The sequence below is a fragment of the Lynx rufus genome, unplaced genomic scaffold (genome assembly GCF_022079265.1).
Source record: "Lynx rufus isolate CCGP_SWC_20201006 ecotype Redwood Valley unplaced genomic scaffold, mLynRuf1.p SCAF_2, whole genome shotgun sequence".
Classification (NCBI taxonomy): Eukaryota; Metazoa; Chordata; class Mammalia; order Carnivora; family Felidae; genus Lynx; species Lynx rufus.
Window position 1 is genome coordinate 203,111,702 of NW_025814834.1, and position 70,411 is coordinate 203,182,112.

Genomic DNA, 70,411 nt, shown 5'->3' on the forward strand with positions numbered 1-70,411 from the left:
GTCGGGAGTGAGGTGGCAGAGAGTGAGGAGGTCGGGAGTGAGGTGGCCGGGAGTGAGGTGGCAGAGAGTGAGGTGGCCGGGAGTGAGGTGGCCGGGACTGAGGAGGCCGGGAGTGTGGTGGCAGAGAGTGAGGTGGCTGAGAGTGAGGAGGTCGGGAGTGAGGAGGTCAGGAGTGAGGTGGCAGAGAGTGAGGTGGCCGAGAGTGAGGAGGTCGGGAGTGAGGTGGCAGAGAGTGAGGAGGTCGGGAGTGAGGTGGCCGGGAGTGAGGTGGCAGAGAGTGAGGTGGCCGAGAGTGAGGTGGCCGGGAGTCAGGAGGTCGGGAGTGAGGTGGCCGGGAGTGAGGTGGCAGAGAGTGAGGTGGCCGGGAGTGAGGAGGCCGGGAGTGTGGTGGCAGAGAGTGAGGTGGCAGAGAGTGAGGTGGCCGGGACTGAGGAGGCCGGGAGTGTGGTGGCAGAGAGTGAGGTGGCTGAGAGTGAGGAGGTCGGGAGTGAGGAGGTCAGGAGTGAGGTGGCAGAGAGTGAGGTGGCCGGGAGGGAGGAGGTCGTGAGTGAGGTGGCAGAGAGTGAGGTGGCCGGGAGGGAGGTGGCCGATAGTGAGGAGGCCGGGAGTGAGGTGGCCGAGAGTGAGGAGGTTGGGAATGAGGTGGTCGGGAGTGAGGTGTCAGAGAGTGAGGAGGCCGTGAGTGAGGTGGCCGAGAGTGAGGAGGTCGGGAGTGGGGTGGCCGGGAGTGAGGAGGTCGGGAGTGGGGTGGCAGAGAGTGAGGAGGTCGGGAGTGAGGTGGCCGGGAGTGAGGTGGCAGAGAGTGAGGTGGCCGAGAGTGAGGTGGCCGGGAGTCAGGAGGTCGGGAGTGAGGTGGCCGGGAGTGAGGTGGCAGAGAGTGAGGAGGCCGGGAGTGAGGTGGCCATGAGCGAGGAGGTCGGGAGTGAGGTGGCCGTGAGTGAGGAGTTCGGGAGTGAGGTGGCAGAGAGTGAGGTGGCCGACAGTGAGGTGGCCGGGAGTGTGGTGGCCGGGAGTGAGGAGGTCGGGAGTGAGGTGGCCGGGAGTGAGGAGGTCGGGAGTGAGGTGGCCGGGAGTGAGGAGGTCGGGAGTGAGGTGGCCGAGAGTGAGGAGGTCGGGAGTGAGGTGGCCTGGAGTGAGGTGGCAGAGAGTGAGGTGGCCGAGAGTGAGGTGGCCGGGAGTGTGGTGGCCGGGAGTGAGGTGGCAGAGAGTGAGGAGGTCGTGAGTGAGGTGGCCGGGAGTGAGGAGGTCGGGAGTGAGGTGGCCGAGAGTGAGGAGGTCGGGAGTGAGGTGGCCTGGAGTGAGGTGGCAGAGAGTGAGGTGGCCGAGAGTGAGGTGGCCGGGAGTGTGGTGGCCGGGAGTGAGGTGGCAGAGAGTGAGGAGGTCGGGAGTGAGGTGGCCGAGAGTGAGGAGGTCGGGAGTGGGGTGGCCCGGAGTGAGGTGGCAGAGTGAGGTGGCCGAGAGTGAGGTGGCCGGGAGTGTGGTGGCCGGGATTGAGGTGGCTGAGAGTGAGGAGGTCGGGAGTGAGGTGGCAGAGAGTGAGGAGCCCGGGAGTGAGGAGGCCGGGAGTGGGGTGGCCGGGAGTGAGCTGGCCGAGAGTGAGGAGGTCGGGAGTGAGGTGGCAGAGAGTCAGGTGGCCGAGAGTGAGGTGGCCGGGAGTGAGGTGGCCGGGACTGAGGAGGCCGGGAGTGTGGTGGCAGAGAGTGAGGTGGCTGAGAGTGAGGAAGTCGGGAGTGAGGAGGCCGGGAGTAAGGTGGCAGAGAGTGAGGTGGCCGGGAGTGTGGTGGCCGGGAGTGAGGTGGCCGAGAGTGAGGAGGCCGTGAGTGAGGTGGCCAATAGTGAGGAGGCCGGGAGTGAGGTGGCCGAGAGTGAGGAGGTCGGGAGTGAGGTGGCCGAGAGTGAGGAGGTCGGGAGTGGGGTGGCCGGGAGTGAGGTGGCAGAGTGAGGTGGCCGAGAGTGAGGTGGCCGGGAGTGTGGTGGCCGGGAGTGAGGTGGCAGAGAGTGAGGAGGTCGGGAGTGAGGTGGCCGAGAGTGAGGAGGTCGGGAGTGAGGTGGCCGAGAGTGAGGAGGTCGGGAGTGAGGTGGCAGAGAGTGAGGAGGTCGGGAGTGAGGTGGCCGGGAGTGAGGTGGCAGAGAGTGAGGTGGCCGAGAGTGAGGTGGCCGGGAGTCAGGAGGTCGGGAGTGAGGTGGCCGGGAGTGAGGTGGCAGAGAGTGAGGTGGCCGGGAGTGAGGTGGCCGGGACTGAGGAGGCCGGGAGTGTGGTGGCAGAGAGTGAGGTGGCTGAGAGTGAGGAGGTCGGGAGTGAGGAGGTCAGGAGTGAGGTGGCAGTGAGTGAGGAGGTCAGGAGTGAGGTGGCAGAGAGTGAGGTGGCCGGGAGGGAGGAGGTCGTGAGTGAGGAGGTCGGGAGTGAGGTTGCAGAGAGTGAGGAGGCCGGGAGTGAGGTGGCCGTGAGTGAGGAGTTCGGGAGTGAGGTGGCAGAGAGTGAGGTGGCCGACAGTGAGGTGGCCGGGAGTGTGGTGGCCGGGAGTGAGGTGGCCGAGAGTGAGGAGGTCGGGAGTGAAAAGGCCAGGAGTGAGGTGGCCGGAAGTGAGGAGGTCGGGAGTGAGGTGGCCGGGAGTGAGGAGGTCGGGAGTGAGGTGGCCGAGAGTGAGGAGGTCGGGAGTGAGGTGGCCTGGAGTGAGGTGGCAGAGAGTGAGGTGGCCGAGAGTGAGGTGGCCGGGAGTGTGGTGGCCGGGAGTGAGGTGGCAGAGAGTGAGGAGGTCGTGAGTGAGGTGGCCGGGAGTGAAGAGGTCGGGAGTGAGGTGGCCGAGAGTGAGGAGGTCGGGAGTGAGGTGGCCTGGAGTGAGGTGGCAGAGAGTGAGGTGGCCGAGAGTGAGGTGGCCGGGAGTGTGGTGGCCGGGAGTGAGGTGGCAGAGAGTGAGGAGGTCGGGAGTGAGGTGGCCGAGAGTGAGGAGGTCGGGAGTGGGGTGGCCCGGAGTGAGGTGGCAGAGTGAGGTGGCCGAGAGTGAGGTGGCCGAGAGTGAGGAGGTCGGGAGTGAGGTGGCCGGGAGTGAGGTGGCCGGGAGTGAGGAGGCCGTGAGTGAGGAGTTCGGGAGTGTGGTGGCCGGGAGTGAGGTGGCCGGGAGTGAGGAGGTCGGGAGTGAGGTGGCCGAGAGTGAGGAGGTCGGGAGTGAGGTGGCCTGGAGTGAGGTGGCAGAGAGTGAGGTGGCCGAGAGTGAGGTGGCCGGGAGTGTGGTGGCCGGGAGTGAGGTGGCAGAGAGTGAGGAGGTCGTGAGTGAGGTGGCCGGGAGTGAAGAGGTCGGGAGTGAGGTGGCCGAGAGTGAGGAGGTCGGGAGTGAGGTGGCCTGGAGTGAGGTGGCAGAGAGTGAGGTGGCCGAGAGTGAGGTGGCCGGGAGTGTGGTGGCCGGGAGTGAGGTGGCAGAGAGTGAGGAGGTCGTGAGTGAGGTGGCCGGGAGTGAGGAGGTCGGGAGTGAGGTGGCCGAGAGTGAGGAGGTCGGGAGTGAGGTGGCTGAGAGTGAGGAGGTCGGGAGTGAGGTGGCCTGGAGTGAGGTGGCAGAGAGTGAGGTGGCCGAGAGTGAGGTGGCCGGGAGTGTGGTGGCCGGGAGTGAGGTGGCAGAGAGTGAGGAGGTCGGGAGTGAGGTGGCCGAGAGTGAGGAGGTCGGGAGTGGGGTGGCCCGGAGTGAGGTGGCAGAGTGAGGTGGCCGAGAGTGAGGTGGCCGAGAGTGAGGAGGTCGGGAGTGAGGTGGCCGGGAGTGAGGTGGCCGGGAGTGAGGAGGCCGTGAGTGAGGTGGCCGAGAGTGAGGAGGTCGGGAGTGAGGTGGCCGTGAGTGAGGAGTTCGGGAGTGTGGTGGCCGGGAGTGAGGTGGCCGGGAGTGAGGTGCCTGGGAGTGAGGTGGCCGAGAGTGAGGAGGTCGGGAGTGAGGTGGCAGAGAGTGAGGTGGCCGTGCGTGAGGTGGCCAATAGTGAGGAGGCCGGGAGTGAGGTGGCCGAGAGTGAGGAGGCCGGGAGTGAGGTGGCAGAGAGTGAGGTGGCCGGGAGTCAGGTGGCCGGGACTGAGGAGGCCGGGAGTGTGGTGGCAGAGAGTGAGGTGGCTGAGAGTGAGGAGGTCGGGAGTGAGGAGGCCGGGAGTGAGGTGGCAGAGAGTGAGGTGGCCGGGAGTGAGGTGGCCGGGAGTGAGGTGACCAGGAGTGAGGAGGCCGTGAGTGAGGTGGCCGAGAGTGAGGAGTTCGGGAGTGTGGTGGCCAGGAGTGAGGTGGCCAGGAGTGAGTTGGCCGAGAGTGAGGAGGTCGGGAGTGAGGTGGCAGAGAGTGAGGTAGCCATGAGTGAGGTAGCCGATAGTGAGGAGGCCGTGAGTGAGGTGGCCGTGAGTGAGGTGGCCGGGAGTGATGAGATCCGTGAGTGAGGTGGCCGAGAGTGAGGAGGCCGGGAGTGAGGTGGCCAGAAGTGAGGAGGTCGGGAATGAGGTGGCACAGAGTGAGGAGGTCGGGAGTGAGGTGGCAGAGAGTGAGGAGGTCGGGAGTGAGGTGGCCGAGAGTGAGGAGGTCGGGAGTGAGGTGGCAGAGAGTGAGGTGGCCGAGAGTGAGGTGGCCGGGAGTCAGGAGGTCGGGAGTGAGGTGGCCGGGAGTGAGGTGGCAGAGAGTGAGGTGGCAGAGAGTGAGGTGGCCGAGAGTGAGGTGGCCGGGAGTGTGGTGGCCGGCAGTGAGGTGGCCGAGAGTGAGGAGGCCGGGAGTGAGGTGGCCGGGAGTGAGGAGGCCGTGAGTGAGGTGGCCGGTAGTGAGGTGGCCGGTAGTGAGGTGGCCGGGAGTGAGGTTGCCGAGAGTGAGGAGGTCGGGAGTGAGGTGGCCGAGAGGGGGGTGGCCGGAGTGAGGTGGCCGGGAGTGAGGAGGCCGTGAGTGAGGTGGCCGGTAGTGAGGTGGCCGGGAGTGAGGTTGCCGACAGTGAGGTGCCGAGAATGAGGTGGCCGGGAGTGAGGCAGGAGAGGTTAGGGTGGGAGGGGCCTGGGGTGGTGCCAGAGGGCTTGTGCTCTCTCCTCAGGCTTATTGTCATAGCGCACAGTGGTTAGGACTGTGGAGTGTGGTCCATGCGAACCTGGATTCACATTGCAGTTTTGCCACTTGGTCGAGTGGCCTTGGGAAAATCATTTAGGCTCTGTCTTAGCCTGAGGCCCCCCACAATTACACCCCGAGAGTTAGGTGCTTATATTCTATTTGAGAGGTGATTTCAAGAAGCAGAAGTAAAGGCATGGAGGAGGTGAGTCCGGGCTGGTCACGTTCGTGTGAGGTTCGCTGCCATGAGCCCTGGGTTCAGGGTCCTCCGGGACTCTCTGAAAGACAGTGTGAAATGCACCTCAAAATCACCTTAACTCAGGATGGAGGCACCAACTTCCTTGATGGCTAAAGCTCGCCCTCGGGGGCAGAACTCGCCACTCCCTTCCCCTTCGTGGCTCACAGATGCCTAAGAAAGCCCTCCGGAAGGAAGCAGGCGGGAGCAGGACCTTGGGTGGAGGGGCCCTCAGTGTGCTGGAAAGTACCACACTGGCAAGGGAGCTCAGAGAAGGATGAGGGGAGATGAGGCAGATATTAACACTACTATTACCTCTTTGAGTTTCTGTTTTCTTGTCTGAAAAATAGAAAGACTATGATAGTACGGAGGTTCCTCAAAAAACTGAAAAGAGAACTACCCTACGACCCAGCAATTGCACCACTAGGCATTGACCCACGGGATACAGGTGTGCTGTTTCGAAGAGACACATGCACCGCCATGTTTATAGCCGCACTATCAACAATAGCCAAAGTATGGAAAGAGCCCAAATGTCCATCGACGGATGAATGGATAAAGAAGATGTGGGATATATATACAATGGAGTATTACTCGGCAACAAAAAGAATGACCTCTTGCCATTTGCAACTACATGGATGGAACTGGGGGGTATTATGCTAAGTGAAATTAGTCAGAGAAAGACACAAATCATAGGACTTCACTCATATGAGGGCTTTAAGAGGCAAAACAGATGAACATAAGGGAAGGGAAACAAAAAAGATATAAAAACGGGGGGAGGGGGACAAAACAGAAGAGACTCATAAATATGGAGAACAAACTGAGGGTTACTGGAGGGGCTGTGGGAGGGGGGATGGGCTCAATGGGGAAGGGGCACTAAGGAATCTCTTCCTAAAATCATTGTTGCACTATATGCTAAGTAATTTGGATGTAAATTTTAAAAAATAATAAAAAAAAAGAAAGACTATGATATACTTCCCAGGGGGATTAAATGACATAAAGTATTGGAAAGTTCCTAACAACATGTCTGACACGTAGTAGACAATCAAGAAATGGTAGGTATGGTTGAGCTCAGCACAAATGCCAGCTGTTCATAGAATCCTTCCTGTTGATCTCCGTCAAAGCATCCTGTCTGTTTCCTGTAGAGCACTTAACATAGCATGTGATTATCTTGGTTATATGTGTGTTATCTGTCTCTCTCCACCAGAATGAAAGCACCATGTGGGTAGGGTATTAATTTCTCGATTCACCGCTTGATCTCCAGGGTTGAGCACAGTGCCTGCGACATACTAGATACTCAATGTATTTTTTTGACTAGAAGAATTATTATATTAACAATAATAGAGAAGGACAGTTACAATTCTTTATTAAGTATGTACTCTGTCTGTTAACAGGACATTAAAGACCTAGCTGGATTCATCCAGACTCCAGCTGGGGCCCAGGGCTGAAAATAGTAGGCACAGCTACATTCAGAGCAGGACCCAAGTCCATTCCTCCAACACGAGCCTATGAACTTCCAGGCTCTGACACAAGAAAGAGCTAAGAGTACTGGAGCGGGTTTCAGCCAGGACAAGGGTATTTGGGGAGAGCTGGTTTGAAAGCAGTGATTTGAAAAGATTGAAGATATTGCATAATCTTGCCTCTTCCCCAGGTCAGAGTTATAGAGAAGCTAATAAGGTTTAAGCTTCAGGGTTCTGTCCAAGGCCCTAGGAGGGTATCTACAATGTGTTCATATGTGTTTTATAAATTTTGAAAAAGTGGGGTGCCTGGGTGGCTTAGTCGGTTGAGTGTCTGACTTTGGCTCAGGTCATGATCCCATGGTTTGTAAGTTCGATCCCCACGTCAGGCTCTGTGCTGACAGCTCAGAACCTGGAGCCTGCTTCGGATTCTGTGTCTCCGTCTCTCTCTGCCCTGCTCCCATTCGTGTTCTGTCTTTCTCTTTCTCTCAAAAATAAATAAACATTAAAAAAAACCAAATTTTGAAAAAGTAAGATATTTAAAATTCTTTTCAAAGAGGGTCTCCTTGAATTCTCTAAGCTTCAAGCCCCACAAAACCTGCATCCGCCCCTGCTCCCTATCAGATCCAAGCTATTTAAGTAACCAGTGATCTGTGGATTAGCTCGTTTGATCCTGGCATCAATTCTATAATGTAGATGCTATTGTTGTCCCTGTTATAGATGAGGAAACTGAGGCCTAAAAACAGTCTTTGCTGAAGATCTCAGTTAGTAAGTGGTAGATCTGAGATTTAAAGTTTGTAGCCTATCTCCAGGGCCCAGACTCTGTGCCTTCCAACGGTGTATATTTGTTCTCTTGTCCGTTTTCCTGACCAGCCATGAGGTCCCCAAGGACACAAAGGCAAGTAATTTCTATTTACCCAGCCCAGAGCAGACATCGACATACGTTGGTATATAAGAAAGAGCAAAGCAGACCCTGACCTCCAGGAGCTGGCCTGGGACTCACCCTTGAGCCTTGGGGTACCTAAGCTGAACAGAAACAATTTCATAGAATGTCAATATCAGACAAGGCCACTCTGTGTCCATGAGGGACTAAGATACAAACAGGACCACTCCATACTCATGTCTGAACAAAATATGGACATTGTCCAAGCCACAAAAAACACCAACCATCCCCCTATTCTGGCTAATAAAAGGGACTATTGCTTCTTACTAATGACAGCTTTTACCTTACTGAACTCTTCCCCTCCTTCTAGATAAAATTAAGATCCCTGGTCATAGAATTACCCCTACTTTCAGACAGCATCCAATCCAGAGCAAAGCCCTCCTTCCTTCAAGCCTCCTTGAAATCATCTAACAGAAGTCCCGATTCTAAGTCTTTCCTGATACCCCTCTTTCTGAGATGGCCCACAGTTCCTTTTCATGTATTCTCTCTCTCATTGCAAGGAGTATCCAATTTATTCAATTACAGGTGTGTTTCTGGTGGTCTTTGACCGCAATGGCATTAACACAGGTATCATCCAATGATGGATCATTGAGCATAAAATATCACTGTCGGGATGCCTGGGTGGGTGGCTCAGTCGGTTAACCATCCGACTCGATTTCAGCTCAGGTCATTTCTCACAGTTTGTGGGTTCAAGCCCCGCATTGGGCTGTGCACTGACAGCAGGGAGCCTGCTTGGGATTCACTCTCTCCCTCTCTCTCTGCCTCTCTCTCTCTCTCTCTCAAAATATATAAACAAACTGAAAAAAGAATATCATTGTCAAAAGTTACAAAATGTTGCTCACCCCAAACTAGTTGATGAAGATAGAACGAAAAATAGTGGTTCCCTTTGGGGGATAAGTGGTTATAAACTGGGAAGGGACATGAGGCAACCATTCAGGGTATTGGAAATGTTCCACATTTCAAACTAAGTGAGGGTTACGCCAATTTAAAAAAAAAAAAAAAAGCTGGACCCTTAGTATGAGTGCGCTTTACGCACTTTATTGTATACATATTATAGTTTGATTTTAAAAAGTGTTGTCCAACAACTTCAGCAGGGGAGGGGGGCAGGAAATCCAAACTAGTCACCTAAATATCAGTTTAGTAACTTAGCAACAAGGAGAAGGCTAGAGTGGGATGGTGGCCAGCTGGAAGGAAAACGTGAGCCGTTGGAGGACAGGATCTAGGATAAAAGCCTAGAAAGTCAAATGCTTGCTAAAAACTTAAAGCATTTGGGTTGTTTACCCCCGAAAAGACAAGATTGGAAGGAAATGCAATGGAACTCAAGTATTTTATTTTGCAACAGGAGTTTGGGCCCAAGACCGATCTTCCTAACAGTGACCAAAGAGGTAAAGGAGGCTGTGACGTCCCTGTCCCTGGGAAGTTCAAAAGTCAGTTGCCCAGCAAATACACCCTCCGTGGCCTCGTCTGGGAGTAGGAGACATAGGAGGTGTGAGCTGCCCCTCTCATGATTAGGGACTCTGGTTAGTCATGGCTGTGCTGGGCCAGCTGAAGAGCACTGATTAATGCCAAAGAGAGCATTCTCAGATCTACACTAAGCTTTCAATACTCTGCTGTCAGTGCCACCAACCACAGCTTTAATTAAATCCAGGGCTTAATTACTACAGTGCAAGACTACCATTACTCTTTCCTGATGAGTTTATCTTGGCTCCTGGAAGGATGGTGGTGGCGACAGTGTGTCAGGAGCAGAGTGAGCCTCTGAATAGAAGAATTGAAAGGGACTCTGGACCCTGGTGACTAGAGGGTATGTGAGATGGGAGCCGGGGGGAGGGGGGTGGGGAGCGGGGGGGGGGGGTGGCCTGTAGGACTCAGCACCTGACCTCAGAGAGCTCACAATTTCTTGGAGCGTTAAGACCTCCCACCTAGGAGATGGCACCAGGCAGTGTGAGGTAAGCCCCCAAATGAGAGGCGCACACGAATGTCCCAGCAACTGAGAATGGGCAGAGGTCCTTTGGGGCTGGAGGAATCAGGGAAGCTTCGTGGGGAGGAGAACCTAGCGGACCGTTAAAAGAACAGGATTAGACAAGCCACCGGACAGGGCAGCACCCAGTGGAGGGAAGAGCACGACTTGAAGTGTGGAGGTAACAACAAAAGCCTGGGACATCTGAAGAATGGTGAGGGGGTGCACATAGCACATAGCGGGAGGCAGAGCAGAAGAGAGGAGAGCCCTGCCAGAGAAGCATGGGCAACACTTCTGGGGAAGTAGTGGGGAGCCAGGTCGGGGAGGATCTCCAATGCCAAGCTGAGACAGGGAAACCGAAGGGACCCCTTGAGACAAAAAGCTGTTTTTTAATTTTGCCTCTTTTGGGCTTCTATTCTTGCTAGGACCGGTACCCCTGCCCTGCACATGCCTTAGTGTATGTCCTCCTTGCAGGGACAAAGAGGTAAAGATATCTTTGGAGTCTTCTAGCACAAAAGATAATACCTAAGGCACTACTGGAAAAGCCATCATGTGCATATTTCAGACCACTGGCACTAGGCATCTCGACACCAAGACCCCTGGCTCTAAGGACTGAGTGACTTATGATGGACATCTGGACCCTGTCCTTTTCCTGACCAGTTCTTAGAGGTCTGAGAGGACACGGGCATCAGACCACAATTGTCGATAAATCCCCCAGACCGCAAGCAAAGACAAGACTCATGCTCCTTTCCTTTCCGAGTCTCCCAGATGCTCTGTCTGTATCTGTTCTTCCTATATCTTCAATCAACTGCTTTTACCTCCTGCTGGCTGGAGGTTGATTTCCATCCTGCATGGAGCCAAGGATCCTCTTGGCTAGTCCTGCGGGACCCTCTTGAGGTCTTCAGACCCTGCCTGCATCAAAGCGAAGAAGCTGGGACCTCGTTCAGTAAGTAGTCTGAAACCGTTGAAAGTTTTTAAAGTTGCTTGAATGATCCAAATTTCTTACAGAAATTTACAAGACTCAAGGATGTGGCATCCCTCACACTCTTGTGTTACTGAGTGTAAAACATTCTTCACAATCCCTGTGCTCCTGGCTAAGTGCTGTTCCCTCAGTTCTTAATTTTAACATAGATCTCTAAGAAGCCTTGCTGACACCATCCCATTTCCTCCAAGCCTGGGCAGGTGCCCCTTTCCGGGTTCCCACACCCCCCATTGTGTCCCCCATCAGAGCCCATATCGCGGTGTTGTAATTGATTTGTCAGACTCTTCCACTAGACTGTGATTTCACTGGAGGCTAGGGACAGTATCTTATTCACCAGTGTGTCCCTAAGAACCAGCACAAGAGCAGCAAAGCGATGACGGATGGAAGGGCTGGGCTGAGGGTGGGGAGTATCCGTGATCACTCAGGTTCGCCCCTGTTCCATGTCAGTGAGTTTCTGGAGGACAATGGAAAAATCACAATTGTCAACAGGTTATGGATTTGGAGCCAATGTGCACTTAATTTGAATGAGCAGTCTCATACTCTCACGGGAAACAGAATTGGGGGGAGGGGGAAAAAAACAAAAAAAGCTCCGACCCTTCTCCTCCCCCCTCCTTCCTTGAGAATAAAACGGAAGCCATTGCAAATTCTAGGCACGCCCGGGAATTATTTGAGGAATGGTGAGGCGGAGGGTTACTAACCGGGACTACAAGCAGTAACCTTCCGCGCGGGTCTTGTAATCGTGGTGGCGACGCCTCAGACCACCAGGGGGAGGAATCGGACCGCATCCCGGACCTTGGGCGGTTTCATCCAACGAGGCGGGGGCTGCATAGAACTCTGGGGATTGTAGTTCTAGAGTCGTAATACACAATCTCGCGCGGTGCACCTCGGGAGTTGTAGTTCCGGACAGAGAAGCGGGGAACGCTTTAAAGCGCCAGTGGTGAGTTCTGGAAACTACAACTACCAAAGGGCTACGAGCTCCAGAGTAGTTTTTAGTTCCCGTCAGTTGACCTTCTGGGCTACTTCTGAGGGGTCAACTTGACTGGGTAAGTTGGATTGGAGAAAGCTCTTGTTCTGAACTGAGATGTGAGCCAACTTTTCCATCCTCCAGCCGGTTTTGGGGGCTGCTCGTCCCAATCCGAGGAAGTCCGCATTAATCCCTCGTCCTTTTCTGTTTCCTGTCCAGACACCTCCAGTATCCACCCGCACTCTTCACCCTCCCACCGTCATCTTGTTCCTTCACTCCCAACGGCCCTGGAGTCCCACCCTGAGCTCTGTGCTAGGACCCACCCCCCACGACCCCTCTCTGAGCACACAATGTGACCTCCCTGAAACCTGGGCTTCTTTATGCTCCACACCTCCTGTGTGCTTTCTCTCTTACCCTCACTTTCCGGTTTTGCATGGTAGTGGAAGGAGTGTCGCCATTCCTTCTTCCTAGTGGAAGAGCCCTGGACTCCCCCGACTCGGGGTCTGGTCCACCTCGGCAGCTCACTCGCTGTGTGACCTTGGGCACATCAAGCAATCTCTCTGGGGCTCCGCTCTTCATTGACACAGTGAAGATGGTAATCGCTCTGTCGGTCTTAGGGTGAGGCTGTGTTGTGGAGCCAATAAGCTAATGTGTGTGAAAGGGCTTTTTAAACCGTAAAGCCTCCACAAGCGAGAGAGGTTATTTTTATTATAATTGTTAATGCTCTGGACCCCTCTTACCTTGGCTCCTTTTCTATCTCTGCCCCCTTGTTGCTCAAGCCTGCCTCTTGAGCACTTGGTGTCTCCATTCTCTAAGAGCAGGATGTTTCCTCACTTCCTCCAGAGCCCAAAGGTCTTTAAGGAGCTTTAAGTCTCCATAGAGCTTTGTCTGAAAGGAAGCCCCAGAGAAGTGTTTCTCGTGGACTCTGTCCTGAAATAGCCAGTGATCAAAAGTCCACACAGCTGGCAAAAGGGTGGTTGATTTCTGCTCACTGGAAACAGGGCCCCAGCAGATGGACAGCTGCATTGTAGGCACTGTCCATTCCTTCTGGGCTCTTGTGGGCCTTTTTAGAACACTGTGGTTTGGGCTTGGGTGTTTCTGACCCAAAAAAGCTGGGAGGAAAGAATCCATTTTGCCAAAGGGCTTAATCCAGAAAAAATTTCTGAAAGAGACCTCGGGTATGGCGAAAGAGAGACATGGCATTATTCATTCATTTTTAACATTTTTATGGGCACTTGAAACGTACCAAGCCGTAGGCAATTATCAACTTTCTTATTTTAATCTAACTAGAAGTGACTTCATTTTACTTATAAAGAACTTAGGCTCAGAGCTACAATCTCTGGTTCTAGTGCCTTGTACATTTCAGGTGCTTTATATACATTATTATAATATACATTATTTCATTTAATTCTCATCAACAACTTCATGAGTACTATTATTTCTATCCTATGGGATAAATTATCAGAGGCTTAGAACTTAAGGAACTTGCTCAAGATCACAGCCAATTAAGAATTGGAATTCAGACGGTCGCCAAAGCCTTTTTTACACTATACCATATAGCCTTGTTTTTAGGTAGAAAAGACAGATTAAAGAATTGAGGGAGTTTAAATCAAAGCCAAATAAAGAGGCATTTATTGGGTCCTTACTACATAGAGGAAGCCTGATGATAGATGGTTTGGCCTACAAAGAAGTATAAAACACAGCCTTTATCTCTAGTATAGCCAAAGAAATGAGGCCTAAGTGTGTAAAAAACTAAATCAGATTCATTGGATAAATTAATTCTTGCGAGTAGTTATATGCAAGGCGCTACATTAAGCCTTGTAACCAGCAAGAACATGCTGCTAGGTGGCCATGGGGATTAAACTAAGTGAAATCTTAGTCATTATCATTTCATTAATATACAGTGGTGGGCTGGAACACTGTATACACTCAGTAAATATTTGTTGCATGCATACATCTCTGAATAAAAAGTCCTGTGTTCCCTCTGGACCAGAGGTTCTCACACCTTGCTGATGAGAAACATGGGCAGCTTTTAAAAACTGACCTCCGGGAATGAGGACCTTAAAATCTATATTTTTGAATGTTTCCCAGGTGATTGTGATGATAGGTTCAGGAACCTCTGAACTAGGTTCTACTTGAACTGTTCATAGGCAAGTCACTGATTGAAAACTGCTAGAATAGGCAGTAATCCAAGAGCTGTCCTAAAGCAGCCCGTAATTGGCTATGAGGTGACGGATGTGGACAGTGCTTAGATTTGAGAGGAGGGAAGGTGGAAGGACTTGGGAAAGCACAGAGAACCGGAGATTTCTCTGGGCCTTGATGGATGGAATAGGTTTGCATGGGTAGAGAGGCTTCTAGACAGGTTCCACCTTGAATTGTTTGGATGAGCTAAACAAAGCAAATTAAAGACACCTGGACTAATTTCCTTGGAAAATTATATGGCATTTATTGGAAATGACTCTGGATACTTTGTGTGGGTGTCTTGTAGGCAAAATTAGATTTTCCCATCCCCCCCCCCCCCCACCTTCCTTGGACATCAGTTAATGTGAGCCCAGGGAATGCAGATTCATTTTTGGGTATGCCTCACTCTGGCCAATTAGCTTTCACTTGTATTTATTTCCAAACTTAATGACCCCCCCCCCCAGAAACTTTCCAGGACTACCAGTGAGTTCTACTCCCCCATCTGTTTAGCAGTCTAACTCCACTTGTCCTGATTTCCAATCCCAAGCACTGTTCTTTATATGCAGAAAGACCAAAATCTTTTCCCGTAAGAAGCTAGTATCATTCTGGTCACCCAGTCCTGAAACCTGACTCATCTTTGGCTCTTCTCTCTCCCTTGCCTCCACAAATCCACTCCGTTGCCAAATCCCGTGGTTTCTACATTTCACTCAATCAACACATATTTCCTGGATACTTCATAAGAGCCAGATACTATACTGGGCGCTTTAAATACATTATTTCATTTGACCTCCCTAGCAACCCTATGAAGATGGATAGCATCTCATTGTACTGATGGGGAATCAGGCTTAGTGAGATCAGATGCTCCACCCGAGGTAAGAAAGCTAGGCAGCAAAGGAGCTGGGCTCAAACTTGTCTCTTTCAGACTTGATATTGGTGATTTCCACACCCTCATTTCCAGAGTGGATTCCAACTCTTTAGCCTAGCACTCGAGAGACTGCTACCCTCCATATCTGTCACACGTTTCTTTTGTCACCTCGCATCCGTCACTAATGACTAGCTGTTTCTCACGTGTGCTTTCTTACCTCTGTGTCTTAGCTCATGCACTTTCTTCTCCTTGAAAATTAACTTTACCACCTTCTCCCGCCCTCCACTGGCAAGCTACCAGAGTGTTTTCTTCTCAGAACTCCTATGTCTATCTGATCTTCTTATCTGACCTTCTTTGATGGCAGTTAGAACTTGGAGCTGCTTCATTGTCATGTGGGTGACATGTGCCCTGTTTCCTTGCAGAGGCCCGCCATTGGTTACACCCTCAACGACCAGGGGAAAAGCTCAGGGTATGAGACACGCTCATGCACATGCTCAGTTTCACTGTGGCTAACTGGTGCACTGACTACATCAGGAGCTCAGTTTCTTTTTAAAAAAATTTTTTTTCAACGTTTTTATTTATTTTTGGGACAGAGAGAGACAGAGCATGAACGGGGGAGGGGCAGAGAGAGAGGGAGACACAGAATCGGAAGCAGGCTCCAGGCTCTGAGCCATCAGCCCAGAGCCCGACGCGGGGCTCGAACTCACGGACCGCGAGATCGTGACCTGGCTGAAGTCGGATGCTTAACCGACTGCGCCACCCAGGCGCCCCGCTCAGTTTCTTTTTAAAAAGAATTGGATTCTGGGGTGCCTGGGTGGCTCAGTCGGTTGAGTGTCTGACTCTGATTTTGGTTTAGGTCATGAGCTCGTGGTTTGGGAGTTCAGCCTCATGTTAAGTTCTCTGCAAATAGCACGGAGCCTGCTTTAGATTCTCTGTCTCTGTCCCTCTCTCTCTCTGTCCCTCACCTACTCGCACTCTCTCTCTCAAAAGTAAACATTTGGGGGCGCCTGGGTGGTTCAGTCGGTTAAGCGGCCGACTTCAGCTCAGGTCATGATCTCGAGGTCTGTGAGTTCGAGCCCCGCGTCGGGCTCTGTGCTGATAGCTCAGAGCCTGGAGCCTGTTTCGGATTCTGTGTCTCCCTCTCTCTGTCCTTGTTTCGGATTCTGTGTCTCCCTCTCTCTGACCCTCCCCCATTCATGCTCTGTCTCTCTCTGTCTCAAAAATAAATAAACGTTAAAAAAAAAGTAAACATTTAAAAATAAGTAAATAAAAAGAACTGGATTCTACTACTACAGAGTAGTAGAAAGAAAATCACTTATTATATTCCAAAGGTAAATAGAATGACGTTAGGATTATCGGTTATTGAGTTTTACACTGGACCAGACAGTTGGAAGTTGGCAATCAGGAGATCTGTGTGTAGTAATAGTTACACTTGTGATGTTGAACAGTTCACTTAACCTCTTAGGACCTTGATTTCTTCATCAGCAGCACATGTATATACTGGGGAGGGTGGGGGAGGATTGATGGGAATGGTCTCTAAGGTCTCTTCTTGCCTAGACATGCTTGGACTTGAACTTTCTTTTTTTTTTTTTTATAATTTTCTTTTTAACGTTTACTTATTTTTGAGAGACAGAGCACAAGTGGGGAAGGGGCAGAGAGAGGGGGGTTACACAGAATCCAAAGCAGGCTCCAGGCTCTGAGCTGTCAGCACAGAGCCCGATGCGGGGCTCGACCTCACGGACCGTGAGATCATGACCTGAGCCAAAGTCAGCTGCCCAACCGACTAAGCCACCCAGGTGCCCCAGCACTTGAACTTTCTGATCCATCCCAGAGTGTCTTAAAGAAAACAGAATAGTGTAATGACCAAAAATCTGGGGCTGGGACTTAGCGTATCGGTTTAGATGCTTTTGGTTCAGGCATTAGAAATCTAAAGTCAGTTTAAACAAAAAGGGGATTTACTGACTCATGTAACTAGAAAATCTAGGAGTGAGTGGGTCAGGCCTTTCATGTATAGTCTAGAGATTTTTTTTTAGCAACTGATAATTTATTAAAGAGGTTGATTTAAGCGTCTGCAATGGTGACTTCAGCCTCAACTCCTGGCTCAATACTGATGGAAGTAATCCGCTTAACAGTCTCAGAAGGACTGTGCAAATCAGTGAGTCGTTTGTGTATCCTCATCTGAAAATGATCCCAAGTCTTAGAACCTTCACCACAAGGAGTTTTTGTTGTAGTGATTCTCAGAGTCTTGGTAGACATCCAAACTGGTCCTTTCACTTTGAGATTCTTTTCCTTTGCGCCTCTGATCAAGTCAGCACATACCTTCCCCAAAGATTTTATGTTGCGGCTGGTTAGAGTCATTCTCATTTGGTGAATCGCCACCTCTGGTTCCACGGGTGTCTTCCCGGTGTCTTTAAAAGCCATGGCTGCAGCGCGGCTTCCTGAGCAACTTGGTGAGTCAGGAGCAGGAGCAGGGCCTCCAAAGCTCTGCTGTAGCTGCGGCCATGTCTTCCTCAGAGGGTGAGATTCTTTTTTTTTTTTTTTTTTTTAAGTTGATTTATTTATTTTGAGAGAGAGAGCGTGCGCGCATGTGCACATGAAAGCTCATGTGAGCAGGGGGTGGACGGAGGCAGAGAGAGAAGGAGAGAGAGAATCCCAAGCAGGCTCCACGTGTGAATGCAGAGCCCCGCACCGGGCTTTGTGTCACGCACCTCACGAACCACGAGATCACGACCTAAGCCGAAATCAGGAGTCGGACGTTTGACTGACTGAGCTGCCCCTCATTTTAAGATAAAGATTAAGAGAGTCTTAATGTCTTCACAAATAGGACTCGCGTTTCTCCGATTTGCCCAACTCTGCTATCCATCCTCCTTGGGTAGCATCGTCCTTGAAGTAGCAAAGCAGCTCCCACATTCCCAGGCTTTGTATCTGCACATCACTCTCATTCAAAACAAGAAAGAAAAGAACTTTTCCGTCCTCAGGGATCAAAAGTCCTGAGCTTTGCTCTGAATGGACCAACTATGTCATGTGCCCACTTTTCATCCAGATACCGACCAGGGGACACCAAGGGCTGATCGGGCAGCCCCGCCCAAGTCACACAGGAAGGCAAGATAGAATGCATGTTGAGAAGCTTGACCATATTCTCCACTGTTAGAGCCACACTGCTCATGATCAAATTCTGGCTCTGTTAGCTGTATGTTCTTGGGTAATCTACCTAACTGGCAAACTCATCAGTTTCCTCATCTCAATTTTTCAATTAGTAATACAGCAAAGCACTTGGTGTCATTCCTGGCATTCCATAGGTGTAATGATGACGATGTTGCTGGTGATGATGAGGTTGCAGAGGGACAGAAGCCATGGCATTAGCTCCTGTTTAGGGAGCAGCCGAGCTCCTGGAATGTGGGCTAGTCCGAAGCACGCACACCTGCCACGTTCAAGGCTCCTGTTTGATCTCCTGCCACATCATACTCTTCCCCTATCGCTGCCCTTTCTTGCTCTGTGTAGAAATGCTTTCCTTCCTCTCTCCTGCCTCCAGATCTTGCTCGTACCTCAAGGCCCAGCCTAAGTGCCTCCTTCATAGTCAGTAGTGTAGGTCCGTGCTTTTGCAAACCTGCAACTGAGTCTCCGCACAAGCAGGATCAGTAGAGGTTAAGAGCTCGGGTCTGCATTAGACAGACCTGGGTTTGCTGCCTGGAAGCAGTATAACTTGGGAAAGCGATTCAACCTCCCTGTGCCTTAGTTTCCTTATCTGTAAACGGGGTCTTCATAGGACCTTCCTCAGAGATTTGTGGAGAGAATGAAGTGACGTACCGTATGTAAAGAGCTTAGTTCAGTGCTGACACAGAGCCAATAATACATCTTAGTCGTCGTTATTCCTAGCCTCATGAGGACACAGCCTGGGTTACATTCTATGTAGAAGTTACTGCTGTGCTGGGCACATAGTAGGTGCTGAGTGAGCACTTGGCAGTGGGTTTTGAGAAGCGTGGAAGCTCTCTTTCCTTTCCCCAACCATCTCTTCACCCTGCCCCCAACAACAAAGCAGCCCTTAAACCTTGGCAAAGTCAGGGTAGCACAGTGGTTGGTGTGGAAGACTGAACGAGTCCCTGACAAGGAGATGGGGTGATAAGGAGCAGTGGACACGGGTGGCAGATGACACATAGAATCAACAGGAAGCTAAGAGGAAACCAGCAAGAGGCTCTTCTATGTTCCACCCTCAGCCATCAAGTTCAGCGCTGCCCAGGTCGTTGTTTGTCTCAGCTGGTGATGAAATGGGGGTCAACCAGTCCGTGGGCTTTCCCCCTGTCACAGGACCCCACCTCGTAGGCTGCGGGGATGTGATGGAAGGTCAGAGTCTCCAGGTAAGCGTCTCCGGCTCTGTCCGCACACACCCCTGCTGCTTTTTCCTGCACCATGACTTAATAGCCATTCCGAAGAAACAGAGAGCTGGTCTGGATTTGGTGATAGAGCCCCCAAGTCTGTCTTCCTTGACCTTTTTCTTCGTCTCTCCAGTTAGAAACCTCTTGGTAGCCAGAGATGGGTTCTTTTGCCAGCTAGGAGGAAAGGGGGTGCGGGCTCTGGCTCCAAGGGCAGCTCTCGGGCTTGCGGCCTTATCTTTAGAGCAGATGCCTGATGCTGGGAAGGTCTTCAGTCTCCTGCTAATCTGAAGGTATGGGAGGAGGAGCCGTGGGCCGTGTGCTGTTGGCCTTTGACTCCCTGACCTGAGTTGGAAGACATGCTCCTCTCTCTCCTCTCCCGCCTTCATCCATTTTCCCTCCTGCTTTGGTTCCAGACTTTCCCTCCAACAGTTCCTAGGCGCTTCTCTGCTGGCCCTTAGACTCCCCCTCTCTCTTGAGAGAGGCACGTACTTCCTGTTAAGCCCTCACCTACTCCTGTGTAAAATGAGTGTGCTGCCGCTTCCAGAGAACTGCCCTGGGTGATGCCCCCCCACCCCCACCCCATCCAGCACGAGGGCTAATCTCACTCCTGGGGCTCCTCCAGGCCTCGGCTCAGGGCCAGAATTGAAATCTTTCTGATCCAAGCACTGAAAATATTTTGGTGCTCCCAGATGTAATTCAAAGTATAGTCAGCTATTTGAAATCACATAAGCCTTACATGTACGCTAAAAATAAATTTGCTCCTTTCTGGATTTTCTGGGTGCGAAATTCAGGTATATGAATTAGAGCTTAAGTTCCCCATTTTGGTGCCCTGCCCCGCTGGCACCTCAGATACCCTCTGAGTGTGTCTGATGGGAAGCCTAGCAGAGTCAGGCTTCTTGCTCTGAGCAGTTGCTCTCTTCTTTCCTACAGGGGAGCTTCTTTCGACTCTTCTATCCCTGCCAGGAGTCAGAGGAGACCACGGAGCAGCCCCTGTGGATCCCCCGCTATGAGTATTGCACTGGCCTGGCCGATTACCTGCGGTTTAATAAGCGCTGGGGGGGTTTGCTGTTCAACCTGGCTGTGGGTAAGGGCTGGCCTCCCCGCCCCGCCCAGATGCTTTCCCAGCTTCTTGGTTATGTTTCTAGGACAGATCCCTAGGCGCACACAGTACCATTAGTTTGCATTTTCCAGCCCTTTTGTCATGGGGCGTGCGTCAGCCATTGCAGTGTGGAGAATTGGGAGAGGATTATATACATAAGAGCTTTGGTTATAGAGTTAGATTGTCGTGGATTTGAATCCAGACTTTCTCGTTTACAGTTCTTCCTTAGCTCTCCTCTCTCTGGGGAAAGTCACACTGAGTCATCTACTTCCCCCAAAGGCCCCACCATTAAGAAGTCTACCCACCGCCTTGGCACCTCACGGGTTGTTCAGTACTTGTTGCATTTATCTTCCCATTTTCTGTTATATTTGTGCTTGCTAGGGAAGAAAAGGGGAAAGAAAAGGTGACTGTTTGCCCTGGACTGCTCAGGGGCAAAAGGTGGTTCTCCAGTGAGGAGGGGCATGTGTCCCCACGCATGCCTGTGCCCAGGCTGCCCTTGGGAATACAGATCTGGGGCAGCCAGAGTTTCTATAGCCCATGTCTCTGCCAGGATCTTGTCGCCTGCCTGTTAGCTGGAATGGCCCCTTTAAGACAAAGGATTCTGGATACCCCTTGATCATCTTCTCCCATGGCATGGGAGCCTTCAGGTAAGAGCTTCTGTCCCCCAGAACTTGTCATATTCCTCAACCAGTGACAGCAGCTGAGTCTGAACTTCTTCTCAAAGGGCAGAGAAACAGACATTTCCCCCTGACAGCTGTCTTATCTCCCATCTGCTTCCTTCCACCTTCCCTTAAAGGCCTTTCCCAAGCCCCTTCCACCTGGTGGAGTCTTTCAGCAGGCTTCTCATGTTCAGCATTTATAATGAAATAAACAACTTATTTTCTGTTCCTATTTATTTAAACAGAAACATTTATAAATAAACACTTTTAGTCCTCTTTCTATGGAACAGCACGGAAGTATTAGAAAGGAGCTTACGCCTTACAGAGTAATTTCTTCACTGTATATGGAGGGACAGCTCTGCCATGGCACTGATCTAACAGTAAGATGGGCTCACTCCCTGCACGCCTGGAGCTCAGAGCCTCACCTGTGAATCTCAGCCACACCGCCGCCGCCCCCCCACCCCCCACCCCGTGGGAGCCTGGGACAGTGGTAGAACTCTCCGAGCCCAGATTTCATCATCTGTCGGATGGGGATGCTGCTCCCACAGCGTGGTTTGTGAGGATTCAGTTAGACCGGCACCTGGAAGTGTCCACACACGCAGTTCTCTGTTTCCTTATGTCGAGGAACCATGGGATGGTGAATGGTAAGATCTCTCCTACCAGACTTGGGTAGGCTCTGCCTGAGTTTTATAAGTCAGTATCCATTCAGAATTCTTCCTAGGAACCCTGATTTCTACATCTTGCTGTGTTACATAGCTTAATAACTATAGTCTGTGTGTTCCTGTGTAAGTTTGTGAAGATTCTGTCTATAGGTTCATTATCAACATACAAGTCTGGCTTATGTCCTAGAAGGTTACACATCTCAAAGGCATCGATTTTTGCCTCTCCATTCCCTAAACCACTGTCGACACGGTAGCCAGGGAGATCTGTTTTAAAAAGCAGATAGGACCGAGTCATTTCAGCACCTAGAGCAGTGCTTGGCAGATGGTGGGTGCTCAGTGAATATTGTTAAATAAATGAATGACTGTCGCTTCTGTATTTAGACTTTTTAATAGTCCTTTGAACCTAATTCAGTTCTTGTCATGGCCTTACGTGGATGCAGGTCCCAGACAAAGTTTCCAGCCTCGGTTCTAACTACTTGCCTCACTCCGGCTCTTGAGACAAACTGATCTTTCACTTCTATAAAAGCACTATGTTGTTTTCTGCCTCAGAGCCTTTATCTGTGCTGTGCTTTGTGGCTGTTTCCGTTGCCTGAAATATTTGCTGTTCTGCTTCTGTCTTCCTCCTCTGGCCCCCCAACCCCTTCATCTTTGCCTGGCTAGTTCCAAATTAACCTCAATGTCTAGTTTGGATGTCACTTTTAGGGACACCCATCCTAACCCCTGCATTATATTAGTTTAATTTTTTCAGTAGTGTACTTTCATAAGACAATAGCTAGTACTTCTCAGTACTTCTCATAATTATAATGAATTAACTACGTGTGATTTTTTTTTTAATTAAAAATTTAAAAAAAAATTTTTTTTAATTTATTTTTGGGAGAGAGAGAGAGACAGAGTGTGAGCAGGGGAGGGGCAGAGACATAGAAACACAGAATCCAAAGCAGGCTCCAGGCTCTGAGCTGTTAGCACAGAGCCTGACGTGAGGCTCAAACTCGCAAAGTGTGAGATAGTGACCTGAGCTGAAGTCGGACACTTAACCGACTGAGCCACCCAGGTGCCCATGTGTGATTATTCTTTAAGGTCTGTCTTTTCTACTAGATTGTAATTTCCCTGAAGGCAGAGACCATGTCTGTCTTCTGTCTCTTCCAGTGCCTAGGACAATACCTGGAAAGTAGTAGTTTCCCAACAAATATTCACTAAGTGAATACAAGGGCTATGTTTTGCTAGGTTCTCATTCATTTAGCAAATATCTGTTGAGCATCTGTTCTGTGCCAGCCCCTTGGCATGAGAAGGCGAGTCCTATGGAGATAAACATCAAGGAATTGCATCCACTAGGGGAGCCTAAACGTGGACTCACACAGCTAGCCCATGGCAGGAAGTGGAGAGTAAATGTGGAGATGTGGCTCAAAAGGCAAATAGATGGTCTTCAATGTTGCTTTTTTTTAAAACTTTTTAAAAACATTTTTATTTATTTTTGAGAGACAGAGAGAGACAGAGCATGAGTGGGGGAGGGGCAGAAAGAGAGAGAGACACACAGAATCTGAAGCAGGCTCCAGGCTCTGAGCTGTCAGCACAGAGCCCGACGCGGGGCTCGAACGCACGGACCACGAGATCATGACCTGAGCTGAAGTCGGACGTTTAACCGACGGAGCCACCCAGGTGCCCTCAGTGTCGCTTTCTTATTCAGTAAATTCAGTACCTGCCATATGCCGGGGCTTGTGCTGGGGTTGAGTATTCAGTAGTGAATAAGATAGAGTCCTTGCCTTCAGAAAGGCTGTAGTCTAGCAGGGAAAAAAGTAAGAAACATCCTCATAAGCTCACAGGTATTTTATACAGACAGCAGGTGAGCACATGACTTTGGAGAGTGGTCTTTTTGGTCTAAGAATGTGTATGGAGACTTCACCCCTCAGTTGACCTGGGTGAGCCAATTATAAATACTCATCAATAACCACAATGAAATTCCTAGAAAAGGGTCGCCTGGGTGGCTCAGTCAGTTAAGTGTCTGACTTGGGCTCAGGTCATGACCTCATGGTTTGTGAGTTCGGGCCCCACATCAGGCTCTGTGCTGACCACTCAGAGCCTGGACCCTGCTTCAGATTCTGTGTCTCCCTCTCTCTCTGCCCCTCCCCCACTCACATTCTGTCTCTGTCTCTCTCAAAAATAAATAAACATTAAAAAAATTCCTAGTAAAAAGGCAGGGAGTGAAAGGGACATGGTTTCCTCTTGTTGCCTGTGTGGTTAAATTCGGGATTGGAAATCCTTCCAGACCTATGGCTTCCCATCACAGGGAGGAGTATGTGTATTTAAATGTTACCTGTTTATTGGGGTGCCAGTGTGGCTCAGTTGGTTAAGCATCCGACTCCATTTTAGCTCAGGTCGTGATCTCACAGTCATGAGATGGAGCCTCACATTGGGCTCTGCTGAGCGTGGAGCCTGCTTGAGATATATTCTCTCTCTCTCCCTCTCTCTCTCTCTCTCTCTCTCTCTCTCTCTCTCTGTGTGTCTCTGTTTCTGTCTCTCACCTCCCTGCCCCTCCTCCCTCACATGCTCACACGTGCTCTCTAAATAAATAAACACACAAATACATAATGATGTGCCATTGTTCCTTTGGTTTCCACACAGTCCTGTGAGGTAGGTGGGGGGGGGGGTGGTGGGGGCGGGATGCATATTTTACAGATGACCAGGCAGGCTCTGAAAGGCAGACTTGCCCAAGGTTACACAGTTTGAATTGGGAAAGGATCAGAAATCTCTCTGGCTCTTACGTCCAATGCACTGCCTCCCTTGGAGAAGTGAGAGAAGGTGAAAGTCAATTTAATGTCTGTCCTTCCTGACCTTTCTGAATCAGTTAGGATCCAAACAAGTTGTATTAACAGAAAAACTCCAAATAACAGTGACCTAAGCAGTATGAAGTTTTTTTTTCTTGCTCAGATAAAACAAAGCTAGAGGTAGACAGAGATGATACGGTACTTCCACAGTTAAGCAGAGAGCCAGACTTCTTTTATCATCTTGCTCGGCCACGTGTGGCTTCCATTTCTAAGGCTATCTGATGACCTCAGGTGGCTGCTTTTGCTCCTACCGTCACACCCACATTCCAAGCAATAGGAAGGGAGAACTTGCCTGAAAGTTCTGTACAACACACTGTCTAGTCCCATTGACTAGCTCTACTCTGTCCATTATAGTAGCTTTTAGCTGCATGTGGCTATTGAACATTACAAATATGGCTGGTCTAAACTGAGATGTGAAGTGTAAGGTACACACTGGATTTCAAAGACTTCATATGGAAAAAAAAAAAGAACTTAATAGAATGTTTCATTAATTCGGACATTCTTTTTATTTAAAGTAATCCCGGGGAGCCTGGGTGGCTCAGTCTGTTAAGCATTTGACTTTGGGTCAGGTCATGATCTCGCGGTTTGTGGGTTTGAGCCCCATGTCAGGCTCTGAGCAGCCCAGAGCCTGCTTGGGATTCTGTGTCTCCCTCTCTCTCTGCCCCTCCCCGACTTGCACTCTGTCTCTGAAAAATGAATAAATCTTAAAAAAAAAAAAAAATTAAAGTAATCTCTACACCCAGCGTGGGGCTCAAAGGTTCAAACTCATGACCCCAAGATCAAAGAGTAGGATGCTCTACCAACTGAGCCAGCCAGGTGTCCCTAATTCAGACATTTTGATTATATGTCAAAATGATAATGTCTTGGCTCTATTGAGTTAAATATAACATATTATTAAAATTAATTTCACCTGGGTTGTTTTTTGTTTTTTTGTTGTTGTTGTTGTTGAGTTTAAAACATATATCAGGGTGCCTGGGTGGTTCAGTCAGTTGAGCTGAAATCAGTCTGTTGATTTCAGCTCAGGTCATGATCTCACAGTTCATGAGTTTGAGCCCTGCATCGGGCTCTGTGCTATCAGTATGGAGCCTACTTGGGCTTCTCTTTCTCTCTCTCTGCCTCTCTCTCTGTCTCTCAAAAATAAGTAAGTCCATATTAAAATATATATCTACTAGAGAATTTTAATTAATTATGAGGGTAGTATTATATTTCTATTGCTGGGCTGGAACTTAATCACACAGTTAAACCTGGCTGCAGGGGAGGCTGAGAAATGTCATAATTGATGGCATAACTATCTTGAGCTGAAAATCAGATTCTGTTACTAAGGCGGAGGGAAAAATAAGTGTTTGGAGTAGGCAGTGAACAGTGTCTGCCATATTGCTTTTTTTCTGGGAAGTTGGAGGACAGACCAAAAAAATCACATGTTAACTGACAGGGGCAGATTTGCATATTACAGAAATAGCCAGAGTGTCTGTCTTTGAGGATCTGACCAACGAATTTGGGAGACATACAACATATAGACAATAAAAATGCAATTGTCGAAGTAGCCAAACTGTATTGGGAGGTGCTGGAGGAGATAAGTCAAGGTTCATATGGGGTTGAAAACATCATGGATGGATTTCCACATGCTTCTTGGAACCTTGGGGAGACAAGTGGTATGCTGGCCGGAGAAAGTACCTTGAGGAGGGCTATTCCAAAGGAAGCTTCCTCCATTCAATCTTTTGAGATGGTCACTAGCCAAGTATGGTTGGATTGGGGGCTGCAGGTGGGCAATTCTTTTGACCACTTCTCTCTTTCTTCCTTCCTGCCTCTCTAGGACACTGTATTCAGCCTTCTGCATGGAGCTGGCCTCCCACGGCTTTGTGGTGGCTGTTCCAGAACACAGGTGAGGGGACGGCAGTCATAACGAAGTATAATAGATTGGATGCCTGCCGTGGGCTAGGATATAGGCTAGACCCATATTGAGATGGTATTTTTAGTCTTCACAACAACCACGCAAAGGAGGTATTATACTCATTTAAAAAAATTTTTTTTTAATGTTTTATTGTTTCATTTATTTTTGAGAGGGAGGGAGGGAGAGAGAGAGAGAGAGCGCGCACATGTGCGCACGGGGGAGGGGCAGAGAGAGAGGAAGACACAGAATCCAAAGCAGGCTCCAGGCTCCGGGCTGTCAGCACCGAGCCCGATGCGGGGCGTGAGCCCACGAACTGGGAGGTCATGACCTGAGCTGAAGTCGGTCACTTAACCGACTGAGCCCCCCAGGTGCCCTTATACTCATTTTAAAGGTGAGGAAACCACGGTTCAGAGGTTCACTTGCTGAAGGTGACACTGCTAAATTGGGGTTCAAACCTATCAGTCTTCCATTTCAGGGTTTTTCTCCTCTCCTGTGTATGCCCCCAGATCTTTTTCCCTCCTGGCCAAAGGATGATCCAGGGTATCTTGGCGGAAATGGAGGATTTGGTAAAGGGGAGAAATAAGCTGAAGAGTGTCTTCTTGGTGTCTCTGGTGGCATGTGTATTTCAGGGACGGGTCAGCCGCGACCACCTGTTTCTGCAAGCAGGCCCCAGAGGAGAACCAGCTCCCTAATGAGTCGCTGGAGGAGGAATGGATCCCTCACCGTCAGATTGAAGAAGGGGAGAAGGAATTCCATGTCCGAAATTGCCAGGTAGGCTTGTGCCAGTTGGGGAAGGGAGAGTTTACCTGTCTTCCTCCTACTATAGTCACTAAGAAGACTTTTCACTAACCTTCTGTCCTGAAATCTCAGCCATAGTGGGTCTCAGCTTGCCACATCAGAGAAATGGGGTATTAATCAAGACTTTTACAATTGCAGGTGACAGAAAGTCCATTTAATCTCGTTAGGCCAAATGGAGACTTGATTGGCTTATCCAGGCAGTTGTAAGTGGGGCAGGACCACGGGAGCCAGACAAATACGGTCAAGACCTTTCTTTCTTTCTCATCTCTGCTCTGCTGGTTGGTCTTGTCTGCAAACTGGCTTACCTTGTGAGGTTAGAACCGTAGCTCGTGACAGTCTGAGCTTGCGTATGTTTCAGCTCCCCATCTGAGAGAATTAGGCTCTTTGGGGGTTGTCTCCCAGTCGTCATACCTGCCTTAAGCTGCAGGCTGAAAATGAAAAACCCTGGAGGGAGGCTCCTAGACTGGGGAGAGATACCCAAATGGGAAATTCCCATCAGAAGTACATTGATAGATTTGAGGGGAGCACAGTCCTCAAAGGTCAGGGTTAGCGGGCAAAGTAGGAGCAGATAAGTGCTAGACAGGCAAAAGCAATAGATGTATGTTGCTAATAGGCACGTAGAATCCAGTACTAGGCTGATTCAAAAACACTCTTGCTCCTTTTGTGTTCAAGGTGCTTTCATATGTGTTGTCTTATTCGGTCCTCTTGACACCCCCGTGGGGAGGTGGGTAGAGAGTCTGTATGGCAGTGCTGACTGCAGTGAACTGTTAGGTGGCGCTTATGTGAGCTGCTAGGAGGTTGCTGAGCCTTTCTCAGGAGGTGGAACCCACAGTGCTTGCTGAGATGTGGGTGGGCAAGCTATCCCTGCATTCTTCCTTGGCTCTGTCGGAGAGTGAGATCCTTGCTGGACGATTGTGCGGCGTTCCAGCTCCCACCAGGACTGTCTGTGTTGCAGGTGCATCAGAGGGTAAGCGAGTGTGCACGGGTGTTGAAGATCCTGCAGGAGGTCACTGCTGGGCAGATCGTCCTCAACATCTTGCCTGGCGGGTTGGATCTGATGACTTTGAAGGTATGGCAGCCATCGGTATGACCCTGAGCACACATATTCATCAGGACTTTTTTGGTTACAAATAACAGAAACCTAACTCATTAGCTTAAACCGAAAGAGAATTTATTGACTCAAGTAAGTGGGAAGACCCAAGGCAGACAGGCTTCAGGCCAGTGTAGCTAGATCCAGGGTCTCAGACATTGTCATCAAAGCCCCGGCACTCTCTCTACCTTCTCCTGGCTCAGTTCCACTCTGTGTGTGTGAGCTCCATTCTCACTGCACACACCCCCCCCCCCATTAGACAAGAAAGATGTTGCTGGCAGCCTGAACCTGTGTTTTTTTTTAAGTTTGCTTATTTATTTTGAGAGAGAGAAAGCACAAGCAAGGAAGGGGCAGAGAGAGAGGAGGACAGAGGATCTGAAGCAGGCTCTGCGCTGACAGTAGAAAGTCTGACACGGGGCTCAAACTCACGAACCACGAGATCATGACCTGAGCCGAAGTCAGATGCTTAACCTACCGAGCCACCCAGGCGCCCCACCCCAACCGTTTTTTCAATTCAGCTCCAGATTTAACAGGAAGAGAGATTCTGTTGCCTCCACTATTCTGGGAAGGCCGTGGCCCTGCTTGGGTTACTTGTCCCTTCTAGATCTATCACTGTACCAGAAGGACAGTTGTTAAGTGGGGCAGATAGATTGGCCTGCCTCGGTTCTACCTCCACTTCTGGGTCAGGGGAACCTGAGCACCAGGACTGGCAGCCCTACAGGGCCACACGGATAAGGAAGAGATGTTTCGGTCCCCAGAGGAAGGGCTGTCGAGCCACAAACAACCTGCGTCCACAGCAGGCTAATTCCTTCCCTCAAGGGGATCTCAGAAATCCTCCCAGGAGGATAGAAACTGTCTTGGCTATGGAATTTGCTGCCTATGAAGATACATTCCTAACCCCCCTATCTTTCCCACCTGATTTCAAAAATAGCTCAGGCTCTATTTAGACCACCAAGAAATCACACAAAAGCATGAAGAAAAAAATGGTTTTTTTACATTTTGATGTTTGTCCTTCCAGTTCTTTTATTTATCTATCTATTTATTTACTTATTTATTTTGAGAGAGAGGAAGCCTGCAAGCAGGGGGAGGGGCAGAGATAGAATCTTAAGCAGGCTGGTGCTCAGCACAGTCTCCATCTCACAACCCTAGGATCATGACCTGAGCTGAAATCAAGAGTTGGACACTCAACTCACTGAGCCACCCAGGTGCCCCAGGCTTTCTAGTTCTTTTAAAATGCATAACGTATACGTATACATTTTTAAAAGCAATAATGTTATCATTTAATACAAGCTTTTGTATGGCCTTTTTTTTTTTTTTTCACTTAGCAAAATAGTCTGAATGTTATCTTATGCCAGTGAATATTTTCTAGGGCATGATTTTTAATATTCCATTGCATAAGTGAGAATGGTGTATGTATATATATAAAAAAATAACAATTACTGCCTTATGAGTACTTACCGCGATGAGAGCCCTTCGCACAAACTTATGCAGGAAGTATTATCTCTTTGCATAGAACGAAACCAAAGATCAAAGAGACTATCTACCCAAGGTGACACAGCTAAGTAAGTGGTAGGCTCAGGCTTCAAACTGGGGCTTTTGGATCCCAAAGCCTGTGCTGTGTGCCCCAAAACCTTACTACAAAGTACCTTTTAGGGGCACCTGCGTGGCTCAGTCAGTTGAACATTCGACTCGATTTCAGCTCAGGTCGTGATCCCAAGGTCATGGGATTGAGCCCCACCTCGGGCTCTGCACTGAGCATAGAGCCCTGCATGAGAGTCTCTCTCTCTCTCTCTCTCTCTCTCTCTCTCTCTCTCTCCCCTCCTCCACCCCTCTCCCCCCACCACTCTGGCTCTCTGTGTAATAAAAATAAATGAAAAAGAAAATACCTCGTAAAGGCTCTAGTAGCGTCTTCCAGGGCAGAGTATCTGCCTGGATGCCCAGTTGGCAAGGCAGAGATCTGAAGCGCTTTACCAACTATTTGATGTATGTCATCAACCCCCACTAGACAAGCAGGGTCCTGGGCACTGAAGTGCAGGGCTGCACGCCTGTGAGCCTAAGACCAACATTAGGCAGGCTGGAGTTTAGTTCGATTGTTGTATTTTGGAGAAATACAGAATAAGAAAAGCTAAGAACGTTTTCGTCTATCAGATTACGATCTGAAAATTGATTACTCACTCTTGTTGGCAAAACTGTGGGGAAGTAGAGATTACAGATTGCCCCATGCAGGAGAGTTTGGCGACACTTATCAAAAGCACAAATGCACATATTATTTGACCCAGCAGCGTCCACTTCTTGGAATTTATTCTATAGATACTTGTACCCATGCAACATGATGTACGTACAAGGTTAATCATTCCACTGTGGTTTGTAATAGCGAAAGCTTGATAGTATCCTAAGTGTTCTCCAGTAAGGGAAGTGGTTTAATAGATTATGGAACAATGGATGTATTAGTTTTGGGAATGTTAATTGCCGTAACTTGTAAGTCCCAAATCTCAGCAGCTTAACACAATGGAAATTTAATTCTCTCCCATGTAAAGTCGAAAATGGGTGCTCCTATGCAGGAGCTAACTCAGGGATCCAGGCTCCTTTCAGCTCATAGCTCTACCCTCTTCCACTTGTGAAACCCAACTCCACTGTGTGCAGTAGTTCAGGAATTGGAGAGGGTGTAGAGGTTTGTATGAAACACTTTTTATGGGCCAAGCTTGGAAGTGGAGATATTGCTTTCGTGCTCATTCCGTCGGCTAGAACCCGGTCCCAAGGCCACATCCAACTGCTGGGCAATAGAGTCTAGCTGTCTGTCCAGGAAGAAGACAGATTTGGGGATCAGCCAACTGTCTATGCCATGGTGAAACCCTTTGTAGCTGTAAAAAGGATAAGGAAGGTCTTTATGTACTAATATTATTATGTACAAAGGTAAGACACAATGCCACTTGTATAAAAAGGGGGGGAAGTATAGAGTCACATTTACCTGTATGCATGTAAGTAAGCTCTGCAAAGACACTGAAGAAACTTACCCGTGTAGGGATAGGTGTTGGGCAGCTGTGGGAAAAGGGAACGTGGTACACGGGTGACTTTGCTATATACTCCTGATTTTAGGGATTTATAAATATATTAACCTATTAAAAGAAGCTGAAGTGGCCACCAGCCAAGTTGTTGGTCGGAAGGTACTGAGCAAGGGGGGAGAATTTGGATACAGAGCCTTGGGTTAGAAATTGGGGAGAGCAGGGGAGAGCATGGGAGCCGGGCAGAGGCTGGACAGCAAAGGCTAGAGAGATTTTCCGAGCCCCTTAGCAGGCAGCTGCAGTGGCTTTTTATATAACCAAGCCCTGCAGGCTTCTGTGGACAACCAGAAATAGATACTTGCGGAGCATGTTCGAGCAACCAGACTCACTGCTAGAGAAACGTCAGGACAGATGCCCAGAGGAAGGAGAACCTGAGTCTGTTTCTGGATGAGCATGCCTCACTTCAGAGGAAAATGACAGGTGGCAGGAGCTTTCTGTTCTGTCCTCGGCTTGGTGCACGTGTCAGCCTGTTGGACTGGCTGTAAGGCAGGGGTCTAGAGGCCAGAGACAGTTCTTGTTCTTAACGTGCTCTTACACTGATGGGTCAGCGTGGAATCACATCATTTATGCCCATTCATTTATGTGTGTGTGTGTGTGTGTATATATATATATATATATTTTTTTAATGTTTATTTATTTTTGAGAGAGAGTGAGAGACAGAGTGTGAGCAGGGAAGGAGCAGAGACAGAGGGAGACACAGAATCCGAAGCAGGCTCCAGGCTCTGAGCTGTCAGCACAGAGCCCGACGCGGGGCTCGGACCCATCAGCTGTGAGATCCTGACCTGAGCTGAGGTTGGATGCTTAACTGACTGAGCCACCCAGGCGCCCCTGTTGGTATATATTTGAATGTCTCCTCTGGTCCGGGTGTTACAGGCAGTATGATTACAAAAACAAAGGTGGAAAACATAGTTTTCAGAATTCCTGACTACAGAAAGCTGTTCAGCCTGGGGATTGCCTGACTGGCTGCTCTCCGCTGAGCAAGAGGTTCTTAACGTGCAGGTGGGAGCTCACCCACTGTACTGTGCTTCCACATCACTCTCACTCTTTGCCTCTTGCCTCTGAAGAATTCCCGGAAAAGCAACCCCGCGTTTCTGATTTGGCTCAGTTCTCTGCTTTCCTCAGGGCAGCATCAACATGAGCCGCGTGGCTGTGATGGGACATTCATTTGGTGGGGCCACGGCGATACTGGCTTTGGCCAAGGAGACCCAGTTTCGGTGAGTTTCCCAGCGATGCTTCTGTGCCACACACTATTCATTCATTCAGCGTGTGTTTGTCACACAAGAGTTATATACTAGGCACTGTTTTGGGGGCTGAGGGTTCAGTGGGTCTCAGATTTCATGGACTTATGTTATTGTGGGAGGAGATAGACTAATAAACAGTCAAATCCCCAGTCCCCAAGTGTAGCGAAGCAAATAAGGGGCCGATATGCCAGAGTAATTGGAGGTTTTTTGGAGAAAGTGACAGAAACCAAGACTTAACAAAGAAACTAACCATATAAAGGTCTAGGGGATCCTTCTAGGAAGAGGGAACAGCTAATGCAAAGGCCCTGAGGTAGAAAGAAGCTTGCTGTGTCAGTGTGGGAGAGTCACAGTGAGTGAGGGGGAAGTGGCTCAAGATGTGATCAGAGAGATAAACAGGGGCCAGATCACAGGGCCTTTTGGCCACAGTGAGGGAGTTCGATTTTATTCCAGGTATGATGGGAAACCGTTGAAGGATTTTAAGCAGAAAAAAAATCTTTATTTATTTATTTACTTATTATTTTATTTTATTATTTATTTATTTATTAAACTAACTGCTACACTCCACACTCCACATGGGGCTCAAACTCATGACCCCAAGATCAAGAGTCACATGCTCTTCCTGCTGAGCCAGCACCACCCCCCTCAACCCCGCCCCGAGAAAAATCTTATTTGCACTTGTAAAGATCCCTCTGGCTACTGTGTGAAGAATGGACTGTAGCAGGACAAGACTGAAAACCAGGAGGCTAGTTAGAGGAAAGCTATTTCAGAGTCAAGGTCAGAGGTGGTGGGTTTGCATTAGGACAGAGGTGGCAGGATGGAGAGATGCGAATTGAGTCAGGATATATTTTAGAATTTTCAGGACTTGGTGATGTATGAGGTGAAGGAAAGAGGAGTCAGGTTTTTCATTTTTGTATACATCATCTGAGTGGGAGATGAATGTCCTTCATTGATATGGAGAAGACCGGAGGAACTTTGGGGGTGGGGTGCTAATCTTGGGGCCTTAGTTTTGCCCCAGGTGACAGATTACTGCTTGCCACACTGGCCATGTCTTTGAGTTGTGGCATCGAGGAACCTTTTCCTGACCTCCCATGCCATGCATGCTGTGGGCTCACATAGCTCCTTGTGCCATCAGGGCACTAAGCTGCATTTCGTTACCTTGTCTGTTCTGTCTCCCTTTCTAGACTAGGAGCTCCATGAGAGCAAGAACTGTGTCATTTATCTCTGTATCCACAGCACAGAGCTAAGCACATAGTAGGTACTCAGTGAATGTTGAATGAATGAAGTACCTTCTGAGTAACCCAGGTCAGCAACCTGAGTAGATCCAGGAGAAGGTCTGACCCTTGCTCTCAGTGAGTTTAAAATCTAGAAGAGTCTTTGGTGACAGGTAAAACTGATCTCTACCCAAGATCCTAACTGAAGTGTCTGAGCCCTGGTACCCCCTTCCTGGCTTTCTGAGCTTTTGTCCCCCTGAAGGGAAGAACCCTGCCCCTTCCCCCTCTACCCTAACTACTCTTACCTGGGTTTCTGCATGGCTATTCCAAATGTCTGGTTCCATGACAGGTGTGCTGTGGCTCTGGATGCTTGGATGTTTCCTCTGGAACATGACTTTTACCCCAAGGCCCAAGGCCCTGTGTTCTTTATCAATGCTGAGAAATTCCAGACAGTGGAGAGTATCAACTTGATGAAGAAGATATGTGCTCAGCACGAGCAATCCAGGATCATAACTGTCCTGTGAGTAAGCCCCAGGGTCATGATCCCCAGTGTCCTCGCCATTTGCTACCTAGCTGTGGCTCTCTTAGTTTCTTCTACATTATCCATAAGTTCTACCCATTAATACAGCACCTGAGTACTTCCTGAAGTACAAAGCCTTATTCATTCCTTTAGGATTTCCTATCTGTCCCTTTCCACTTAGCTCTATCTACAGCAATTCCTTTACTAGTTTATATGACTGATGACAGGATTTACCTGTTGCTTTCTGGAACAGAAAGCAACTCTTTCCCCTGGAGAGGGAAAGTGTGGGTCGGGGTGGACTCCAGAGATCTCCAACCTCATTTGGGAATTTTACCGAGTCTTTTGAAGACTGTAAATGTAGTAGCCCTTCGACGTTCAGGAGATAGGCCTCAGGAGACCTTGAATACCTAAATTCAGATACCTTCCACAAACCATCTATCTTCTGCCCAAGAGAAACCATACTCTTCACTTCCATTGCTAGCACTATCAGATGGTTTTCTTTCAGGAGCCATTTTTCACAGAAAGAAAATTTTTTGAGTGACTTTCAGATACGTACCGTAGCTCGTAAGTGGCACACAGTTCAGGTGCAGGGCTGAAGGCTCACTGACAGATCTCTGACTTGCTTCCGCCCTGCACTCGAGCCTAACAGAGCCTAATAGCATAGGCGTCAAGGATCCCACGTTCTGTCTTAGCAAGACGACAAGTAACTACGTGTCACGGGCCTTTGGAATCACTCAGGTAGTTGAAATGCTAAGTCCGAAGCGCTGGAATGCTAGGAGTCTACCACCCTTGCTCATCTTGGCGGGGCTGTCTCCCCGAGGGCCAGCCCTCCCTTTGGCTGTTGGTCTCATGGCAGCGTGACAGTTTTCCCAAGCCAGTCAGATTGAGGGTAATGGTGGGAAGGGAGGTGAGCAGTCGGGAAGGGGATGATTTAACTGTTGGTAGTGTATCACTTCTTAAACCGAGTGCTGGGTATCCATTATGTTTATTCTTTACACTTTTTCGTGTGCCCTAAGTAACACATTTTTTTTTTTTAAGTCAGTTTTTCTGCATGATACCAACCAAAGTTTGGCATTTAGGTTTTCTTCCCTCATTGAATTGATTAGGAAATTGAGTTGGGAGCAATAGCCCAAAATGAACCTACCGAGAACTTTTCACCTTCGAATTAAATGTATTTGATATCAAAGAACTTAAATTCGAATCCAGAAACCCTCTTTTATAAGCATTTGTCCTCACTTGTCTGATTACTTAAATAAAGACAGGGGATTCCTTTTCCTGTTTACTTTGTGATACATTTCTGAAGAAAGAGGAGCTGACATGTTTTGTGAATGTTCAGGAGTCACGTGAAAGCCATGGTGTGGTGGTTTGTAATGACATAGGAATGGCCGGCGTGGCAGACCTCGCTTCCTCACCCCTGCACCTGCCCGCTCCAGCTAACTCCACCCTTCCCTGCACTGTCAGACGTTGTGTTCTAGGGGCCGAGGCAGCTTTGAAGCCAGGCACCCCTGTGTTCAAATCCTAACCCTGTCCCTTGCTAGCTGTGTGACCTCAGGCAGTTCCTTTCCTCGGATTCCGTCAAAGGGGAAATGCTTCTCTTACGAGACTCTTGTGAAAATTGAGATAATGCACATAAAACAGCTCGCACATGGTGAATGCTTAACAAATACTAGTATGCCTTAGCCTCCAGACCCATCCCGGTTACTTGTTCCTCTTTTCCTCTAGTGGTTCTGTTCATCGGAGTCAAACTGACTTTGCCTTTGTGGCTGGTAACTGGATTGGCAAATTCTTCTCCACTCAAACCCGTGGGAGCTTGGACCCCTATGAAGGTCAAGAGATTATGGTGAGGGCCATGTTGGCCTTCCTGCAGAAGCACCTTGGTAAGGAGAGAACTGGGGTTTATGGGGAAGCCATGGGGTCCCTTAGATTTCCCTGCACAGTGGTCTATACCGACATGTCCCAGATCAGGACGATTTATGGCACAAGGAAAACCTGAGCGAAGGAGAGGGTTATGTAGAATTACAGAAAGAACACTTAGCTGAAAGTTCGGAGACCCTGACTCTGTCTCTTACTACCTGAATGAACTTGGCCTCATCATTGAACTCCTGAGCCTTGGTTTCCTCACTGTAAATCGAACATTCACCTCTCTCTACTCCATTACTTGGGCCCTAACTCATTATCACTCACCTCATGTAGATTGTGGAGGTTATAATGATAAATGGGCTAAATTCGTGGAAGTGCTTTAAACAAAACAAAGCACGGAAGGCCTATGACCAGTGTCATACATCACAGACCAGCTAAATGGCAAGGCCTGTAGAGGTCATCGGTCCATCCTCCCACCCAGAGGAGATAGCCCCTTCCCTGCCATATGGAGAGTGCTTCTCTGAGGGTCAGCCCTCTCCGCCTCTCCATTTTAAGACTGATACTCTAGTTAGTTTTGGTTACAAGGACTAGATATTGACTCAGTTACCTCAAGAAGAAAAGGGGAGTTTATTGATGAAAGTACACCCAGCCAGGTGGGAAGCAAAAAGTTACAGGAACCCAAGTAGGACTGGCCTCTCTCTCTCTCATCTCTCTCATGGGCTTAGCCTCATTTCCTCTCATGACATCTCTCTTTCTCTTGGCTCCAGTCTGTATTTTTCTTATATTCTACTCTAGTTTTTCTCTTGCCAATAGCCTCTGCTTGTTCAGTTGCTGATCCTTCCTAGCTCCGGTCAGCTCGAACCACTCATGGCTCGGTCTTTCTTCCTTGCGGCCCCCTCCCATCTTTGGCTCCTGCTGCTCGCTGCCATGTTTCCCCGAATTTCCCAGACCGGATTCCCAAGAGAGACAGCTTGATTCTACCAGCTCATCTTTACCTAGCAACACATCGTAGGCCACTGTCCAGCTTAGGCCCAGAGCTCTCTGGATCAGATGTCCCTCTCTGATCCACCGACGTTGTGCTAGCACAGTGTCTTTCAGAAGGGGGTCAGGCTGGCCTGGGTTTCCAAGGTTCCGCCTCACCCCAGCCTAAGACCAAAATGTCCTACTTTGTGACTCCTCCCACTTGCCCTGATCATCCCCTCAAGGGCTACCCAGAGGGGCCCCCGACCCCTTGCACATGGCAGGTCTTCAGATACTTTAAGTCCCCTATGGTGTCCTCTCTGAGTTTCCCGGTCAGTAAGCTAAATGTCCCTGGTACCTGCGCCTGTTCCCCGTGCAGCTCCCCGTGTGGCCATTATTATCCCCTTCGGATGCACTGTTTGTCACCACACCTGGGTGGTGCCCCCACTTGAGCAGCTGGTTGCGGTACAGCAGCACCGTCACCTCTGTGCTCTGGACACTAGACTTCTAGTTGCGTGGCCTGAGTGCATTCACAATTCCAACCGTTGCCTAACAGATTCGGCTTGGATTGAGTTTGCTTTTATTTATTTATTTTTTTTTTTATTTTAATTTTTTTTTTTTTTCAACGTTTATTTATTTTTGGGACAGAGAGAGACAGAGCATGAATGGGGGAGGGGCAGAGAGAGAGGGAGACACAGAATCGGAAACAGGCTCCAGGCTCCGAGCCATCAGCCCAGAGCCTGACGCGGGGCTCGAACTCACGGACCGCGAGATCATGACCTGGCTGAAGTCGGACGCTTAACCGACTGCGCCACCCAGGCGCCCCTTGAGTTTGCTTTTAAAACACATCTGTTCTATTACGAGTTTATTGACTTTTTGAACCTCCTTTTGCATTTCAAAATTTATGCCTGTTCATTTTCTCTTGCTCATTGTGTGAGCCATTGTGCCTGCCTGGGTTTAGAGACTTCCAGGGTTAATAGAGACCTTGGAGCACCACCTGTCACCTCGTAGGAGAAGAATGGATCCATGAGTCTAGACTTTAATGGAGACTGACTACATGGTCCTCAGTCCACTTTCCCCATTTCCTACTGGCACCATGTCATTAGGTAAGAGCTAAATATGACAGGGGAGCCTACCATGGCGTGATTGGTATTTCCGCCTTTAATACCAATGTCTGTTGAGCTAAGGTACTTATTACGGAGACCACCAGAAGAGGAGACGGAAGGGAGGCAAGCCCTATACTGAAGGGACATTACTGAGGATTTGCATTATGCCAGGCTTTCCACTGAGTACTATAGATTCAGTATGAGGTATAATCCTGAAGATTACCCTCTCCGGCAGGTACTTTTATTATTAACGCCATTTTATAGATGAAGATAGGAAGCTTAGAAAATTTAAGTAATTTGTCCAAGGTTATCTGGTTATTGAGTGGCAAGGCCAGAATGCAGCCTAACTTGTCTGATTCCCAAGCCCACGTACTTAGTTGATGCACTGTTCTGCCAGTGACTGATGACCACGATATATGCGCTCAGTCTTGAGGAGACACAGAGGGCAGGCGCCTGGCTGATGGAAGGGAACAGACAGCCGAGGAAGGAGGCTCCCTAGACAAAGTGATGCTTGTCTTGAATCTTTTTTTTTAATTTTTAAAAATGTTCTTACTTGTTTTTGAGAGAGAGAGACACACACACACAGAGCATGAGTGGGGGAAGGGCAGAGAGAGAGGGAGACACGGAATCTGAAGCAGGCTGCAGGGTCCGAGCTATCAGCACAGAGCCTGATACGGGGCTCAAAGTCACAAACCACAAGATCATGACCTGAGCCGGAGTCAGAGGCTTAACTGACGGAGCCACCCAAGCACCCCTGCTTGTCTTTAATCTTAACCGATGAGTACAATTCTCCAGGCAAGAAAGGGGCAAGGATCTTCTAAACAGAAAGCGCAGACGCTTGTATGGTCAGTTTTGAGAAACTGTGTTTAGAGTATCTGGCTCTCGGGGGCACCTGGGTGGCTCAGTCGGTTAAGTGTCCGACTTCGACTCGGGTCATGATCTCACGGTTTGTGAGTTCGATCCCCACGTCAGGCTCTGTGCTGACAGCTCGGAGCCTGGAGCCTGCTTCGGATTCTGTGTCTCCCTCTTTCTCTGCCCCTCCCCCCGCTCACACTCTGTCTCTCTCTCTCAAAAATAAACATTAAAAGAAAAAAAAAAAAGAGTATCTGGCGCTCAGGATAGTGAGTTGGTGGAACATACAGGCAGAGAAGTGGGCAGAAGCCAGAGGAGAAGCCATGTACTTGCTGAAATGAGAGTGGATTTTATTCCCCTGGCAGGGGACTGTCATGATCAGACTTGTGTGTGCGAGCTGGCTGCATCATGGAGGACGGGCGATGGGCCTGTCTGAAGCTCTGGCTTAAGCAGATGAGAAGAGATGACACAGGGTCCGAAAACACAAAGGCTCTCACTTGGAACAATTAGCTTTGCAGCGGGAGAAAAGCATTTTGGTGGCCACACACACAATACATTGGCACACGGGAAACTAAGCTGAGTTGCAGTGAGCTGACCCTCTTCTGGCTCCTACAAAATACCTCTGGGAGGGCATATGCCACTGATCCAGGGATATTCTTTCTCTTTGTTGAAAAGATTGGTGGGGCACCTGGGTGGCGCAGTCGGTTAAGCGTCCGACTTCAGCCAGGTCACAATCTCGCGGTCTGTGAGTTCGAGCCCCGCGTCGGGCTCTGGGCTGATGGCTCAGAGCCTGGAGCCTGTTTCCGATTCTGTGTCTCCCTCTCTCTCTGCCCCTCCCCCGTTCATTCTCTGTCTCTCTCTGTCCCAAAAATAAATAAACGCTGAAAAAAAAAAAAAATTAAAAGAAAAAAAAAAAAAAGAAAAGATTGGTGCTTCTGGGGCACCTGGGTGGCTCAGTCATTTAAACGTCTGACTCCCGATTTCGGCTTGGGTCATGATCTCACGCTGACAGTGTGGAGCCTGCTTGGGATTCTCTCTCCCTCTCTCTCTCTCTCTCTCTCTCTCTCTCTCTCTCTCTCTCGTGCGCGCGCGCAAGATAAATAAATAAACTTGGGGCACCTGGGCAGCTCAGTCAGTTAAGCGTCCTACTTCGGCTCAGGTCATGATCTCATGGTTTGTGAGTTCGAGCCCCACGTCGGGCTCTGTGCTGACAGCTTGGAGCCTGGAGCCTGCTTCGGGTTCTGTGTCTCCCTCTGTCTCCGCCCCTCCCCTGCTCATGCTCTCTCTGTTTCTCAAAAATAAACATTAAAGAAAATTTTAAAAATAATAATAAACTTTTAGGAGGATTGGTGCTTCTTTCCAATGAACTACAGGTAGCTTCTGTCTCCACCTAGTGCTCCTCTCTACCGCTCTCCCAGAAGACTATTTCACATCTTCTCCTTTGCGAACCTCTGACACCCTCCCCTACCCTATCTCTCAGCTGATTGACTTCGCCTCCCACCTCACTGAGAAAATGGAAGTAGTCAGGACTTCCTCGAAATCCCAGCACCTCGTCTACCCACCTTCATGCCTATACTCAGCTCTGCGGCCAGTTCCTAGAGATTCCCAGTCAGTTGTCTAAGGCCACCCCTCCACTCACGTACCAGATTCCCTCCTTTTCCATATGCCGGCAGTTTTTTCCTCTTTATCTTTCATCATCAGTTTTTCCCTCTCTTGCTTCATTTCACCCTGAAATTTCTCTTTAAAGATACCTCTCTGGGAGGTGCCTGGGTGGCTCAGTCGGTTGAGCTGCGAGTCTCGATTTCACCTCAGGTCATGATCCCAGGGTCGTGGGATCGAGCCCTGCGTCAGGCTTTGCCCTGAGCATGGAGCGTGCTTAAGATTCTCTCCCTCTCTTCTCCCCTCTCTCTCCCTCTGCCCCACTTGTGCTCTCTTTCTCTTTAAAAACTAAAAAAAATTAAAAAAAAATTAAAGATCTTTCTTTTGACCCCACTTTCTCCCCTCTCTTCACCCCTTTTCCCTGTTCCTCCTAACAGCAAAACTCGCTTTCTCTGGTTCTTGTGTTCGCATTCTCTTTTTTATGTATTTATTTAGTTTAAAACATTTTTTGTTTATTTATTTTGAGAGAGAGAGAATGGGGGAGGGGCAGGGAGAGGGGGAGACACAGAATCCAAAGCAGGCTGCAGGCCCCGAGCTGTCAGCACAGAGCCCGACGTGGGGCTCGAACCCACGAACCGTGAGATCGTGACCTGAGCCGAAGTCGGCCGCTCAACCGACTGAGCCACCCAGGCGCTCCTCGCATTCTCTCTTGAACCCATTCCAGTCAGGCTTTTGCATCCCAGTTCCCCATGAAAACTGCTTTTGTCAGTGTGGCCAGTGACCCTCACAGTCTTCCATCCGGTGGTGAACTCCGTTCCTTGTCCCCTGGCATGCTCAGCAGCTCCTGACAGAGTCGGGGACGCCCACTTCTGTGGACCCTGGAGTTTGCTGCCAGGACACCCACGGTGGGTTTTTCCCCTGCCTCGACGTCTGTTCCTCTTCGGTCTACTTTGCTGCTTCCAGGGCTCAGGGCTTGGACCTCTTCTCTACCCGTGTCCCCTGATGTCATCCAGTCTTGTGGCTTTAAGCGCCATCTCCATGCTGGCAAGTCCCACCTTTCTATCGCCAGTTTAATCTCTTCCATGAGTGTCGCCATTTGTCTAAACCCACCACTCGACGTTTCTACTCTCTCGCCAGCAAAACCTGATTTCGGCCGCGGTCTTGCCCTTTGAGTTACTCAAGCTGTAGTCCTCCCTCTTGTCTCTGCTCTCACATCCCCCTTTCCAATCTTTCAAGAATCCCCTTGGCTCTGCCTTCAAATTACATATGGAATCTCGTCACTTGTCCTCACCCCCACGACCGCCATCCTGTCCAAGTCGTCTCTCACTGAAATCACTGTGAGAGTTTCCTGAGTGGCCTCCCTACTGCCACCCTTTCTCCCCACACGGTCTTAATCGAACAGCCAGAGTGATCCTGATAGAAAGTAAGTCAGATCTTTCACACCCCTGTTCAGAATCCTCCAATGGCTCCCCATTTCTCTGAGGGTCAAAAGCCAACATCCAGCATCCTGCTGGGCCCATGTGATGTGGCCCTCTGGTCCCTCCTGACCCCCTCTCTGCTGCTCTTCCCCAGGCCTCCTTCCGTGCTGCTGCATAAGCCTCCCGCACTCCAGGCACTCACCCACTTCAGGGCCTGTGCACTGCCGTTCCCTCTGCCTGGAATGGAACACTGTTCCCGTATAGTCTCGTGGCTTCTTCCCACCTCCTTTAAGCCTTTGTGCAAATCTCACCTCAGTGAGGCCCACCTTGACCACCCTTTTTATTTTTAATTTAATTTAAAAATTTTTAAGTTTATTTATGTAAGTAATCTCTACACCCAGCGTAGGGCTAGAACTCACAATCCTGAGGTCAAAAGTCACATTCTTTCATCCAAGCCAGCCAGGTGCCCCGACCACCCTTTTTAAAACATTGCCCCTTCCCTGCCTCCCCTTGCCCCGTCCCCCAGCCACCACCACTGCTTCTCTTATCTCGCTCTATTTTGTTTCCCGTAGTATTTATCACCGCTTCCCATCCTATGTAATTTCTTAGGTTTATTGTTATACCTACTAGATTACGAGCTCTATGAGGATAAGGATTTCTATTTGTGTGTGGATGTATTTTTAGCACCAAGAACAGATTGGCACATCATGGGTGTGCTCGATGTTTTTTTGAGTTAACGAATCTGTAACACTTAACTTGTTGAGGACCTGGTCCATGCCAGGTCCTTGGCAGGGTGCTGGTGATCCAAAGATGAAGGAGAGTGGTCCCTGCCTTCTGCCCCAACTTTTGTTTGTTTTGAACAAAAGCACAGTGAGTGCCTGTTCGGCTGGGCCCCGCTCCCTCAGCCTGAGGCCTTGGATCCTTTGTGACGGTTGCTGCTGTGTATTTAGACCCATCTGCCGGGGCGCCTGGGTGGCTCAGTCGGTTGAGCGTGTGACTTCAGCTCAGGTCATGATCTTACGGTCAGTGAGTTCAAGCCCTGCATCGGGCTCTGTGCTGACAGCTCAGAGCGAGGAGCCTGCTTCAGTTTCTGTGTCTCCCTCTCTCTGTGCTCCTCCCCCACTCGTGCTGTGTCTCTCAGAAATGAATAAACGTTAAAAAAAAAAAAAAAACTTAGACCCATCTGCCCACGATCCCGGGGCCCTCTCGTGAATCATATCCAGTTGTGCTGCCTCACGATATTGCCGTCCTGTTCTCTCCTGCCCTGCATCGAGGTGGCCCTGAATTTGCACCCACGGGCTAGCATGCAGAAGACTTCTTCCTGTTCAGCAGCTTTCCTGAGCTCGGAAATAGGCTTTCCGTTTTTCACCCTTTCTGACCCAGGTGTGAATTCTGTCTCTACCACTTATCAGCTGTAAGGACCTTGGGTGAATCGGGTAGCTTCTGTGAGCCTCAGTTTCCTCAACTGTAAAATAGGGCTAATATAGTATTTAACTCATAGGGATATTGTGAAAGAGAAACAGTGCATGTTTGGCACAGTCTGTAGAATGAATTATCCTTCAGTAAATGCTGCCTTCTGTTACTAATTATTATCATTACTGAGTTGTTATGGGTTAAGCAAGTCGTTTATGAAGCACGTGTATAAAAGCACTGAACGAAGCACAGTTATACTGCGGTCACCATCACAGCCACTGTAATCAGTCCTTTTGGTATCCCCGGTGCTCCTTTCAAGGCTGACCCACTAAATCCATGGTAGCTACTCTTTGATCTAACCTGGCAAAGATTGACTTGACCGTCCTGTTTTTTTTCCCCATTCAGACCTGAAAGAGGACTATGACCAGTGGAACAGCCTCATTGAAGGCATTGGACCGTCGCTCATCCCAGGGGCCCCACACCATCTGTCCAGCCTGTAGGCACAGCTGGCCATTTGTGAAAGGTCACTGAGCTGAGTTCCCATTCGGGGCCTGCCCAGGGACACCCGTAGCCTCCTATCGAGAAGTGGCTGATGGTGACCCTTCTTCGCAGATTAAGAGGATGAAATCACACTGCTGATTAGATAACTGGGTACTTTGATCTTGGACTTGTTGATCTCAAACTCATGCTGGGGTGTGGATCACTTACTGATTGGCAAACTGACTTTCTGGGAACTGAACCCTGATGGTGTGGGGAACAAGCAGTGGGGTAGAGTTGGTGGGGGGGGGGGAGTGCTTCCAGCCCCAAGCTCTATTAACCCAGTGGCCTACTCCCTCACCTCGGGCCAGTGTGGCTTCTGCAGTGGAAGGAAGGAAGCCGAAGGATGGAGTGAAATTTCCACCTTCAGGACCTCTAGCCCAGCCTCGCACTGTCTCCTCCCACCTCTCCGCCTTCTCCCTCCCCAGGGCCACTTGGTAAGTTCTGATCACTTTAGGTAACTTCCTAGGATAGAGACCACCATTTTCTGTTTATTTTCAAGCCTTCTTGTTGCATGAAACATCAGGACTCAGACTTGTGAGCCCACGGAGGAGGGCAGAAGCATTGTCCTCACAGCCTAGGGAGGGAAGCGGAGTCCACACTGGTATCGCAGAAGTTTCTGGATGTCATGGACTTTTGCTAAAAATGTATCTTGACAAGAATCCACACAAATTGGTTGAGATGGAAAAGATAGATTAACACCATTAAGTGGCCTTTTGAACAGGCCCTTGCCACAAGAGGGAGGTAGGTTGGTGGGTTAGAATTTAGGCAACCACCCCTGGAGTGGTCTAGGGACTCTTTGGTCTTGCCCCTTACGTCAGATACCATGAGCCTCCAACTTGCCTGGAATCAGGGTGCTGTAGTCTGTTTTCTGGCTCTAAGGCCCTAGCCTCAAATGTAAGTCAAGATATAGACTGAATTTCCATTCTGTTCCATTTATAATATGAATGATATTAATACTCATGTTTGCCTAATGATATGTTGGAATATTTTCTTTATTTAATCTGCATTAGAGCAAGATGGCGAGCCATCTGGAAGTAACTTTTCCTTCTGTCTTTCTTTGTTCACTTACCACTTATGCCCATGTGGAAAAAGACTTTAAAAGGAAAGGAAATCTTCCTGGGGATCGAATTCAAAGTTGTCTGGGAACATCAACCTGAAACCCTCCTCTCCACTACTCTACACTTCATACCTCAGCCCAGGTAGTAGGGGACCCCAGATGAGGCGGGAGCAAAGGGGAAATGCATCTACACAGTAGGTCCAAGGTCAGTGCCACCAAAGCAAGCTGGGACCATGTCTTCCATCTTGTGACAGCTCTTCTAAGATGTGAAGCGTCAGCTCCCCTGAGGCTGTGGACCTTGGGAGGATCTATGAATTCCAGTGAGACAGAGCATAAGGAGAATATCATTTCAGTGCTGGGCTCTAGAATTCTGTATCCTGGTTTTGAGTCCTGACTCTACCACCACTGAGTAAATTTGAGCAAATTATGTTCTCTTTCCATTCTTGGTTCCTGAATTTCTAAAATGGGGATCTGCATCATGAATTGTTAAGAGGATTAAGTGTAAAGATGAGTGACCCAAGGCTTATTTTTTTTTTTTTAAATTTTTTTTTTCAACGTTTATTTATTTTTGGGACAGAGAGAGACAGAGCATGAATGGGGGAGGGGCAGAGAGAGAGGGAGACACAGAATCGGAAACAGGCTCCAGGCTCTGAGCCATCAGCCCAGAGCCTGACGCGGGGCTCGAACTCACAGACCGCAAGATCGTGACCTGGCTGAAGTCGGACGCTTAACCGACTGCGCCACCCAGGCGCCCCCCAAGGCTTATTTAAAAGTATGTTCCTGGGGCACTGGGTGGCTCAGTTGGTTAAGCGTCCGACTCTTAATTTCCACTCAGGTCATGATGTCACGGTTCTTGAGTTTGAGCCCCATGTAGGGCTCTGCGCTGACAGCATGGAGCCTGCTTGGGGTTCTCTCTCTCCCTTTGCCCCTCTCCCCTGCTCTCCCTCAATCTCTTTCTCAAGAGTAAATAAACATTTAAAAGTAAATAAATAAAAGTATGATTCCTACTTTCTGAATATGTGAGATTTTTATAGTTATCTTCTAACTGTTGTTTTCTGGCTTAATTGCTTTGTGGTCAGAGAAAATAACCCATATGGTGTTCATCCTTCAGGATTTGTGGAAACTTGCTTTTTGGCCCAGTATAAGGTCAGTTTTGTAATTTAAATGATTTAAAAGACTATATATAAGAAGTTTTGGCTTGCTTTTTTACTCAACAACACATTATGGACTTCCTTCTAGGAGAATGCATACAGATATTTAATAGAGCCTTCCAACCCCCGCATGGGGACCAGAGCCCCTCCGCACTCGCAGAACCAGTATCTACTGGTTCTTGAGCCTGGGGCTGGTTCTGGCAGCATGAGCACATGAGACCCAACTGCTACCTTAGGCAAATAAAGAATGCAGATATATTTTGTAGAGAAGGTTCTCAGAAATTGGATCTATTTCCTCCACTCAGTTCATGTTCTCTGGTAATGACTCATTTATCCAGCAACGTTGGAGTAGGTGAATTTTTATATAATTGAAAATTATCCTGTAAGCTACAGAATATAATATTGCCTTTTTTTTTTTTTTAAGTAATCTCTACATCCAACACGGGGCTTGAACTCACAACCCCAAGATCAAGAGTTGCGTGCTCTACTGACTGAGGCAGCCAGGTACCCCTAATATTGACTATTTTGAATATCAGTCTACCAAAAAGATAATGCAGTTACTTCTTAATGTGAACCGACCTCATTTAACTTTTTAGGATGTTTTTATTAAGATAAACCAGATTATATGGTAGTAACAAGCAACCCCAAACAGCAACGAAAGTTTATTTCTTGCCCATGTTCTTGTTCTCTGTTGGTTGGCTAGAAACTCTGCCTTGTGTCTTTTTTACCCTCATAAGACACAGAGGATCTATGAATTCCAGTGAGACAGAGCATAAGGAGAATATCATTTCAGTGCTGGGCTCTAGAATTCTGTATCCTGGTTTGGGTACAGTGGGGACAGTGGAGCTGCCACTGTCTGAAAGCGTCCTTTGCTGGTTGCCATGGGCACCCATTAGCTCTTGAAGCTTCTGCCCAGAAGTGCCACTCACTATTTCCATTCACGTTTCGTTAGCCAAAACTAGTAATCCGCCCATACCTAACATCCCATACCACACCCAGAGAGCCGACCTATCTGTGACCAGGTCTAATGTGTGAGCAGTGGCGCACCCTTATCTGTAAAGATGTGGATAGCTGTTTGCACCTATCCTGTGTGGTCCCCAGCAGCTGTCCTCGTTCTTTTGGTTGCTTTTCAGAGTTTGTGTTTGTCTCCCTTGTAGTCAGACTGCCAGCCATCACTCTTCGTTGCCTTTCTTGCGCCAACCCCTCTTGAGATTTGTGACTTGTGGTCAGCCACATTATTTACAACTGTCTAAAGTAAAACTAGGTAGTCCCAGAGGGCGTTAGAGACTTCTGCAGTCAAAACGCACTGCCTTTAGCCCTTGGGCTTTATAATCCTTCCTTTGACTGCCCAGAAGGGATATCACAAGGCCTTTGGTCTTTTGTCCTGGTTTTTTGTTAGCTCCCAGGGTATCAGAAGACACCAGATAAATGGCCTTTAGATAAGTAAGATGATCCGGCATATTATTTGGCATTTGCTGGTAAATTACATGCTAGCGAATCCTTTCCAAAAGCAAAGATGTCTCAGATTTCTCTTGTGTCTTGTTTCCCATCCCGTTATTCAGCTACACCCATGGAAGCCTCCTAGTGGTGTTTTGTGAAGTCTCTGTGCAGGGCATGGTGCATCAGTGAGGAGGGAAGGGTAGTAAGCACAGACTGGAATGAGAGTCCTCATCCCTCCCGCTTCCTGGACTTGTCGGGCTGAGACTGGTCGGGCTCTGGCTGTGCCCGCAGCACAGCCCCCAGGTACATTTCTAGTATACGTCCTGACATGCTGTCTGCTTGCTCATCCTCAAGAGGACTACTAGGCTCTTGAAATGTCAGTCGATGAACTCCAACTCCATGTGTTGGCCTTGTGTGGGACTACATCTGCTCCCCTTTTCTTCTGGGACACCACTTACCCCTGGGCCTGCAAACTGACAGAGGGAGGGACAGAAGAAGCCATACTCTGTACTCAGGACCCATCCTCCTTAAGAAGCTTACTTTCTGTCCCGTCACAACCACACACAGATACCAAGTGTCCCTGGCCATTGCCGCGTAGCAAAGTAGCAGTGATGAGGTTCATCATCACAGCCTGGGTTAACGGGCCCTTCCTGTGAATCTAAGACTATGTTCAGGGCTTTACATGTGTCATCTCGCTTCTCACAGTAACCCCCTGAGGTGAGGTGCTATTGGCCTCATTTCATGTATGAGGAAACAAGAGCCTTAGAGAAGTGACTCGATCAGCAATCACAGCAAGAATTTGGCAAAGCTGGGATTTCGGCGTCACAAGCCAAGCTCCTAATCACTGAGCCGTACTGCCAGATACACATACTCAGTTTTGCACCTGCTTCTGTCTTTTTAAACTGTCAGGGTATGAAGAATGCAATTTCATGAGAAATTGAATCAAAAATATGAAACTCCACGGGGCACCTGGCTGGCTCAGTCGGTGGGGCATAGGACTCTTGATCTTGGGGTTTTGAGTTCAAGCCCCATGCTGGGTGTAGAGATTACTTAAAAATAAAATCTTGGGATGCCTGGGTGCCTCAGTCAGTTAAGTGTCTGGCTCTTGATTTTGGCTCAGGTCATGATCTCACAGTTCGTGGGTTTGAGCCCCAATTGGGTCCTGTGCTGACAGTGTGGAGACTGCTTGGGATTCTCTGTCTCCCTCTCTCTCTCTGATAAATAAATAAATAAAAATTTAAAAATCTTGGAAAAAAAACCCCAAACTCAAAAAAAAAAAGTCAAACTCCAGCAATTTCTTTTATTTTTTAATTTTTTTTCAACCTTTATTTATTTATTTGGGACAGAGAGAGACAGAGCATGAACGGGGGAGGGGCAGAGAGAGAGGGAGACACAGAATCGGAAACAGGCTCCAGGCTCTGAGCCATCAGCCCAGAGCCCGACGTGGGGCTCGAACTCACGGACCGCGAGATCGTGACCTGGCTGAAGTCGGACGCTTAACCGACTGCGCCACCCAGGCGCCCCAATCTCCAGCAATTTCTATATGACATGTATTTAGATTCCATGACATCCTCAGCATTATTTATTGAGAAATAGGTTGGGGGAGAGAAATGCCCTTCACCGAGGACTGTGGGTGGGTCAGGTGCTCAGTTAGTTTGATTTATGAGGAAAGCAGTTCAGGTGTTCAGAAGATGGTCTTTGAAATCAGACACCCCCAACCCCAGTAGCCCTGTGACTTCATGCTGTTTATTCGGTGAACTTTGTTTTCCTTGTATGTTTGCCTGTTTGCAAAATGAGAATTCTAATAGTATTTACCTCTTGGAGTTGTGGTGATAATTAAATGAAGTTAATGCATGTAAAGCGCTTAGCCCGGTATCTATACGAGGGCTTAGTGAACATGACCTATGACTGGCATTGTTTTCCTTGCTCCTCCTCACGTGTCTGTGAGGTCAGGTATCATTTGCCCTTCGCTGAGTGGACCCCAGTGGTCCTGGTCTAAGTTCTTACGCCAGCCTGGCCGGTTCCCCAGGCCCCTCCCTTGCAAGAAGCCTGCTCACTGCCACCCAGCTGCTTCCACTGTGTGAGGATCCACTGGATGAAGAGACAGTTCTGTTCTCTTTGCCCTGATTTCCCTGCTCCGCACATCAAAGCTCAAAGCCCACACTGCAGGTGTAGCCTCTCTTCACCACCAGCGAGAGTCTCCGCTCCTAGGTTCTGGTTTGGGTTTGAGTTTCACACCTGATCATCCGAGCACACAGGTCTATGCACCGGCTGTAACCCAAAGGTTTCACACCTGATCATCCGAGCACACAGGTCTATGCACCGGCTGTAACCCAAAGGTGGGCGAGTCAGAGGTCTGTGTAGAGGTTAATCGGAGGGAGGAGGACCTGGGGGTGGGGAGTTTGTGGCAGAGGCTAGTTGCAGGAATTATCGTCTGCCGTGTTGGAGGCGGGCGTGGGGGGGTTAAAGCGCCCCGTGACCTCCTCGGGAGACACTCTTCCAGCTCTCCCCCCTCACTGCCTGCTCTGATTTCCCCCCAGGTTCTCTTGTGTCCTCCCACCGGCCGGTTGCCAGGACCTTTGAGGCTAGTCTCCCGGCCGCTCACCCCTGGACTCATTTTTACAGTCTCCTGGACTCCAGTCCCTTTCCCCCTGCGTCCTGTTGCCAGATCCGCCGACAACACTACTTTTGTTTCAAAACGCCAACCTGGCAAGGGGGTCTGATGGGAAGAGGACCAAACTGCTTGTTTGGAGCCCAGGGTTTTTGTCTCGGCTCTCAGTCACCGTCTCTCTTGTCACCGTCTTTCTTGCTCAGCGCCTTTCCTCTTGTGAGTTCAGTTTCCCTGCCTGTAAATTGGGATGCGGGGTGGTGGGTGTTGACTTGGCTGATCCCTGAGGCCCGTGCAGTTGTGCTGTTTCCTGGCTCCGTCACGGAGTGGATTTTCCTGTGGGATGACATCTCACCCCCTCATCGCGCCTGGTCCTGCCCTGCCCCTCCTGTCCTCTGCTTCTTACCACGCACTTTTCCCACAGTCCCCCTCAAGTGTGTGCCCACCCATTCCCCAGACGAACACGCATGCCCTTTCTCACGATGTTTTCTTCCCAGTCTCCTCCCTGTACATCCAAGTACTGCTAATCTTTCAGGCCCCATTTGAGCTCCTGCTCTTCTGTGAAAGCCTTCCTGCTTAGACTCACCTAACGTTTGATCTCTTGGCCTCCTGCTCCCCAAGAGAAACACACCCGTGCCATATTTAGTATTGCAGTTAATGACGTTATTCCAGGAGTAGGACCCATCTGTTGCGCAGGACAAGCATCCTCCTGTTGACTGACATGGGGAGCAGGGATCACCGTCCCCTCCCCTCTTGTCCCCCTGATCAGCAGGCTGCTTGTTTCCCAGGCAGACTTGGGAACAGCTGGTGTTCACCCAGCCCTCCGATGCCTCCAGCTGCCCCTGCTTCCTTTTCTTGGGGTTTTCCCAGATCCCAAGTGTGGGGCCCGGGGCAGACCCAGTGGCACTGCGGCCGAGGGCAGCTGGAGCGAAAGGAGATCTGGAGATACTTGGACACGTAGCGTTTGAGAGTTAGAAGGAGGGCAACGCTGAGCACAAATCATACCGATACTGAAAATGAGGGAAAGTTTGCCAGCTTATTTTTCCCATCTTGCTTTCACCTAAAAAAAGAAGCTGCTCAGAAACACAGTCCTCCTCAGCCTGCTAAGCCAGATGGTCCCTAGATGCACAGCCTGCCAAGAGTGCGTGCATAATTCTTCATTTTCATGGTGTCACATCCAGGTCTGAATCCAGACACTGACACTTTCTTACCATTTGATCTGGAGCCAGTGAACCCTCCCGAGCCTTTATTTTCCTATAAAATGGGGTCATTAATGTCTGCCTTGCCCACCTCAAGATTCGGGGCGGTGGGGGGAGGGGTTCAATATAAGACATAGGGCACTTTGTAATTTACAAGACACTAGACAAATATATGTTGCTATTAATAACAAAAGTGCCATATTTTGTTTTTTGCCAGTGTGCTGCTATATAATGAGCACGTATTTTGTGCCAGATTCTGTGCTAAGTGTTTTACATACATTGTATCGTTTAATCCTAACACCATCCCTGTAAGGTATTACGTGTATCCCCATCCAACTGATCAGGAAAAGGAGGTTCAGGAAGGTGTACTAGCTCGGCCACAGTCACCCAGCAGGTAAGTAAGTCCTGGGGTCAGGGTCGGAACCTAAACTGTTGGGTTCCAAAGTCAGTGCTGTCAGTTTCTGTTCATCCCTACCTCACAAAGAGAAAGTTCTGTACTACCCTATATAGGTTAAAATAAGCCATGATTTGATCTCCAGTAAATGCCCTGAACAGTTGGGTCATACAAAGACTGATTTTGGGGGAAGGTCCAACTGAGTCCTGATGGTACACCTTTTCTAGCAGTAGAGATCCATCATCTCTCCACCTCATATAAAGTTAACAGTTCAGAGAACAAACCCATTAGTTCTGTACTCTATAAACCATGAAGCCAACCAATTGGCAGAAAGAAAATTTCTAATCTCTAACTTACATACTGTAGATCAGTGAGTGTCAGCTCTAGATGTACATCAGAATCACTTTAGAACTGCATAAAAATACAGATGCCCTGGCCATGTCTCCAGAGACCCAGAGAAGCTGATCAGCAGGTATAGGGTGGGCTCCAGGTGTGTGTGTGTGTGTGTGTGTGTGTGTGTGTGTGTGTGCGCGCGCGCTAGCTGTGATAAGCTCCAAGGGTATTCCTGATATGCAGCCTAGTTTGAGAACCCCTGTTACGGCTTAACACTATTAGCCTATCTTTCACTTTGTTCTGGAACAAGAGTAATTACTAGCTGAAAATATAGAATCATTAAATTTTAGAACTGGAAGAACCTTTAAATCTTTTGGTGCATGAGGAAACCAAAGCTCAGGGAAGTTCAGCACGTAGTTGGAAGATTTGAATTAATATCCAGATCTGAATTCTAATGTAGTGCTTTAGATGCCTCCATACATGCCAGAGTTTTATTGGATTATTAAGAAAATCTTCCGGGGCACTTGCGTGGCTCAGTCGGTTGAGCGTCTGACTTTTGGTTTTGGCTCAGGTCATGGTCTCATGGTTTGTGGGATCGAGCCCCGCAGCAGGACCGCTGTTCCACTCACAGCTCATGGAGCCTGCTTGGGATTCTGTCTCCCTCTCTCTCTCTGCCCCTTCCCTACTGGTGCTTTCTCTCTCTAAATAAATAAATACAAATAAATTAAACATTTAAACTGGCAATAAATTAAGTTTTGAAGAGAAAGAAAGAAAGAAAGAAAGAAAGAAAGAAAGAAAGGAGAAAGAGAAAGGAAGAAAGAAAAAAGAGAAGAAAGAAAATCCTCAGGACCCACTCACCATGACATCCATGATTTCCAGAAGTCATACCTTGGATTTTTTGTGTGGGGAAGAAGCATGGCTGAAAGGTCTATGAGAGTCAACTCAGATAGCCTTTCTCACATGTGTTCATTCACGCTACAATCACTTACACGGCTGTACATGGTTGTCTGTGTCCTCGTGGGACTGAATCTAGAGGGTAAGAACGTCAAGTCAGCAGTTAGGCCCTGTGTCACGAGTGCTATAATAGGGGAGATCTAAGGCTCAGAGCAGCACAGGATGATTAGTTCAACCTCAGCAGCGGAGAAAAGCTACAAAACCCTCGCAGAGTATCATTTACTTGAGCTTGGTATTTGTATTAGTTATCTATTGCTGCATTATAACCCCAAATTTAGCAGCTTTGCACAGCAAACGTTATCTCACACTTGACGGCTCAGGAATTCTGGAACTGCTTAGCTGGGTGGTTCTGGCTTAAGATCTCTCGTAAGGTTGCAGTCAAGATGTCAGCTGGGATTACAGTCATCTGAAGGCTTGACTAAGACTGGAGAATCCATTTACAAGCCGGCTCACTCACATGGCTGTTGGCAGGAGTCCTCACCTCCTGGAGCTCTCCATGGGGCTGCTGCTCAAGACATGGCAGCTGGCTTCTCCCAAAGTGAGTGATCCAAGAGAGAGTAAGATGGCAGCCACAATGTCTGTTATGTCCCATCCTTAGAAGTCCTACTCCATCGTATCCACAGTATCACATGACACAGGCCAGGCCTATTCGGTGTGGGAGGGGACCTACAAGGGTGTAAACACCAGGAGGTGGTCATCTTGGAGGCCAACCACCACAGTATTGAAGATGAATGGGATCTTCCAGATGGGCAAGGGAGAAGGCCTTCCAAGCACAAGAAGTAACATGCAAAGGCACAGAAATATAAATAGCAAGGCTTAGCATATGCAGGACATTGTAACTGGTTTGAAAAAAATAGGTGAGAAATGGAGATAAAGGGGAGCTTACTGAAGAAATCAAGGCCTTCTATGTCAAGGGAAGGAGTTAGGCCCTTATCCTCTCTAACTATCCAAAATTAAACAGAAACATCTAAACTTTAGCAGCCCCAAGTAAGTTCCCATCAACCTAAATTGCCTATTTATAAATTTCCAAACCGAATGTTGATGCCAACATTCTTACATTAACATAATCACTCTGGAGAGGCTTCCCCCCCCCCCCCCCGCTTCACACTTTCGTATGTGCATTTCTCTATTTCTGCATGGTCCTCCCATCCAACAGGAGAGTATTAATTAGGAGCATGGCCTTCTGAGTCAGCTGGACCTCTGAATTTGAGTCCTGATGTCATCACTTATTACCTTGTCGGGTGATGGAACCTCTCAGGGCTTCAGCTAACTCATCTGAAAAATGCAATCATATCTACCTCAGAAGATGCTCGAGGATAGCAAATGAGATCATGCATGCCAAGACCTCTCCTCAGTGCCTGGCACATAGTGCTCAATAAATGTTTATTATTATCCAGCATTCCAAATGACATTTTTAAAAGTTTATTTATTTATTTTGAGTGGGGGTGGGGGCACGGAGAGAACAAGAGAGAATCCCAAGCAGGCTGCGCACTCAGCACAGAGCCCAGTGCAGGGCTCGAACCCATGAACTGGGGGATAATGACCTGAGCCGAAGTCAAGAGTCAGATGCTCAACCAACTGAGCCATCCTGGCGCCTCTACAAATGACATTAAAATTTTTTGTTATGTTTTTATTTATTTTTGAGAGACAGAGAGAGACAGAGACACAGCATGATTGGGGGAGGAGCAGAGAGAGGGAGACACAGAACTGGAAGCAAGCTCCAGGTTCTGAGCTGTCAGCACAGAACCCAACGCAGGGCTCGAACTCGTGAACTGTGAGATCATTACCTGAGCCGAAGTCGGACGCTTAACTGAGCCACCCAGGCACCCCTGAAATGACATTTTAATATTCTGTTGCATCAACCGGCACCCTTTTGTTTGGGTCTGCTTAGCAGTTGCCCCCCATTGCCAGGGTTTTGAGCCATTTTTAGTTGTTTTTAGCTATAATAGTTTACATTTCTTTGTTTAAATTGGTGGGGTTTCTCTTTAAAGTTCTTTCCTTGATATTGTTTTTATTCTTTCTTTCTTTCTTTCTTTCTTTCTTTCTTTCTTTCTTTCTTTCTTTCTTTTTCTTTTACAAATTCTTGTGTCGAGGGCTGACTTTCGATAGATCACAGCAAGGTCCCTCATATTTTAGATGTAGAAGTTGAAGATTGGAAAGATGAAGTAACTTGTCATACAAAGATCTTCCTGCTTGTTAGCGTCAGAGCCAGGAGCAGGGCCAGTCCCAGACACCCTGAGGCTTACTTACCCTTGTGTTCTTTCTCCCCTGCCACCCAGACCGCATAGTCCCTGGAGACTTGAAGACAGGCCCTTCTTGCCTTCTCTTCTCCAGGCTGGGTGATTTGGCTCTCCCAGTGTGCCCTCTGACATCTCCTCTCCCACCCTTTCATCATCCTAGAGGCCCCTCATCAATCCACTATAATTGGAGCAGCATCCCTGCTGGTCCCCTGAGGCATGGGAGCAGACGATGACTAATGCTTTGGAGACCAGGACTCATCTCTTGGTGCCTCTGGATCTCTGTTGGTTGATGGTGTGCATTCAGATGGGGATGGGGATCCTGTCTGACTCATACCCCTCCCTCCTACCTGGAGCACTGTCTGATTTCATCACATCCACCTTTCCAGAACAGGTGGAGGGACCAGAGAGACCATTCTCTAACTTACCCCCTGGTATGTACAAAATGAGGAAACAGGCTCAGTGACACAGGTTGATCGGTAGCGGATCTGGGACTGGGACCCAAGCCAGGACACTTCCAGTGTGATGTTGGGGAGAGGGCTTTGGAGCCAGGCAGGCCTGGGCATGAAACCCAACTGGGTGAACTTGGGCAAGAGAGTTAAATGATGGCCAATTTCCTCTTCCGTAAAATGGCAATACCCAGCTCAGGGATGGGATAAGGAGTGAGTGAGATAACTGATGTAGAGTACGGAGCACTGTGTGCAATAAATGGTAGGTAGTCAGTAGGGCACAGTGCAGTTAAGAGTCTGGGCTTTGGAATCAGAGAAACTATTCAAATCCTAGACACCCATTCGCGAGTTGAGCTGTGTGATCTTGGACGACTTATTTAACAAGAACTAACATTAAATTTACTTGTTGCAGGCATTATGCCAAGTGCCTTAGAGATATTATCTCATGTGATGTTCACAACAATTTTATGAGATGGGTCCCATCAGTATCCTGTTTTTGTGACCGAAGATACTGAGGCATGAATCAATTTAGTAATTTTACCTCACCGTCCTGTATTTTCTGATTATTCTCTAGTTTAAGTTCTTTCCTGCCAAACACACCCATCTTCTTCCCTCAGTGCTGAAGAATTCTCTCCCGCTTTTGAGCTTTGGGACACGCCACAGTCTCTTAAAAACCCTCTCCCCTCTTCATCAAGTTCCGTTCCTTCCCTCTGTTCCCGTGTTGCTGGTGACTCTCCCCCGCTACAAAACCCACCCTGCAAGCCGCCCTCAGGCTGCTCCAACATCCCCTCTGCTCAGTCAGCTGTCAGCGCCTGGGATCGATTCCGCAGGGTTGTTAAGTGCTCGTTGTACACACTGGTCCCCCTTCACACAAAGGACTTCACGAAGGACGAGCGTCCCCAGCAATTCAATTCAACCAACATCACACCTGCTTGTGTCACTGCTGGACCACGTGTTGGGTACTGTCCTGAATGTTAAACCAGGCTGACAAATCACATACTGCTCACCCCTGCTCTATAAAAATGAAATTCAGATTTCACACCCAAAATGCAGAAGTCTGAAAATATGCATAAATGTGGAATTTGGGCCAATACTCATTGGGAACACCAGTAAGTTGGTGCAACCACTTTAGAAATACTGTACAGAAGGGCACCTGCGGGGCTTAGTCGGTGGAGCATTGGACTTCAGCTCAGGTCATGAGCTCACGGTTCGTGGGTTTGAGCCCCACATCGGGCTCTGTGCTGACCGCGGGGAGCCTGCTTGGGATTCTGTCTCCCTCTCTCTCTGGCCCTCCCCTGCTCATGCTCTCTCTCTCAAAAATAAATAAACATTAAAAAAATACTGTACAGAGTCAGAGATGCACCTACAATCAGCAAGTCTGCTCAGGTCATGATCTCACGGCTCATGGGTTCGAACCCCATGTTGGGCTCTGTGCTGACAGCTTGGAGCTTGAAGCCTGTTTCAGATTTTGTGTCTGCCTCTCTCTCTGCCCCTCCCCCATTCACGCTCTGTCTCACTCTCTCAAAAAAAAATTAATAAATAAACAAAAAAAATTTTTAAATATATATATCATATGTACAACTCTGTATCTCATAAGCATTTTCCCATATGAAAAACTCTTTGTAAACACTTTATAATACTTACATATTCACCATTTTATTTATTTATTTATTTTGAGCCTAACCCATGGCTTGAGCTCACAACCCTGAGATCAAGAATCAGATGCTTGGGGCTCCCAGATATCTCAGTCGGTTGGGTGTCAGACTTCAGCGCAGGTCATGACCTCACAGTCTGTGGGTTCGAGCCCACATTGGGTTCTGTTGCTGACAGCTCAGAGCCTGGACCCTGCTTCCTATGCTGTGTCTCCCTCTCTTTCTGCCCCTACCCCGCCCACTCTCTCTCTCTCTCTTAAAAATAAACATTAAAAAAAGAAAAAAAGAATCAGATGCTTAACTAACTGAGCCACCCAAGTACCCCTTGTATTCACCATTTTAAATGACTGAATAATATTTTATCCTATGACTATACCACAGGTTATGTGAACAGTCTCCTGATGTTGGGTGCTGAACTTACTTTTACTTTTTGTTACTGTAAAAATTAACATTATTCCTTGTGACAAAACTGTTTTGTCTTGGCTATGGGAGTGGCTCCACAATCTACATGTGATAAAGTTACATAGAACGAAATACACACACCCAAATGAGTGCATGTAAAATAGTGAAATCTGAATAAGGTGAGGATTGCATGAATGCCAGCATCTTGACCCATGATTATATGAGTTTTTTTTTTTTTCAACGTTTATTTATTTTTGGGACAGAGAGAGACAGAGCATGAACGGGGGAGGGGCAGAGAGAGAAGGAGACACAGAATCGGAAACAGGCTCCAGGCTCCGAGCCATCAGCCCAGAGCCTGACGCGGGGCTCGAACTCACGGACCGCGAGATCGTGACCTGGCTGAAGTCAGACGCTTAACCGACTGCGCCACCCAGGCGCCCCTATATGAGCTTTTTTATTGCCATAGATCGAACGTGTCCCCTCAAAATTCGTATACTGAAACTTAATCTCCAGTGTGATGGTGTTAGAAGGTGAGGCCTTTGTAAGGTGATTAGATCAGGAGGGTGGAGCCCTTGTGAATGGGGTTAGAGAGAGATACCAGAGTTCCTTCACCCGTTCTGCCATGTCTCTGCCATGTCGAGGATACAGCGTCAAGGCAACCACCTCTGAACCAGGGAAAGGGCCCCCACCACACCTGTAACCTGCCGGCGCCTTCAGCTTGGACTTCCCAGCCTTAGAATTGGGAGGAATAAATGTTTTTTAAACGACCCCATCTATGGTGTTTTTGTTATAGCGGCCTGAACAGACGGAGACAGTTACCGTTGGGGAAAACTAGGTGAAGGGAATAGAGACTCTCTCAATATTATTTCTTATAACTGCCTGCTAATCTAAAAATTAATTCAAGAGAAAAGGTTTTAGGGGCGCCTGGCTGGCTCAATCAGTAGAGCGTGTGACTCTGGATCTCAGGGTTTGTAAGTTCAAACCCCATGCTGGATGTAGAGATTACTTTAAGAAAAGTAAAGAAAAAAGAGAAGAAAAGAAAAGAGAAAAGAAAAAAGAAAAGGAGAAGCTTTTAGGAATCCACTGTAGTGGACATCTTCTTTGTGTGCATATATACATCTCAACTTCTAATTATTTCCTGTGGGTAGATTCCTATGAGAGAAATTACCAAATTTGAAAACTTGGTCGAAGATACGAACTCTCAGTCCCAGGACATAGAAGACCTATCTGCATGTCCGCAGAGGAGGAGGGGTTAGCCATACTCACAGACTGTTCTATAAACCCAGAATGCTAGTTCACTACTTACAATGAAAAGTGTGAGCGGAGGGGACCAGACTCCCTGTCATTGGGCCAGGGCTTTTGCTGCCTGTAGACCCTCCACCGGCAGAGCCAGGGGAGTTAGGTGACATGATTCAAATGTTAAAGATATCAAGCTAAGGCTTACTACACACACCTCAGAAATAGGGCTGAACCATTGCTACCAGCGATGGACAAATGGGTTCTTGGGCCAGGGGAACCCCTCCCTTAGCAGTGCTTGAATGGGGACAGGCTATATTTGCCTTCTGTGCTCCTAAGGTTGATTAACCCCTGTTCCAATTAGCACATTGTTTCTTTAGGCGTATGATTCTATTCTAGCGAGTTACAGCCAAATCTTGTTGACCCCAGAGCCCTTCTGTCTCATTAAGGCACTTGTTCATAACCCCTTGTTCAGTAGACCTGGAAGCCTCCGGAAGGCTCTGGAAGGCTCCTATCCCCAGTGAAATTGCATGCAAAATTTTGAGTGTATGGTCAAATGTGCATTTTTCTGGAGAGAGAGTTCGTTACATTTATCAGATTTTCAGAAAAGGATATCAGCTTAATAGTGAACATCACATGGCCCCCATGTTCTAGGCCTTGTACTCAGGGTTTTACATAATCTCATGTTATCCCCACTGAGTCCAAAAATTTGTCTCAAGTTACCAGTCTGGGCATGCTAAGGAACCTCTGTTTTCAAGTGACTTTGTATATCTTTTCTCTGGTACAGTCGCTATCTGTCCTACAGGGAAGTCTTATCCACCCCCCACCCCCACCCCCACCTTTTTTATCTTCCTAAATGAAGAAAAAGTTATTGGCAACAAGCACACCCACGATCCATGCCAGACAACGCTGTGGAACAGCTTTGTTGATTCTTCCTGGAGACTGAGCACCACTGTCTGTGTCAGCATCTCTAGTTACCTGTTTTATTTTCTTATTCACCGATCCCTGTGTGCACTCGAATTAACTTGTGAGCTAGCACCTCACATCTACATCTCACCCCCCTTGCCACCTTGAATGCCATCTTCCGCTCCCCTTCCTTCCAAACGGCAGTCCCTCTGTCCATTTACTCTCCCTTTTACTCCATCAGAGTCTAGAACACTTAGGTTTTCTAAAGGATCATCGGGTTGCTTTTTATCAAAAGCAGTATGCATTTCGATGCTAGCTTTCCAACAGAAAGTCAGGCAAGAGGCTTTTCAACATTCACTTATACACTGAATATTCATTAATTCAGATACTGTTTGTTCTAGGCACTACGGATATGGATAAAAATCTTGGCTTTCGCCAAGCCTAGTTTTCAGGGGAAGAGCACGGACTAAAACAAATAAACAACTGAAGATATAGTAAGTCAGATGTTTTTTGGGTTTTTTTTTTTTGCCTTTTTTTAAAGACGGAGAGAGTGGGGGAAGGGCAGAGAGAGAGAGGGAGAGGGAGGATCCCAAGCAGGCTCCATGCCATCAGCACAGAGCCCCACACGGGGCTCCATGTTACAAACCATGAGATCATGACGTGAGCCGAAATCAAGAGTCAGACGCTCAACCGACTGAGCCACCCAGGCACCCCAGGTCAGATGCTTTTAAGGGCTGAGAAGAGAAATAAAATAGGGGCAGGGCCTAGAGAGTGCCAGGGACAAGGCACTGCATGTTTACTTGGGGTACTCAGGGAAGGCCTCATTGAGAAGTGACAAGCAAGCAAAGGCCTCTGTGGTGTAGTAGACAAATATGGGTTTAGGGGTCAGACAGGCCTAAGTTCAAATAATGACTCTATACTTCTAAATGTGTGACCTTGGTCTAGACCTTAGCTTGGGCTTTAGTTTCTTCATATATAGCATTCAGATACTTACGTCTGCTCCGTGAGAATGCCGTGAGATTGGAGCAAAATAAGGTATATAAAATGTCTAGCACCAAATACATGAATGGGAACCACGGTCATAGCTTTTGCTACATGACCTTGAGGGCCCATCCAGTCAGGGGTTCCTTTAGTTTTGGGGGGTCTTACTTGGGTCCAGAGTCCCAAGGCAGGGGCTGGAGACTCCTCCCTCCCTGAGTCCAGCACCAAGATGAGGTCTGAACCTTCTCTTGTGATGATTTAGATGCAAATCCCGCCACAACAATAATGTGAACACTCCTCTCTGAAAAGAGAGGCTTTTTGTTCTCAAGGAAGACCCTCTCTCTTCCCTGCCTGACAAGGGTGTGGTCTGCAGTCCTTTCCCGGATTGCAAAAACCTCCAATGATTCGACACCCTAGATCTATTTTCATCTCTCTACCACTTGTTTAAAATAAGGAGCTCATTGCTATTCTGCCCACGGCTGCGTCTAAATCATAACTGGGCTGGGAGTTGAATACATTTTTCTCTCTTCTGCTAAATACGACTTTTATCTTTCCGAGCCCACAAGCCCTCAGATGACAGTGTCTGCTTCAGCAGTCCAGGCGTGGGCCCCGGGGAAACACACAGGTGAGGGACCCCACCACCACCACCCCAGCTCACAGCGAGCTTCCCTCCCCATGACCTGTTTGTCTCCCACTGCAAAGTCTCCCGCACCTGGAGCTAGCCAAAGCCACCTTCCAAGCTGTCACCTCCTCCTGTTTTCACCGTCCTTCGTTCCTTGGTGGGGGCGGAGGCTTTGTGAGCCTTTGAGTCTCCAAGTCTGTCCTGTGAAGGCTTGAGACTCGGCACCCTCAGGACTTCTGTCTCCCTTTTTTCTGACTCCTGTTGTATAGGAGGGAGAAGCTGAGCAACATGAGGAAGTTATGGAACTCCAAAACGCAATTTCATAAACATAATTTAAAAGAGATTTTTGACTCCGAAAAGAAATGATGTCATGCTCTAAATTCAGCCTGAAACTCGTGCTTTTTCATCTCTAATCTCTCCCCATCTAAGTCTTAACTCCTCCCGCATACCTCCTTTCCCTTTAGCATTATTACCATCATCTTATAGACCATCAAATCAGCCCCACTGGGGAGGGAGGTGAGTGGCTTGGACCAGATTAGGATGTGAGGCTCCCCTGAGGGCAGATGAGCCTGAAGTGTCCCTCGACTGCCTCATTATTTTAATCATTATGAATTTTTCCTTTTCAGTTAGCCCCCGTGCACTTGTGATAAACCCTTGCCCCCACCACTGCAGACATCAAGAAAAAGAGTAAGTGTCCCTTTCTGTTGCTGGGGAGACTGAGAGTACCTGGGACCCCAGAGAGTCAGGAATACAAGATAGAGAATCAGAGCCAGCCTCTGCCTTAGCTGCAGAAATGGCCCTCTGAGAAAAAGGGTTTTTCCAGCAGTGGAGGTGGAGGGTGACGAGCCTATGACAAAATGGCAAGAGAACAGCCTCTGAAGCTAGTCCGCCTCTCTTCAATCCTGAGTCTGCTATTTACTGGCTGTGTTACCCTGGACAAGTTACTTCACCTTTCTGAGCCTCAGCTTCCCCATCTGTAAATGGGAATAATAATATTTCTCCCTGGAGATGTTGTTGTAAGGATCACGTGAGATGATACATTAAAAAGTGCCTAGCACAGCGTGTGACAAATGGTAGCTGTAATCACCAAATGCCCACAGTGTGCGGACCCTGTGCCGGTCACCGGAAATGCTTACGTGAATACGGCAGATATTTCGTCTTTGGGGAGTTGATTGTCCTGTGGATAGAACAGGCGAGCTAATGTTTACCGCACAGCACGATGGGAGTGGCGCTGTCTGCAGCGGTGAATAGAGCTCCCCCGTGTCTGCAGGTGACATTACTTGTGTGAGAGCAGAAACTGAACCCATAACCTTACTAATGGAAATGGAAAAAAAGTAATGATAATAGCAAGTAGCAACTGGCCATTTCCAGGCAGAGGGTTTAAAATCACAGTCACAGTAGCCAGTGACTTCTTTGTCTCCTCTGCAAGTCTTTACAATATCTGGTGATGAATAACTGAAGAGGTGAGTGTGGCTTTTCTAGGGCCTTAATAAAAGTAACTGTCCCTAAGGCCCCGTGCATACCAGCTCCTACTCCGATGAAGCCCGGCAGAGCCAGAACTGGTATGGGCTCCCCACCCACCTTTTAGAGGGGAAAACAAGTAACAAAATGGCCAAAGCGTGCTTTGGAAAGAGGCTGCTGGCTAGAACCCAGTGAATCTAGTAAGCAGATCACCAGGGTGCCTGGCTGGCTTCGTCCACGGAGGATGTGACTCTCAATCTCGGGGTGACTCTCGATCTCGGGGTTGTGAGTTCCAGCCCTGTGGTGGGTATGGCAATTACTTAAAAATAACTAAATAAAGTGATCTCAAAATAAGCAGGTCATTTGTATGAGGTCAAGGAATTTAGGAAAATGCCTTTTTGCAGGTTTAGGTTAAAGTGGAACCCTCTACTCTGTCCTTCCATCAATTGACTGTAGGACATGGCAGGAGAGGTGGGAATGATATGACAGAAGGCAGTTTGCCCTGTCGCTGTGCCAGTGACCTCCACCCATACATAGAACTCCATCTGAGGGAATGTCCTTGCATGGGTTCAGACTTGAGGCCTTGTCCACCCTTCTTTGCCATGTTATTTTTGTCTTTCCCCCTCACATGGGTATGATACCTCAACAGAGTATAAATTCTCTTCAGTTCTGGAAACACACAGATTCTACAATAGCCCTGTGAAGCTAGCACCTGTCAAACGAGGGGCGCCTGGGTGGCTCAGTCGGTTGAGTGTCCGAGTTCGGTTCAGGTCATGATCTCATGGTTTGTGGGTTTAAGCCCCACGTTGGGCTCTGTGCTGTCAGCTCAGAGCCTAGAGCCTGCTTTGGATTCTGTATCTCCCTCTCTCTCTGCCCCTCCCCTGCTTGCTCTCTGTCCCTCAAAAATGAATTAAAACATTTAAAAAAAAGAAAAAAGAAAAAGTAAATGACTTACCCAAGATTAAACAGCTAAAAAGGGGAAATCCCAAATCTGGAACCCAACTCTGCTGGCTGTGAGCCCAGTGCTTCCATGGTTCTAGATGCCTCCTTCCCGGGGGCCAAGGATTTGGTCTTCTTCTAAGAAGGAGAGGGTCCCCCAGAGGGCTGAAGATCCACGGCCGTAAAGCTCTCTTCCTTTTCCCGATACCCCCTCCCATGTGGGAGGTCACAGGGACATCAGGAAGCCAATGGTGTGGGTAGATGAACCCCAGCTTCAGATCAGAGTCAGGAGGTCAGCTCTTCTCCAGCTCTGAGCCATCTCTCTTGTGACCTTGAGCAGGTCACTGCACTCTTCAGAGTCTTGGGGTCCTTCTCTACTGTGGGGAGCCATAGCCCTCTCCCTGTCCACTTCTTGGGTATGATGAGACTCCAAGTAACAAGTGACCTTAGAAATGCTTTGAGGGGGCCTGGGTGGCTCAGTCGGTTAAACGTCTGACTCTTGGTCTCCTCTCAGGTCATGATCTCATGGTTTCGGGAGTTCAAGCCCCATGTCTGGCTCTGCAGTGGCAGCTGGGAGCCTACTTGAGAGTCTCTCTCTCTCTCTCTCTCTCTCTCTCTCTCTCTCCTTCTCTCTCTGCTCCTCCCCTGCCCTCATGTCTCTGTCTCTCTCAAAATAAATAAATAAGCTTTAAAAATTTCTTTTTTGGAAAAAAAAAAAGAAAGAAATGCTTTGAGAGTATTAAAAGCACGGTAACAAATGCCAGGCATGATTCTGAACATCTTCATACAAAAAATGAGGTCTTCTTTCTCATTGTTACTTTTCATGCATTCACTCCGTGCTAGAAAAAATGTTTATAGACTACTTCCCCTGTGCCAGATACTGCAATAAGTACTGAGGACCCAAGGAAATCTCCAGGCTTTGAGGAATTCAAAGGGAGAAGAGACAGACGTAAACAAAGAATTATGGCATAGACGTGAGGACCTTATTTTATTTTTTTAACTTTTATTTTTTTAATGTATGTTTATTTTTGAGAGAGAGAGAGAGAGAGACAGAGCGTGAGCAGGGGAGGGGCAGAGAGAGAGGGAGACACAGAATCTGAAGCAGGTTCCAGGCTCGGAGCTGTCAGCACAGAGCCTGACGCGTGGCTTGAACTCACAAGCTTGAGATCATGACCTGAGCAGAAGTCAGACGCTCAACCGACTGAACCACCCAGGCGCCTCTAGACACGAGGACTTTAAACTGAAGTCCACAGTCGAGGAGACCTCTCAGTGAGGGGTCCTAAGGTGCTGTGGAATCCAGAAAGGGGTGTGGTGAGTAACATTTGGAACCAGAGGAGGCCCCACAGAAGGCAGATGAGTAGGAAGGTGATGGAGGGGGGGGGGGTGCGGAGGGGGAGGGGCAGCGAGCAGAAATAACGGGATGATGTATGAGAAGAGTATGTGAGTAGTTTAGCACGGTTGGAGCAGGGGCTGTTTGAGGAAGTGTGGTAGCTATTTCTCACTGTTGCAGTGGGGCCTAGGAGTCGCCTTGGGGTTCCCTCTGTGGCATGTTCAGCTGGTTGTCTCAGCGTATATTAGGTTGCCTTTCCGGGTTACAAGAAGCCCATGTAAATGAAATTCAATGACTGAATTTTGTTACCAGGTTCCACTGAAGGAGGAGAGGTTTTTGGTTGCTGTTTTCTACTGTCTCAGCTACTGGACATGCCCAGGATCCCTGGCTTCCAAGTCAGTGCAGTGCTGTTCAGGTTACAGCCCGAGCTGTTGGGTCCCATGAGCACCTAGTGTTGGTGGTTCCTAGGAGAAGGAGGCTGGTTGTGCTGGTCTGCTGCTGCGGGCATAACTCGCCTCCTTACGCAGGACTTTCAGCCAAGCCACCATGGCGGGAGTTGGTTTCCATTGGGCTCAGCATATACCAGGCCATCTGGTCACCATCCACTATCACCTTGTACAGAGAGAACTCCACAGGACACCTTCCTCAGATCGGGCTGTGAATAGGGCAGGTAACTTAGCTCTCCAGAATTCATCTCGTGGATGGCATTTAATCTGCACAGACTGTGTTATTTCTTCACGGAGTCCTTTCCAGTTGGGACATTAGGGTCCAAAGTTACCATTTCATGATTTTTTTTTTCTTTAATTTATCCTGCTCTTGACCCGTTTTCCCCTATGAAGACCCGTGTGGATTTCTCCCTCGCACAGAAGGTGTTGGAGCTGTGGAGGAAGCTTTAGAGATCACAGTCCAACTTACTTCACAGATGGAGAGAGTGGGGCCCAGAAAAGGCAATAGACTTGCTCAGAGTTACACAGCAAGTTAGCTGCAGGGTTAGGCCCAGAACCAGGTCTTCTGACTCGAGTCAGATTTTTTTGGTTGGTATATAAAGGTGCTTCCGTGCTATTGAAGTGTTCGTCAACCCATCTGCTGCATACAAGGCAATATGCCATATCCTGGGGAGAGACCGCTGTATAATCCCTGTCCTCTAGGAAGCTCACAGGCAGGCCAGCAGAGCAGAGCGCAAATGGAAAAAGATAGCTGTTTGATTTTAAATGGCCCTGGGGGAAGCCAATATAGTTAGGCAAATTTTACTATATCCAAGGGAGAGATCTGGAAAGCTCTGAGTACTTGCCAAACCCTCCGTGAACTTCTGAGAGAGGTGGTCATCAAGATTTTTTGCTTAAAAAAGAAAAAAAAAAAAAGATTTCAGTCTTGTGAGAACCAGACAGGTCACAGCAGAACTTCTGGACCAGCCATAGGCTAGCAGAGAGTGGCAAGGAGCCTGAGGGAATGCACAGGAATAAGATTGGGGACCTCATTACCAGCGAACCTGTTCCCTAAGCCCTCTGTTCTTACAGACCCATACTAGCAGCCCAGAGCAGCTAGGGAGCGGGACGGGGGTCTCTGAAACACGAATCACCAGTGATTATAAGGCCATCGGGCAGGAGGCTGCGTGTCTTTCCTCTAAGTGGGACAGGTTTTATAAAGGACACGTGGAGTCGTTTTTCTGGCTGGCCCAGTGTCCTTCCCATGCGATGGCTAGGGGATGCTGCCATGAGAGGATCCTGGGAGGGGCAAAAGATTGGCTTGCAGAAAGACAAGTTAAAACCCTGCTCCAAGGGAAGCTCCAGAGCCTGGACCCTGGCAAATTAGTCTTTTGGCCTGGTTGCCATGGAGACAGACAGGCAGCAGCTGCGCTGGGAAGGGGAACAGCAGCCTCACCAGCATCCAGGATTCTGAGACAGCCATGGAGGGGGAGGGGGCTCGACACCGCCCTTTCTTCCCCAGATACAGAGGCTCCTGTCTGCCCCTGAAGCGCCCAGACTCACAGGATCTGGTGAGTTGCCACGGTCATAAAAGGAGACAAGGCGGTGCTGGCTCCTGAGACGCCGCTTTTCTGGCTTCTAGGCCAGTGCCCTCCCGCTGCACCATTTGTCTCCTGCTCAGCTTTTGGAGCAAACAGATCTTCCAGTGCTGAGCTCCTGGGCTCCGGAGGGTTTCCAAGCCTCCCTCCTTGGAGGGATAAGTCATTAGAGGTGAAGCCCAGAGCGTTGGCCACCAGAGGCCAATTTGGCCCCATGCTCTGTCACAGTCTTTCTGGAAAACCTGGCAGAGGCTGTCTGGGGATGGGACCAGCCATTGTCTGGGAAAGGAGCTTGAAGCCGAGCCTGGAGGGAACTCGGCAAATGATGGGGTTTATTGTTCCCTCATTTGATGCTACACTGATATCATTAATTTATGGCTCCAAGCCCTGTCCTCCCTGCCCTGGTGGAAACGGTCCTCGGCTCTCCCTTCCTATGGGTTATCTCTGGAAATTGGAGGTGGGAGAGAAGGGGCCTGGGATCCAGGTCGCCTGAGTCCACTTTCCCAGCAAAGCTGCCAGAAGGTTGTGTCTCTGCGTCTCCGTTTCCTCCTCTTAGGTAAGAGGAGAAATGAGCAGGGTATTGTCTGGGGCTTTGAGTGCCTGGGCGGTGCACGTGACCAGGGTGGTTACCTAAGAGAGCAGAGCCCTAGAACAGGGACAGCGGAGCTGGAGAAATCCAGGGGCTACTGCCGATCAGACAGGGCTTTCAGTGTTGCTGTTTTAATTATGAAGGTAGCTCACGTGTGGGTGTAAAGAAAAAATCAGTACATAAAGTATATAAAGTCAATTGAGAAGATCACCCATCGCTTCAAGCGCCGATACGTCACTCCTGCTGAAAACCGCTGGTGATTTTATTGTGTATTTTTTAGAGCTTTCTCTATGTGTATTGCTTCCCCCCTATATTATGTTTTGATTACACGAGTGATTTACGGGAACACGTGTTTATAAAAGACACAAATGCCACAGATAAACGTAGAGTCCAAAGCATATTCCCTTCCCCAAAGACAACTTTTGGTAAACTTTAGCATCCTTCACGCATGTATGTACCAACAGCACAAACACAGAGTTTCAGCTTTTCTTCCTTTCAAAAAAATGCAATCATAACATCCATATTCTTCTGCAAGTTGCCTTTCCTGCTACAATAACATGTTACCCTGTAGATTTTTCCACGTTTCATATTCTCCATTATGGATGTTCTGTGCTTATTAAGTGGTCTCTGATAGACACTTGCGTTGTTTATAATCTTTTGTTATTAATATTATGCTTTGTGCATTTGTGCACCTATTGATGTAGGGTTCATTTCTAGAGGTAGAATTGCTAGGTTAATGTGTTAGTATATCTTTAATTTTTCTAAATACTGTGGGGATTTATTTTTAAGGTGTTTTTTTTTAATTATCCAAGAATGCTCATTGCAAAAAAAGTGGAAAAGTATAGAAAGCCATCTAGAGAGAAAACATCACTCACAGTCCCTCTACTCATTTGCCACAATTGCCTGCTTTTTGCCATGTTTGCTTCCAATCAGTTTCTGTGTCCTACTATTGTTACAGTGACCAGATCAGATCATACTGCAGAGATCATTTTCTATCCGGCATTTTTTTACCTAATGTTACAAACATTCTCCTGTGTCGGTAACATATTTTTGTCAGCATCCTTTTTTTATGATTTCATGATGGACATTACATGTACATGCTGTAATTTTCTTAGCTCTTCCTCTATTGTTGGGCTTTTCAGTTGCCTACATATTTTTCACTGTAACACTTCAGTGAATATCTTTTTGTACAAATCTTTGAAATGCAATGATTTCCTTAAGCTAGATTCCCAAAAGGAAAATTACTGGGTCCAGAGGAAGGATGTTAGTGAATCTATTTTTAAGTGGAATTTTGAATTGCTAATATTCATACATGGAACAAAGGTCCAAAGGTACTAAAAGTTAGACAATGAAAAAAAAGTCTTTATTCTACTTGGTCCCCCCAGCTGTGGTGTTCCCCCGAAGGTAAATTGCCTGGTTTGTTGTGTATCTTTCTTAGGAAAAAAAAAAAAAAATATATATATATATATATATATATATATATGCATATACACAGACACGTATTATACATACACGTGTATACACACATGTATACATACATATATATTCCTTTTTCATTTAGAAATAGCATATCAGAGCTATACTTTTATACTTTTCTCTCTTCATTTAATATTGACGATTGTTCCATATATAAAAAGGAGAACTGCCTCATTTTCTGAAAATATTGCATAGAATTTCTTTAAATGGATGTGCCACAATTAATTCTATTGAAATGGTTTTAGGTTAGTTCCCAGCTTTTGCTATGGGAGCTGTGCCGTAATGAATGTCCTTACATATACACACCATTTTCACCACGTGCTAGCACATCCATCAATAGAATAGATTCCTTTGAGTGGAATTGCTGGGTCCCTGGAAATGTGCATTTGACATATATCGCCAGCTGGTGCTGTCTCCCTAGAAGATGCCTATTTCCTCATTAAAGGGCAAGGACAGTTCTTCAAGCTCTTGATCCAAATGGCCAAACTACTTTCCAGAAACGTGTTACCTATTTGCTCTCTTGCCAGCCATACATCAGCCCTCCACGCCCTCCTCCCACTGAGTAAAAATAGCATGCTGATGTTTGCAGTGTCTGTGCTCCATTGTCATTTTTGCCAAAAGGATCTGTGAAAGACTAGCAAGAGTGAGCAAATAGTTCATTTTTAAAACTTGTTTAAAGTAGATGGGTTTATGTGGTAGTTTTTAGGAAACAATAAAGCATCATGCAATTATGAATTGACTATTACGAAAAACATTCTAATTTGCTTGGGGGGGGGGGAACTTGTATAACCAAAACAAATTTTAAAACACAGGATCTGGGAGAGTTTCCTAATCCCACTCTATATGTGTGACCTGGGGAAATTGCTTATCATCTCCAAGACTAAGGTCTTAGAGTCATCTGGAGGAGGAAATGGGATAATGCACTGAGCACAGTGCTTGGCATCTGACAAGGGCTCACAACGTGGTAGCCAAGAAGAAAAGTTTGCTAAGGAAAAAACACCCATCTTCCAAGTAATGCCAACTGTGAGAGGAGGGAGCCTTCCAGGCTCTGAAAAGGAGGCTGGGCGGTGCCAGCTTTGTTCTTTCCCGCAAATTCTTCCTCTGGTCTTTCCTGCCTTGAAGAGGAAAAAGGGAAATCTGGCCACAGGCCCCTGGGGAGGCACACCTCACACT

General features: G+C 48.3%; 1 protein-coding gene and 1 long non-coding RNA gene across 3 annotated transcripts; both read left to right on the plus strand.

Moving 5' to 3' along the window:
* The first annotated feature begins 18,806 nt into the window (after positions 1 to 18,806).
* On the plus strand, positions 18,807 to 44,770 carry PAFAH2 (platelet activating factor acetylhydrolase 2). Its single transcript, XM_047083502.1, has 10 exons — positions 18,807 to 18,978; positions 19,927 to 20,080; positions 20,646 to 20,742; positions 26,052 to 26,120; positions 26,759 to 26,900; positions 27,883 to 27,996; positions 32,202 to 32,293; positions 33,881 to 34,051; positions 35,774 to 35,928; positions 43,665 to 44,770. Exons 1-10 carry the CDS (start codon positions 18,823 to 18,825, stop codon positions 43,757 to 43,759), a joined length of 1,245 nt encoding a protein of 414 aa, XP_046939458.1. The 5' UTR covers positions 18,807 to 18,822; the 3' UTR covers positions 43,760 to 44,770.
* Positions 44,771 to 45,783: 1,013 nt separating this feature from the next.
* Positions 45,784 to 51,462, plus strand: LOC124515020 (uncharacterized). 2 transcript variants are annotated; one of them, XR_006962720.1, is made up of 3 exons: positions 45,784 to 47,750; positions 49,401 to 49,813; positions 49,988 to 51,462. It is a non-coding gene; the product is annotated as an uncharacterized LOC124515020 (long non-coding RNA). The 2 variants fall into 2 exon arrangements; XR_006962719.1 differs by having other exon boundaries at positions 49,401 to 49,786; positions 49,988 to 51,461.
* Positions 51,463 to 70,411: the final 18,949 nt, after the last annotated feature.

Excerpts from the sequence above, each read along its gene's own strand:
- PAFAH2 (XM_047083502.1), top strand. The coding sequence starts at position 18,823 with ATGTTCCACCCTCAGCCATCAAGTTCAGCGCTGCCCAGGTCGTTGTTT. Across the intron at positions 18,979-19,926 it reads TGGAAGGTCAGAGTCTCCAG|GGGAGCTTCTTTCGACTCTT; the intron begins GTAAGCGTCTCC and ends TCTTTCCTACAG. Across the intron at positions 35,929-43,664 it reads CTTCCTGCAGAAGCACCTTG|ACCTGAAAGAGGACTATGAC; the intron begins GTAAGGAGAGAA and ends TTCCCCATTCAG.